Below are 66,506 nucleotides of genomic sequence, written 5' to 3'. Positions count from 1 at the left end.
CTCCCAAAAAGTAAATACTTTAAATAAGTTCCTTTATTTTTTTTTTCTCAATACTTGTTCTAACATTTTTTAAGCTTTTCTCTCACTGATGCTGGTTTCTGCCATTACAGGTTTTTGTTTGACACATTCCACAGTTTGCTTTGGGAACTAATCCCTTTTCCCCATAAACTTTGTCTTCCATTGGGCACAAAATTCTCCCCTCTCTCTGTGACTGTCATCAATTATTGTGTGCATCCTACTCCAGTCACAAGGAGGGCTGACCTCTGGCTTAGAGAAACCTAATGAGAAAATAAAAACTAAAAACTAAGGAACTTGTAAGTGGTACAGGACTTAAAGAGTGAAATCAAAGTACTATGTGCTTCTTTCTTGGGATATTTATCCAAAAAATAACTATGGTGTTGTAAACAGAAGGTAAGCACAGCACATAAAATATCCACAGCAAGAGCTGGACACCTAATTGTCAAGATTGCTCAATACTGCTGAAGTTATTATTCAGTTTAAACATATAAACAGTATTGTGACTGAATTCAAGCACAAAGAGCAACAGGTGAGACCAGATGGCTTTGTCCCAGCCCATCCAGGAAGAAGATACCGGATATTGAGATTAGACTTGGTTTTGCCTCTTTCCCAACTGACAACGTCAAAGTTAGATTAAGCTGTTTCACTGCCAAAAGCGCTACTTCAGTACCACCAACAGAGGACCAGCATCAACCACAAGCCCTACTAGACTAGATATAAGCATCTCTAATGAGCCCCTCACCTGGGTTTTCCAATTTATTAAAAAGTATCAACAGAAATGATTTGAAAATCCAACATCACCAGGCAGATCAGGGCTTTAGGAACACAGCTGAGTATTTGTAACTGGCAGTGCCCCAGAAGAGGCCAATGAAATGAAAATTTCCCTTTCAAAGATATTAGAGCAGTTCATTAAGAAAAATGAGGAAACACACGCACATATATATATAGCAAACTGTACCTTCCAGCCTGAATTGTCCTGTAATCCCTGAGCATCAAGGTATGATGATTGCTCCTTATGAAGCAGTGTTTTAGGGTGTACCACTCCCCCTTGCAGACAGGAAGGAGCAGAGATCATGTCCCCAGCAAGAAAGAGCAGCATGCCAAACCCTCCTGAAAGTGACTAACACTCCTCGTTACCAAACCTCACCAAGCTGGGGCCACCAAGAACAGAAGCAACAGATTGGCTCACGAGCTCCTGCTCGTCTGCAGCAGCCCTGTGGTGGACTTCTGCATTCTGTTCAGTGGTCCAGTCATGGAATGAGCGTGGGTGACTTCAAGTAGCTGTGCTTTACACCCGTTTATACATTCAGAGATGCCTACACATATGCTGACACAGGGCCACATATTTCTTATGTTTTCATTTGTTGCAACATTTCATACATGGTAAATACATCTGTCCTGCTGCAGTAAATCATCATTTTACAATGAATATATACCTAGATTATTACTGTAATGCTGATGTATTGAACCATTAGTATAAAAAAGCAAGCAGGTGATAAAAATGATGCAAAGATTCCCATAAAGTGAGAAACAAAACCCAAACTACTGTGGCAAACATTAGCACTGAGATAAGTAAATTAGCGATTATTCTGGAGATAAATTAGCAGGTAGGATAGGAGTATGTAAAGCGTATGTTGCTGCTTGTATCTTTTTCAATTGTGAACTGTGAGCTGCATCTTCCAAAATCTATGTAGTGCCATTGCAATAATATGGATGGATATTTAAGACTAGGCTATGACCATGACTCTAAGGCAATTGCCTTCCATAGAAGTCAGCACACCAGCAAATTTCATCCTTATTAACTTTGCTGCTTTTATACATCACACTAATTAAAAACCCTACCATAAAAGTTGCTCTCAGATACTTTGCATAGAGTAAATATGCTGTGGGAATCCAGTATAACTGCAAATTTGCCTCTAACTAGAAAACACAGTCAGTGACCCTGAAGAGATCAATTTTTAGGCAGCAATACAAGGTATCCATGGAACAGAAAGATTAACTCTTCTCAGCATTTCAAGACTCACAGTGAAATCAAATCTTCAGAGAACATGTATCTCCAGAGTGGTTTTGGAATCCAGACCTAATAGATTAAGAAACTTTCAAAGCAGGTCATTTATTTGACATAATTGTGCGAACATCCCTTTAAGCTGTGCAAACCAGAAAGATCATTTCAAAATATTAACTTATTTCTTTCTATCAACAACAATGCAATTAATTCCCCTCAATAAAGATTGTTTTTGCAAAAGAGCAATAAGGTGCCTCTGCAGGGGGCATCATTATCATTAAATAATCACACCCCAGGAGACGTGAGGCACTCTGCTGCACCATGTACATTTTAGCACTCCAGAGTATGATTAGTTTGTGTTAACCACACCCCAGCACAGCTAATTGGCAACAGATTCTATAAACTGAGAAGATTTCTGAGTCTATTTCTTTATATTTTTGGAACTGACAGTGAAACTACGAAGTTTCTTGTCTGTCCCACAGACAAGGTGAACAGGCCTCACCCACACAGGCAATATCTTCCTCATGCCACAATCAAGGCAGAAGGAATGCATAACACCAAAGCGTGTTGGGAATGTATCCTAATACCCACATTAAAAAAAAAAAAAAATATTACATGAATGAAACCCCATGCATAATAAGAAGTTACAACTTCAGGATGCTATGTTTTCTCAAAAAACAAAACAAAAACAAACAACAACAACAAAAAAAAAAAACAGAAAAACAAAACAAAAAAAAAAAAAAAAAAACAGACCCAGCCATCCTGTAAGTTACACGCAGGAAAACAGACACACACTGTTTTTATGAAATTGCTGCTTCTGATCTGCTGGATGTTTCATGTCACTTTGGATGGTCTGCTGTGATTCATGGCAAACTTTAGAAGTGGATGGAGTCATAAAAAAAAAAATAAAAAAAAAAGGGCAAAAAACCACTACAGACTTTCAAAACAGATAATTGCTCTGCACAGTGCTGTAGCTGTCCTGAGGATTTGTTTTTTTGTTGCTGTTTTCTTGTTTGTTGGTTTGTTGGTTTTATTTGCTTGTTTGTTTTCTGTTTTACACAGTAGCATTTGCTACCATAGAGCGCATCCTGGATATTAGGTACTCTCATTGTGAAGGGAAGTTACAACTATACTCCAGGTTATTTAGCTCTCTGTCTGAAAACAACATGGAAGAAAGTTATTGAAGAATCATGATTTGCACAATTTGATTGTGAATAAAGTAGATATCATTTTGAAGACAAAATTCAAGCTTGTTTTGATAGCAGCAGGCATGACTTTGAAAACTGCACAGGCACAGGATCAGCACTATATATCTAGAACCACATACAAGGGTAAAGAAGCTCAACACCTACCTTAGGGTGGGAAAAGCTTCACTGATGAAGACGCACTGGCCCTTTTCTGGAATACGTGTGCCCCATTAGTTTCTGCAGATGTAAGAGAAGGAAGGCAGCACCTCTTCAAAGACATGGTGGAGATACCATGGAGACATCTCTTTGGGTACCGAGGACACATACTGGGTACAAGGCCAAACGTCCAGTGGCAAAGAGGATTCCATAGTTAATCAAAGACTGAAGAACTGTGACCACAAGAGGATTTTTAAATCCAAGCTCTCCAAGGATCAGGCATGACAAGGAGAGCTGTCTAAAGACTAGTGAGCAGCATTAGCTGCTTGTATTACTAGCTTGGACTGTCCTTTTCTCCTCATCCATTTAAAGATGACACTAAAATTTTTCTGTAGGATATACAGCAAGGTGTACAAAGTCTTAACCAAAGTGTGCTCATTCCTCCTGGACAGCTAAGAACATTGCCACGTTTTCCTTGTGGGGCTGTAGGTCCTTCCCCAGCACCCACTGGCACATGGGGCTGTCGCTACAGCTGAATTAGCGAAGCTTTTCCTCTTTATTGATCAAACCAAATTGAACAATGGATGTTCAAGAAAATAAAACAAAAATGAGAAAAGAATTAGAGTGACAGGAATTCAAATGAAGCAAACAATACTGTGTGCATGAGCAAGCAATATACTTTTTGTTAACATGGGTTATTTTATAATCAATATTTAAAGTAATTTTATCAGTAAGCGTAACAGATACTTCATGACTATGTATATGTAGCTGGTAAGCTATAGATTTATAAATATGAGGGTTATCATGACTTCATTGTAGCAAGGAACAGCCATTTTAAAATTGAAATTGTCAGATTTTATCAGTTATCTCTTTCCATAAGATAATGTAACTTTACAATTACTTAGCTCTCAAAGAACTAATTTCATTCAGCTTCCAAAAAAATACTTTCAAAATAGGAGTCTATGGCAAGATTTCTTGAGTGGTCGAATCATGAACAATAATGGCCATACAGACTTTGAACAAAAGTCTTGATAATGAGATTAATACCTGCAGGCTTCCCACAAAAGATTTAGTTTTATAAGCAATTAATAATAACTTTTTTTTTCTGTATATTACAAAAGAAAATAAGTTATTGATTTCATCTGCACAAATAACTATTTGCATAACATTGTTGATTGTATGTTCTACTAGCACAATCAGAATTAATTGGAGCAAAATATTTTATTTATTATTTTTAAATGGGTAAAGATTTTATATATATTAGCATTGATACCTGATTAGAGCAATCTGTTTACCAGCACTATTAGAAAGATGGATCAGATTGCCATATTCAATCCACATTATGACAAAAAGCCTTTCTGTTGGTACCTCTGCACTTATTTGTGGGTAAATTTTTGAATATTTTCCTTAAACTTGTAAACGTGATGAATATTAGCAACTATCACTCAGCTTTTACTGCATTCAATATATCATGTTCTTAATTAAATATTAAGAGTGAAACAGCCGTGATCTATGGGAATTCTGCTTCCTATTTCCTTTCATTTTTCCTGATAAACCCCTGTTCTTTCCTCCACATTTGTACATGGGTGGGAGCTCACCCTGGAGAAGGACAGTTGTAGCATCTACATTTAGACTATGTAACTAGCTGATGGAGGGCTGCCTTTATATGGTGCTTTTCAGGAGGGAAACAAGTCACATACCTGGCGTGTTGGGCAACCTGGGTATGCTCTTCACATACAATTAGGACAAAACTGGAATTTTGTAATGAAATAAAACTCAGTATGAGTCAACACCAAATCCTCTGTTTCCCAGAATTAAAGACTTTTTTCAACATCTTATTTTCCAAATGAACCAAATGACTGCCATCACACCGAGCAAGAGCTTTGGGTAGAATCCCCACTCATCTAACACTCCAGCCACCAGTGATGGGACAGCACGTGCACTTTGCTGGACCAGTTGTCCCTGAGAAATACAAGCTGTGTTCTGTTCTGCTCAAAACAGCAGCAGCATTTACAGGATCTCTCTACCCTGGGGCTAATTTTTTCAAGGCCTCTAGTAACTTTGGTTTTGACCCAGCTCTCCTCTTCTGAATTTAGATGTAATTGGCTTCTTGAAATACAGACTTCTAGGGTAGAGAGGCAGGAACACAGACGTGGTTGCATCAACCCTTGCTTTCCACAGAACTTGTTCAGTGGAACACTTCCCAGCTCAGTCATGATCAGAATATTTGGGATTGATTTTTGTCTAGTTGGATTATGCACAAATTTTGGACCAACACCAACTCAGGAAAGGCATGTCACCTGATTCATTTTCTTGTGTTTATCTTCCCAGGGGAAAAATAAAAATAATAATAATAAAAAAAAAAGTACAAGCTAAAACAGATATGATCAGAGAATTATCCAAAGAGTTTCCAAATTTTCTTACAGAAATTAACAAAAAAAAAGTAAGAAAAAGGAGTGGGAGTGAGAGACAGAGTGTCTGGGGAGATTCATAGGCATTAGAATTTACCAGTAAATACTATTTAGGGTTATTTGGTGCACCAGTATTTTAATGGCTCAGTTTACTAATAGGAAAATACATTTTAAACTCAAACAGCAATAGCAGGTTCTTGAATTTCAGCTCTAGTTTGAATATTTGAAATCCTTGATAGGTTGGCTAGTCATCAAACTAGTCACAAACAGAAACAGAATAAAATTACATGGGACCAGTCCATGCACAGATTAACTACAGGCAAAGAAAGCTCAGAGGGGAAAAACAGAAAGAAATTAAAGGAAAATTCTAAATACCTAATAAATCTGTGAATTTCATAAACATTCCGCACAGAGGAAAGGAACAAAATACGACAAATAAATTATGCATTCAGAATCGTATGCTTAACTGGGATACTTTGCACTTGGATTTTGGTGAATGCTGCTTTTAATTCCATTGCAGATGTTCATATTCATAACATGGACTATGCCCAAATTTAGCCAATATCAAACTGTTTTTATATGTATACTACAAATATTAAATGCCTACAAAAGAGACTGGAATGAAGAAGTGGAGAATGTAAACTGGACTGTGAAAGAAGAATAGGAGAATAGATGAAAATTGCTTTTAGAAGCATCAGTTCTTGGAAAATCACTATTAGCAAATTATCAGTAGCTTCTTCAAATCATAAGACTTTTAATCAATATGCAAAAAAACAATCAATGGCATCTCTCATTTTTTATTCTTCTTTCTTTTCCCCTCATATTTTATGTACAGTAACTCACATTTCTCAGCCCACTGTGTAGCTATGAACTGAAATCAAACATTCAGACAGTAAATGAAGCTGCAGTTTGTATTTATAATGCTCCTATAACTATGTATATATATATTATACAATCTCGATCCCTGTTTAAAAAAAAAAAAAAAAAGAGGCAGTTCAATAGAAAGAGATCATTTTATTAAAAAAATCATGAATGCAACTGCACTCATTCAACCTTAGAAATGTTTTGATGGCTTTTCAGCATTGCAATATATTTAGATGAGAATATGTCATTAATATAAACAGCAGAATAGAAACTATTAAACTAACACAATGTAAAACTGAGCAAACCTGAGTATTTGATTAAAGTTTTTGTACATTCTATACACTTGAACAGGTAACATAGAAGCATAATATTTTTGTTGATTTTTAATTTGTTAGAAGTATTACCCTTGAAAAGCTAAATTTTCAATAGTTTGTATTTAGAAATTAGAAATCTGGTCCCGTGGGAGCTTATTTAGTCTGATTTTCCTAGCTGTATTCTGAAATTCGAGAGAAGTCTGAAACAAAAAGCAGTAATGGAGCACACTGTAGGAACCATCGCCTTTGTTACAAAGGAGCACTGCATTTTGCTGAGTTTAAGCCAATGTGAATTTGGTAACTTTCAGCAATAAAGACAATATCCCATTCCATATATATTTAATGGATACAAAATTTTCTAGAAGATTTGCAAATAAACACTACGGTTGCAAAGGTCGTGCATTAATATGTAGCCTAGCCTTTAATGGATGTGTTTATTTTTCTAGACTGAATAATTAGCTGAGCATTTTTCCCCAGAATAGCACTGCATTACACAAATGCAGGGAACTGCTTACTAAAAAACAATTTAAATTATACCTCATATGTAATGTGTGCAATAACTGTGCTCCTATCTCTAGGATATTAGGGATAAATTTTCAAAGCAGTGCACAGAACATAATCTTGTTATTTGCTAACTGGATTTGTGTGCTTAAGACTCACACACTGCTTTGAAAAATTACCCCTTCAGAAGATTGACCTGTGCAAGGAACTGAAGTTTTAAACCTGTATTGAAACCTAAGTTGTAACCTAGCTTGGCGGCACTGGCTTGTTCAGTAGAATGACTTACTGTAGTAATATTACCGTTTGAATGGCCAAATTAAAGAAACTAATTCTTATTCTAATCACATCCAGTGGAATTCTGATATGCTGACACCCAAAATTATGGCTCTGTCATTAGAGAGAGAATGAGTGGGAATGTTTTGAAATTTTTGATGTAAATTATGAAATAGACAGTGGCCTAAATGACAAGATATGACATTTTTGTTTTTTTGATTACACAGTTAAAAGTTTTTAGTACTAGGCTTGATTTCAAGGGTGAATTGCATCAAAGTGGATACAATCCAAATGAAATACCTTTAAGATTCTTACTTCTTCAACTATTAGAGATCTATCATGTCTACTGCATGAAGCCTCATTTTCATGTTAGAACAGATGGGCTAAATTGTCATTAACAGAAACTGACAACTCTAAAACTGAAATATAGATTTAGAAAGGATTCTAATGAATTAAATCAATGTTATTGCAATGAAAGCCAAAGAAATTAATAGTGATTTGTAAAGTTACCCTGTATTTTAACCTCAGTATATTTTAGTCAGTACAATTTTAACATTCACAATACCTTTTCAGATTCATTGTTAATGTCTTACTGCATAATATGCTCTTGTCTTAATATATCACCTGCTCTTAGGAAAGTCGAGGATTTGGGGCTCTGTTCAACCAGGCCAGTCTACGAGGTGCTGAGAAAGATGACACTCCCAAATTTCAGTGCATCAATGTATATGTTTTGATTCATTTGCATACATAACATGTTAAGTTTTTCGATATAGCATGTACACAGCCCTGAATGAGGACAAGTGCCTTCACATTGTGCAAGGACACTGCTGGGAAACTGGAAGCTTGAAGGCAAGGTATCAGACAGGTTTCAGCACACCCAAAAGTCTTCCCCAAAAGTCTTCCTCAGCCAAAAGGCTTTAGCCTAAAAAAAACAAACAAACAAACAAAACCGAAATAAGACAATTGTTTTCATTTAACTCTTTCTCAAAAAAAAAAAAAAAAAAAAAAAAAAAAAAAGCAGCTTTTTTTCTTCCTTGTAGGTTACTGAAATAAGCTATTTTTATACACAGCCCCTTTACTTTTCCAGGTATAGATAGTTTTAAGGGGGGAGGTTTTTGTTTTTGTGTTTGTTTGAAGGTAATGCCAGTGTTTTTTCATATTGCTAGGCTAGAAGTAAAATAAGCAAAACAAAGTAAACTGAAGGCAAATGTCAGAAATGGGTGCTGAATACTCTCACCAATCAGCCTGATGGAAAACTCAACAAGAGAAACACGACTTGTGTCACTGGTGATATTAAAATGGATTTAAAAATAAAAGAACAATACACACTTGGTGTCTTTTCCAGTAAGAGGAGGACAGGAAGATTTCAGAAAGGGGGAAGAATTCAATATTTGAGCTCAATCCTCTAAACCCAATTACCTGCCATTTTTAGCTCTATTTCAAGTCACAACATCATAAAAATGTAGCTTTGCATGTCATGTTTCAGCAAATGCTGTTTATAACATCATGCAAGACCAATAACATATTTGATTGTACAGAAGTATTTATTCAATCGTCTATTTTCCCTAATAAAATCTTGACTAGGCATTTTCTCCTAGCTGGCTTGTATCACACCTCCCAGTCCTCACTTCTTTGGCACCTCTTTTGGCTCCCTTGTGTTTGTATCGCATCCTGCTTTTCAGCTTCAGTTGCAGGTGGGTGACAATGGAGACACAAAGGCGATGCTGGCCGGGTGGCTCAGCACGGGGACATGCACAGGCAGTGGTGGGGAGGACAAAAAGCCAAGAGAGCTCCCCTGCTCCTGGGGTGGGAGTCACCGAGAAGCAAAATACATCTTCCTCATTTCTATTGAGATCCTTAAAGAATTCGCCTCGTAAAACACATTCATTATCTTGGGTCTGGAATTTGCTTAAGGACATAGTCTTAGGATCTTGTCCGACACGACTGAACAGTCATCGGCTGACTGACAGCCAACTGCACATACAGGCATGCAAAATAGGAAACAAACATCGAGTGCCTTGAAAAATAAGATCCGTGGAATAGAAAGAATCACAAAATTATTTCCAAAGCTCAGAGACTTAATAATAAAGGCAATGTTGAAAAGATACTTAAAGAGCATTACAGACAGAGTAAGGGTTTAAAGTGCTATTTTTAGTAATGTTCAATAAAACATGTATCTGCTATATGTTTTTGATCTTATGAGGAAGCTTTTCCTCACAACAGTACAGCAGGTTTGTCAAACTTCAGTCTCATACAAGTCATTTGATTGAAAAGTGCAACAGAGACACAAACAACAGGATCCCACCTCCCAAAATCTTTTTTGTTTCTGAAATTTCCATTTGGATTTAAAAGCTGGGGATCAAGCCAAGTAAAAATACAGCATGTCATCGAAATGGAGATGTTTTATTAAGAGCAATCTCTTGCCAGCAATATCCGTTATTCTCCCCACATGCAGCAAACTTGTGCATACATTTTTTAAATGCAACCAACCTTTGTTTATTAAACAAATTAATCTAAATTAGAAAGTGTGATTTTAATTGTAGCTTTGCACTTATCGAGGCAATGTGAAGATCTGGCTGGGGATTCACAAGGCACTTTCCCAGGGACTAAATGCTTCAGACCCCACAAGTTTCCCAAAGTTTTCCACCCTCTCCTCACGCTGGCAGAGCAACACAGCCAGTCTTTGGGTATTCAGCATGCCCTCCACCTTGGCTTCCTTGCTTGTGCATCTGCCTCCCCCTATTTCCATACATCACGCCTGCCTGCGGTGCCAGCCATGCTTTGGAGGCCGGGCTGCCCAGCCTGCAGCTCCTGGACATCATCAGGGCATGTACCCGGTCCCAGGCCAGGGTCTGGGGCACCCCTGAGCCAAAAACCCTGGCTGCAGAGGGAGGGCAAGAGAGAGCACTAGGGCTGTGCAGTGCCACTCAGCTCTGCACAGCGTGCATGAGCAACAGCTTCCCACAAAATGTATGCAATGCCGTGATCTATTTTGCTGCGTATGATTAGTGCTAGACTAACTGTTCAAAGGGAAACCAACGCCACCTCACTAATTTAGTCACATACAACATTAGACCTTTGAAATATGCCTTACATACAGCCTGCATTGCCTTTTACAGACAAATACAAAAACATGGTCAACATTTGCAGTAAAATTATCATAGAAATGCCATCTGAAACCTTATTTCCTTTTACAATGTGCATTTCACAAATAATTTGTATTAAAATTATGTTTTACAGGGCAGAAATAGAAAACAAATACTCCTAGTAATTTAAACAGGCATTTGCATAACATGACTAAAAACATGGTAGGAGAGAGTTCTGCAGCAGGAAGAGTGAGGTAGAAATACAGATACACTTATTTTAACACCAAATTTAAAAATGCCTTTTAGCTGTCATAATTAGTGAATTAAAGTGTACTTTCATCAAACCCATTCTAACTAAGATTACTATTATTGTTACATGCTGCTTTCTGCTTGTTAAATAGCAAAATAGTAGTAACAGGTAAATCACAGATCTCCAGAAAACCTCTTCACTGAAGCATCATCCAAAAATATTACCTTATTCAAGCTTCACCTTGCAAAAACCAATATCTATAATGACAAATTGTTATTTAGAAAGCCACCCTGTTGCTCAAACTATTTTAAGATTAATTGTGCCTGGTGTTTAAAAATTGAGGCCAGGGAGTTTGCAGGAGCAGGCAGGGCTGGGCAGTAGGTGGGTGCCACACCCCAGGCTGCTCTCAGTGTATGGGTGATACCCAGGACAGTGTCCTTCACAAGGGGGGTGAAATTTGGGGCACTGAAAGAAGGATTTTCTGCTGGACTACTTAAGGAAACAAAAGCAGGTGCACAGGGATGGTGAGCACCAGCAAGAGCTGGTCCTGCCGGAAGAGGGGTGGAGAGATGTTGTGGTCACACCCTAGAAACTGAAATAAGATTGTGAGCGTAATCCAGAGAGGCCACATCAGATACCAACTACAAGTACCCTGGGTTAGATATTTTAAGCCTTCCGGCATGAAAGTCTTATATGGAGGACTTCTGTGGCAGTCTATAGGAAGTTGCAGTCTCGTTTTAAAAAATTGTGCTATTCTCTACTACAGAGATTCTTAAATATTTAAAAGCCTTCTCCATTGGTTGTTCATCAGATTGATTATGATGCATATTTCAGCAGTTGTTTTTTTTTTTTTTTTTCTAAAAATGCTCATCAGAGGATCAAGAAATGAGGTATTCTGTGTGCTCTATATTGACTCACACTATTTCATTTTAATTCCAAAATACTGAACTCAGAAAACTGCCAGGAAAACAAAGCAGGAAATGTTTGTTGTTTTGTTGTACATTGCAGGTGCTCTATGGTAACCGAGACCACAAAAGAAATGGATGATGCTGCATTCCTCAGCCTATCAATTACCAGATATCAAGCAGGGGAATAAAAACCAAGAGTACTGTAACTTCCCTTGGAGTACCTGTATGTCTTTTCTTTTAACCCGATAAATACAACATCAAGTTTCACATGCTACTTGCCTTGCTTGAGCTCTTCTGCTCAAATTAAATTCAGTATAATTTCATCACCAACAGACAAAGCCATTCATATCTCCTGATAACTAACCTCAAAAGAGACCAGAAAGTTTTGCAAACCTTTGTTAAGGTCTTGGGTTAAAAAGGTCACTTTGTCTTTGCCTCTACCTTTATGAGAAAACTTCAGAACCAGGCAATTTTGTTTAGCTTGTACATTGGAGGATTGATCTAACGTCTCTTATTACCATATAAATCTGACATTCATGTCACCTTTGAGGCACTGGTTTCCTCCTGTTATTTTCCATTATAAACTACCACCACAGAAAATGGTACCAAGAATCACGTCAGTTTATTAGTGATATCTTGGTGATTAAAAGGAAAATAAATTTATTTTTGATGCTACACATTCTCAGATATAGTATCATCAAGACCAAACATTATCCCTCAATCCAGAAATGCACTTTAGGACACTGAGATCTATTTAACTGGAATGCAACTCGTTACAAAAGCCCATGTAGCTTCTTCCCAAGGGTTTCCTTCCAACCAAAGTAAACTTCTATGCCTTCTAAGGATTCCCATCTCCCCTGCATGTTTGAAAATAGATATTAATGCTTATAATGGTTCTAATTTTGTTTTTATTTTTAACTGAAGATCAAGGAACAAAAAGAAGTTTATTTAATTCTGTTAACATTAATGGTGGGCAGACAGCGGTACCTTCCTCATCTCATCACAGTCCTAAAGCTGACCAAGAATGCTTGTGTTTGCGATTATGAAACAAGAAAGTTAAAGCTGATCTCTGTTCAAATAAACCACTGCAATTCTATCACTGATGAAAAGTACTATATGAATAGCATTTTTTTAATTTTTATTTTTTAACTCAGCCTATTATCTAAAATGGTGTGAAAAAATGCCTTTGCTTTTAGTGGACACCAGCTTGGTGAGTAAAGTTTATTTGGGAATAAAGATGTTCCTAGCAAAACTATGAAAGGTGATTGTGGGAATTAATAAACACTACCGGGAGAGGGAGGGTGACATTTGTAAAGAGCTAATTCTCACCTGAAAGAGAATAATTGCAACAGAAAACCAAACGATAAGCATCCTAGACAAGTTGTTTTCTTGCCTCTCCAGTGCGTTTTAAGGGCAGAGAAAGGGTATTCTACAGAAGAAATAGTTCAGGAATGAAAGAGGCCTCAAAAATAGCCCCAGGAAGATAAAATTAGCTTTTCAGTAGCATGTGTCAGTTTTATGCCCCACATCTAAGCAGTTCAAATGAACTTGCACTCAGATGTTATTAGATATTGGTGCCATGGCATTTGTATTTCCAAGTATGCAAAGGACATGTGCACACTAGCAGAAGCACCAGGTCTAGAGGGCACCATTATATTCCTATTTATTTCCCCAGTTACAACAGGCTACAAATGCACACTATTGATTGTTATTTGTCTCACACCGCAGACATACATCTCTAGAATTTTTATCTTTCCTTTGTAATTTTTCTAGTTTAATATTCTCTGCCACCTAGAGTGCTGCCAGTCAGATTATTCCAAGTTTGCGTCCTCTAACTTCAAACAGTTTCCACCCAAATCTGTATTTGTTACAAAAGGTTACTGACTAAAATTTCACTCAGGACTTAAGAAATGAAAACTGAAGGTGGAAAGACCAACTGTAGTTAAGAATTTAGAAGCCCCAGAAGTCCATCTTCAGGCAATCACCTTTTGCTTTTTCACCTCCCAGTCCACAAGAAACTTGGTGGGCAACATCAGGACACAAAGCCCAGTCACCTCTACTCAGTGTTTGCAACACCAATTGCAGCTCTGGAATTAACAGATATTCATGTTACAGATCAATGAGATTAAGCATGTGCTTAACTTTAATCATAGAAATAAGCCAATTTCTGAATCTGGTCAGCATCACTCATCACTGGGCAGAACTGAGCTCTTTCTGGAAAATTAACTCTTCATTTGCTTTCCCATGCTCCATGGTTCACAGATACACTATGAAGAAGTTACGTGTATTAACAGTTAAGTATAGAACCTGGAGTCACTTATATTCTTCTCTGACAAAGTTTATAATATCAGGGAACAGCCTGAGATTATTGGCATTGTTCAGTCTTTGCTTTGCTGTAACAATGGGACACAAGTCTACAAAGAGTCAAGTAGCAAAGTGAAATCTGGTCTGAGAACCTTCACGAGTTAATATTTGTGTAATTAACAAAGCTGTGTGAATTCCACTGTTGGACTCCGTTTTTCTTTCCATTAACATTCTTTTATACTTTCTATAGAAGGTCTGGAATTGAACACTGAATAGTTTTTTTTCTTTCCCTCACTAAAAATATTATGGTTAAGGCTGTTGTATCACCAGAATTTAGATTAGATAGAAATATTCTTGTGCAAAAGATCTGATTATTTTTTGAGACTTTTTTTTTTTTTAAATCAAAGTTAAGCATCTTTGACACATTAGAACTTCATCTAAATTTCTAATTGTTCAAACACAGACTAAATATTGCTTCACTGTTTATTATATCTTCATTAATTATCAGCGCTAAGGAATGCATTTTAAGACGTTCAGGAAGTTTTGAAGGTCCTTTCTTAGTGATACAGGAAACCTCACAAGTTTTTAAGAATGTCACCATGATTAAATAAGCATTTCATTTTATGCTTTAATTTTAACTCAGCTGAGTTGACAAGACACAAAAAGAGAGCCATAAAGAAGTCTTGATGGGTAAAATTAGCCAGGAAGAAGCAAACAGAACTGAAGAAAATACAAAACTTGCAAATACATTTGTTTTACTCTAATTGCTTAGCGATCATCTGTTTCAGGACATAAATATCTAAGTTAATTTTCAATGCTAGACACCACAATCCTAAAAGGGAAAATGATATTTTTTAAATTGACAAGTCTGCAAGCATTTTGATCCTACTGAAGGAAACTTTAACGTTTGCTACTGTAGAACAAAGCCCTACTCATCTCCTGATCCATTTGTGTATTACTCATGGAGTCAGATCTGTGATCATTTCAAGAGATCCATTTTTTTGTGGATTAATGAGAAATAAGCTGCCATTCCCAAGACCAGCTGCATTAACACAAACACCTTGATCATATGCTGTCAGTACCACATAGCTTCAGATGTTCAAAGGAAAGGACCAGAGAGCAGACCACTCCCTGGCAGTGCTTACACACCCTAAAATACAGTAGGTTGGTAGAACCTCTTCCTGAAACAGAGTTTGAGGTTTTCAACTCTCAGGCCACATAAATACCTTCTTTATTACAAATCAATTAGTAAAGAGTTGACTTTGCATTACTGATTTTGACAGGAGGCTCTTACAAAACATAAGTATCAAAGAACAAAAAACCTAGCCTTCAACAGTGCATAAACTGGAAGTAAAGCCTTAGTCTGGAGTCAATCATAGGCTTTAATGGCTCACATTTGCACTGATTCACAGTTGGGAAATAGAAGACTTCACTGAGCACATTGCACAAGAAGCTGATCTCCAGCCTAGCAGTGTTCATGAAGCCTGTGAAATGGGAGTGTGAAAATGCATACTAAGTGCAGTAGAAATAAAATAGCAAAATAGGCTGCAAATAAGTACATTGACCAAATGTGGGTATGGAGGACTTTCTCAACTGTTTGTACATGCCAACATGCTCTGGCCACGACACATCCGGAGATGATCCATCACTCAACAGAATATGCTTCGTGCCCCATGAAGGACAACAGGCAGCAGATAAATCTGGTCTAGTCCATATGGTGTGGAAAAAGCCTTTTTCCCTGGACTAAAGATTAACGGCAATTGTCAGAAATCTTAATGGGGGCCAATGTAAAGATAATTCCAAAGTTACAGAAATTCTTAAACACTTCATCATGCCTTGTTGTAAAGCAGCAGTAATCATAGGCAAAAGCTGTTTTACTGTTAGAAGGTCTACAGAAAAAAAAAAAAAAGAGAGAGAAAAAAAAAAAAAAGAAGAAAAAGATTACACTTAAAGCAGAATTGGCTTGCATTTCCCAGTGGTCTTGACAGCCTGACAAAGCAGCAGCAATACCACTGCCCAATGTTAAATACGATCCACAAAGACCAAAGCACACAGCCTAGAGGCAGAGCCCAGGACAATGTTTGCATTCCCTTTGAGCCGAAACATTCCACACGCAGGCTTCAGCCTCCCAATAAAACACACCAGAAAGCATAGTGCAGCTGCATTTAACCTCTGATTTTCTTTCAGCCAGAACCTCTCCCTTTTTCCAACTTGTATTTCAGTCTGGGTTTCCCAGCAGTTTTCCCCCTCTTCAGTGAGGGCCAGTCTCCAAAACACTTTGCCCTCATTTTATTCTTCTTGCTGACTTTTCTATTTTCACAGTTTTATCTATAAATGGTTCAAATGGCTATTTAAAAGAGTTCCAATCACACATGGTCTTTAAAGAGCATCACTTGAGGAGATGGATAGAACTTGTCTGGAAGGAAGCAGAAGCACTGCCTGCACCAGCAGCTGGTTTGGACTGTCTCCTCAGGAGCAGTAGGGCTGGACATCAGGAGGCATCTGAGAACTGCACCATGACTTCCTGCAGCCCTTGGTCATATCCAGGATGGGCCACGGCACCTGTAAGTCAGTGAGTAAGTTCTAGAATGGCCCCAGCCTACAGCAGTGCTAATCAGAACAGGATGGGAATAAGGCAGCCAGCAAGCCCAAATTCCCTCCATGCCTTGGTGGGGCAGGACGACCCACATCACACAGCGGCTGACTGTGGCTACGTGTTACTCCCCAGAGCTGCATGCATTCAGGCACATACACAATGTTTCTGAACATACATTAAAGAGAGAAACTATAGTAAGAAAACAGTCTGCTAGAGAGATTGTATGAAACGAGGAAGCATGCCAAAAGCGCTTGGTGTTTAATTTCAGCATATATAGCACTGCCTCAGGTACAAAGAAAAGTTTCAAGAATCCCATTTAAAGTTCCAATCAAGGTCTTCATTTGTATTCTAATTTGTGGAGCCCGATCCTGCAACATCCAAGGAACAACAATCAGGTAGAGAATAGATGGAGGCCCAGGCTGCAGTCCCACTATAACACTCTCTTGGCACACCACGGACACCTGGGCTGGGACTTCACCCAACCTGCAGTACCACAAAGCATGGAAAACATCTCACCAATGAGGCTGGTGACATACAGCCACCTCCACAGCAGACCAAGCAGCAAGGTTTCATAAAAGAGCAGTTTAAATTCTCTTACATGCCTTTTTGTCTCCCTACCTTTAACCTTTGGAACTGTCTTCAGTGCTAGAATACTTCATTATATTTTTTAATGCAATGACAGAAGGCCCATGTCCACCCTGGTATAGGGTGGACCACAGCAGTCAGCCTAGAGTACACCATAGCTAATATCCAAACGAATAAAGTAGTTTGGATAGACATACCTGACACTAACTGGAAACACAGGAGTTCACATATTATCATCATAATGTCAACCAGGCATTCACCAGGTGGGTGAAGCAGCTACTGAAAACAGGGCGAGTTTCTTTACAACCAAAGTGGGACCACCTACTCAAAGTATTCCCATAATGTGGGACACTGCTGCCAACACAGCACTCACCACCTGCCCAGATGACTTTGGAAACAGGGCTCTTGCCTTTTTGTTCCCCTCTGTTTTGCTGCAAGTTGCTTTTAAAGGTCATTATAGTTGAATAACTATGGACAAAATCCAACACACCATCAAAGTGGCCTTCCTAACAGGTGTTTTATACACCACAAAAAAGAAACATTTAGTCTGTTGAAGAGAGCCCCTGCAGTATGTTTCAAATAATTCCTTCTCTATTTATTGTTTAAAGAATTACTACTTTTAATCAGTATAGAAAAAAATAAACAAGAGATCAGTATTTTTCATTTTGTATTTTTAAATGGATGCAGATGAATAACCAAGAGGAAATCTCAACACTTTGTTCTTATGAATGATCTCAGACTGAAAATACCCACTGCACTCTTGCTATTGTCAAACATACAGAAATTAAGAACACAGTCTTAGAAATATATGGAGTAGTGATTAAGAAGGTGGTCTTAAGAGATAAATAGAGCAGTGATGCTTCACCTCACTGTTCAAATGGGGGTTTCAATAAAGCAATGCTGACTTTTTGCAGAGGAATGATTTTGCTGGCTTTGGGCTTTAGGACACCAGCCATCCAGAGAAATCTTTTGATATCAGGATGACATCTACTATAGCTAGCACTTAACCCTTTAAGACTAGATGATTAAGCCAGTTGACCAGGAAGAGAAATCAGTTTTAACACCTGGAAAAATTCAAATGACTTCCAATCTTCTCATTCCTGGGTTATTCTCATTTATAAGTGCAGACAGGAACTTTTATACAGATTTGGTTTCTACATTTGACTGGAAAAAAGAAAGTAAATTTATACTGAACTGAAACAGAAAGCACAAGTCCTGGTTAGGAGACCATACTGAACCATCACAAAAATGGACTAACAACCACTTAAATTAAAGGTGCAGAAACTGGAGGTCTCAGTGACTCCAGGACAGAGAAATGTGTATTCAAAGCCAAGGTTAGTATTCATTAGAAACTGAGACTATTAAGAAGATATATAATAAAATAATTTTGGAAACTAACAGAGAGAATTGTGTACCAGAACTAAAGAGTGACACATCTTTAAAGCATTCAATACCTTAGGTGGTTTAGGAAATATACGTTATACTGCAGGATTGGTCCCTTCTTCAGTGCCAAGCGTGAAATGGTTGTGCTGGTCTGGTGGTCACGTGCAAGGCTCAGGATCTGAGAGCAAACAATCAGTTGGTTATTCTGCTGTGAAATAGCAGACTGTTTATTCTGTTGCTAATGTAGGTGTGCCCTGTGAAGTCTTCCTTTCAGATGGCCCATGCTCTTCACTGGCTATTTCCAAACTTGCATCTTGACAACAAGGAACAATTAATTACAGCAGCTAAAGAGCCCCAGAGTCCACCAGACCTAGAATACACTAGAACACAACGTAGCAGTTAAAAAATAAATTAAAAAAAAAAAAAAAGTGTATGAGAAGAAAAAAGAGACCATCTTTATCTAGGAAGGAAAATAATATCCCACCCTCAGTACAACTTCTGCTTTTCATGCCATGACAGTGCCATGAGCACGGTGCTCAGGGTTGATATACATCTCTGATATACAAAACACTCTGGCTTCACCTTTGTCGTTCTGGGTGGTCCTCAGATGAGCAAACTGAACCACAGCAAAGCACCAGTCCTCTAATATGGTGATTACTATTAATGATTTAACTGGTTTGCTTATGCCCATGCTTAATTGGCTATGTTAATAGCATTTTATTCCACAATTCACTTGTATGTGGCTGATAACACAGCACTTGTGTGGCTGGGCAACATCTTCTCACCATTGCTGTCTGTCATCAAGGACCAAGCCAGCACTGTGATGCTAACTGACAATCCCAAATGTTTTGTTTAATTGGGTATAATTTAAACTATACTGTACAATTTCACAGTAATGGCTGATAAATCTTTTATTAAATAGACAAAACCATGAAAAACCTTTAGTCAAATAGCAAAGATTTCAGTCATCTTTAACAACAGTATTTAGAATTTCTAAACATTCAAACATGACATTAATGAGAATTGAGTAAAGAAAATTGCTGGTGAATTTGGAAAATCCCCTTTCAAGTCTATGCCAAGCAGTATATTGCCAGAAGACCACGCAACACGATTACCCAAGGTACTCATGCTTAAAAATGCCCTCTATCACAGAGAAGACCGCTTCATCTCCAGACACATTCTGCTGGTCTGTCACAAACAGGCATTTGCCTGCGAGACATTTCCAGAGAATCGTGGTCAGCAAGAGACAAGTATGCTGCGAGTGCCTTTGGGCCACCCATCCTCCCAATGGATCTGAGGCCCAAGCAACAGAATTCAAACAGAAAACACCAAGACATTAAACAGGACCTCTCCTTAGGGCCTGCTCCTGCCCAGGCAATCAACTTGGCCTGCAGCAGCTTGCGGGGCCCAGTTTTGCCCAGTTCCAGACCTGCCCCAAGGGAGGAGGTTTTGCCCAAGGCCCTGACGTTGCAGCCTGCTGCCCACCCAGCATCAGCAGGGAGCCAGCACCCGCCACAGGCCCATGCAGAGCCCTCAGGCCACACACAACTCTGCCCAGCTTCTCAACCCCACCACTAATGGGGGCACTGTGTACTGCCTAAACGCTGCACAGTTTTGGACTTCTTGATCCAAGCCTGTCCCCATACAGCCTTCTGCTCCGGTCTGTCTGACCGCCCTTCCACTTATTTGTCTCCCACAGGACAACCCTTCCTTCCCCTGCCAGTCCTCTGCTGTCTTCATCCCTCTTCCACAGTCTGCCTTTTCCTTCTGTCTCACTCTGCTCCCAGACTAATTATTTAGCACAGGGGTCAAAAAGCAAAGAAATGCTAAATTAGTTTGGCATCTGTACTACTTAATGACATCAGACACCCTGTTTAACTACACATACACTTAACTTTGGACAATTTCAGCCTCCTTCTAACAAAACTTTTGTATGGGTGACTGTTGTTTCCCACAAAACAAGCTTTGAGTGAGAGAAGAATTTCATAGTAGGAAACTACAGAGCAGAAACCATCCTACCATGTATTTTGTGCCAGGAAAATGGCACAGGAGTGTACTACAGCTGGCAGACCAGCACCACATCTAAGCATCCCTGGCTGTGAATCTGGAAATGGCAACATGCAGGCACAGCCTGGCTGCGCCTCTCCCAGGAAGGGAACAGGATGCGGGCAGTGACACCTGCCACAGATGGGGACCATCACCACCACAGCCACCCTCTCCTGTCCCAGAAGGAGGTTGGGCACAACCACTCTTGAATGTAATGATGGATTCACTGATTCCCACCTTCACCTCACACCAGCAGGGTTAGCTTTCACAACAAATGCATTACAGAAAGCGTAAAAATGTTCAGCAGACAAGGTTTTCCATGGTTCTTGGATGTCTCTGTATGTTCAGAGGCTGTGCTGTGGAATTTAAAAGGTCAACTCCATACAGAAGGGTGGAGAGGATTTACAAAGTGGTGATAAAGCTGGGAGAAAGGAGTAAAAATACTCACTGGCTTTTTGAGATAGAGGGGAAAAAAAAACTAGAAAGAGTCAAGATCATGGAGAATTGAGAGGGAGAGGGACTTTCCAGTTGTCTCTAAGAGGAGAGAAAGCAGATGAGGATTTTCGAGAACAAACATAACACACACATACATGCACATACATACCCTCATTTCTAGATCCTGGAGAGAAGGCAAGCTGCTGCATAGTGTAGAGATTCAAAATGTAGAAAATCAATTGTAAATCACGAGTTCTGGATTCTTTGAGATGAAGTGTAATCTGATTTACAATGTTACAAAAAGAAATTAAAGTTAATTCCAACATGATTTTGGGTATACCACAATTTAATATAACCATGCTGTGGCCTTTAAATCTCTGCATTGCAATATGCCAACAGTCATTACTTCTTTAAGTTTCATATTTTATTTTAAACTATAAATTGGAAATATCATATAGCTTGTTATTTACGTTTCAGAATTAGGATCTTTGCTTAGAAACACAGTGCTCTATGGTGTAATAAGATTATTGTGCAACTACCACACAGTTCGGGTAGTTATAGGCACTCCACTTCACCTCATCATTTTTTCTGCTTAAATATTATGCCACATTCTGATTAATACCAGACCAATAAAATCATCTTAGCAATCTGGTTAGAGTCTTTTGTCTACCCAGATGGCCTGCAATGTTAATGTGTGACAATTTCAACAATGAACTAGGACTGTTTTATGGAACCAACATTTGTTCCACTGCTTTTTCTTCTTAGGCTCAGAATTTTGACACAGATGGTACAAATTACTCAAAAAACAGAAATGTTCATTTAGAAGGCTTAAATATGTGGTTTTACTCAGGCCATCCGAATCTTTTACATTTACAATTCAGTAAATTTACTAACAACCCTGCTGTAATTAAGGTCTATAAAAATCTTCCCTCCTTTCCTGCTTGCTTTTCCCCTTACATATCTACAGCATTTCATTATGGCTCCAATTTATTAATATTTATTCCAGTTCTGAAATGTTTTTAATTTTGGAGGATTTACACTGTTCAATCTTGCATCCGATTCTTCATACCTTTCTAATTATGGGGAAGGAAAAAGAAAAAAAAGAAAAAAAAAAAAACACATTTAATCTGTAACCACATATTAATCCCCTTAGAACCTACACATTTCTAAATCTTAAAGGAGCAGAAAAAAAGAAAAGATAGAAGAATGTCGATGGCTTCTGGCCAAACGGCACATCATTTTCAGTTAAAAAGAAGAATTTATAATCCTAACTTTCCATACAGATACTCAGGAAAGAGTAAAATATCCCTGAGAATTTACAACACAGAGAAAAAAAGCAATGGGATTCCTATTAAGGAAAAAAAAAATAATCCCAGACTAAAGACAGATGCATGAATAGTTTGACTGAGTCTATAAAGACAAGAGGTTATTGTGTAAAACTCCCAGAGGACAAAAGAGTTAACACAGAGCAACTACTCCAGAGCTTTTGCTGCTGCACCAGAGAAGACAGAGCCAGCACAGGCTGTGTTGCCCTGCATCTGGGCAGGTTCACCTCCCGCACCACCAGACCGTGACAATGCACCTTCCACAAGAGCACCACAACAGCTTTTGTGCCCACACCCAGGCACCTCTAGACAAGCAAGCCATGCTGGGGGATGGCCAAAATGGCCAAAATGACTGGTGAGGAGCACAAGCAGAAAGTCAGAACTCTTGCAGTGCCCCAGCCTCAAGCAAGCCTCAGCCCCACTGGGTTTCCTTCAGCGAGTGGCAGCTGTGGTCTGCGATAGTCTGCACACTCCCAGGAAGTCTTTGGGGCTCATGGGGAGGCCATGCTGCAATCATCCCAGGTCCTAGGTGAATCAGGGTTTGCCTTTGGGGAACCCACCAAAGAGAGCTCGAGGCACCCACAAACCTGGCACCATCTCAATTGGTGCAATTGCTAACAACAGTGGGTGCATTCTTTTTGGTGCCTACAGCCAATGCACCTGAACACTGCCTTGCTTTGGAAGTTACTGCACCCATGTGTGGCTTCAGCACCACTGAGATGTTCTGGTTTCTGTCCCAAAATGTCTCTGTACTACTTCACTTTTGTTTTTTGTTGTTTTGTTTTGTTTAAACAAATAATTTAAACATTAAAATCAAATTTTAAAAAATAAAATAAATAAAATAAAATAATAAAATAAATAAAAAACACGACTGTCCTTTTGCAATCCTTGCAGAAAGTGCAGTATGTGTGATGTTCCAATTCATTATGATATTCTATTAGATCTGCCAACAGAAAGTGCATTTTGAGTTTCTAAATGTTGTTTCCATTAGAATCAATCACTCTGTGCAATTAAGCCAATAGTCTCTCACCATTTCTGCTGTTATGAGCTAAACCATCCTAAATATATTGACAGCTGTCTCCTATAAGATGACACAAATTAGGTTGAGGGGGCATAAGACTAAATGTCACCAGTGGGAGGACATCAGTTATTCTTTCAGAAATCTACCTAATTTTCATACCCCATAAGGCATTCAGTAGACTTCCTTTGCATTGGCAGCATGCAGTAATCAATGTTTTGCATATTACAATCAATAACATGCTTAAATGTTTAAGCTTTGCATTCTTTTGCGATAAATATTGATATATTACAAACTATGTAAAACTGTTCATTGGACTTTTTGTTTGCAGTATGTACTGTATCATTCAGCAAATAAGTGAGCTAAATATTGTTTGTTACAAAACAGATGTCACATGAAATTATGCCATATGTGCTATTAAACATTTTTCTTTTTTTTTCTTCCTCTCCCCCCCCCCCCTTTTTTTTTACACTGAAAACCAAGATTTAGTTTCAGAAGTGAGTGTATTTGGCTTTACAAGGTTTTGAAACACGAAAGCAACATCTCTGAAATATTTTAAACCTGCTGTGCATCCTGTAATCCACTTTTGTAAGTGAAATCTGAGTGTTTTAAATGTAGATATCCTAAAATAAAGAAATACGCTAAATGTGTGATAGCAATACTACTTCTCCACAGGTTCCACTGATTTATCAAAGAGGCAAATGAGAAATTTCTACAGTTTCACCATACCACCTAAGTTTACTTTTAGCACATCAGTATCTTTAAATAGAGATACTTGAACTTGAAAATGAATATATACTTTTCACCTAGCTAAAAAATTTCACCTAGTGGTTATAAGAAATTTTCTGTAGGTATTTTATATTGGAATCTGAGAATACTGGGTGCATAGGGATCACGGAGGTCAAGGATGGTCAATGCAGACCTACTTTGGAGTGAAACATAAAACCACTAACTCTGCATGAGGAAAGGGAATGAATTCTGAGGTTTGACTTTAATTGATTTTACAAAACCATGTATGTATAAGCAGAGCAATCTATATCTCCAGACTTTGAAAGTGCGAACTCCACAACAGAACGAGCAGAATGCAGGAAACATGTTGCTAAGAGCTATACAGTAAAACAAAATCTGGTTGCCACAAGAAGAGTGACATTGGCATCAGAGGCAAAGACACTTACACCCACAAATGGAAATACAGCATGTTGGGAAAGCTAGAGGAAGAGGAGCAGATGCAGCAGCACAAGGAAAAAAAAAAATCAAAGTAAAGATCTTCAGATTCCATATGTAGTTTTCATTCTCTTAGTCATCAAAAGCATGAAGACAGGGTAAACAAAAAGGGAAATAAAGAAAGGAAGGTGAAGAAAATATTTTCTTCTATTTTTCCACCCCAAAGGCAAAATACTTGCTTACATTTCTAGACGTGCTATCTTTGTAAGTCTTCTCTGTAATACAAATAACTAATTGCTTGCCAACAAGCATTAAAACTGGGAGGAAAAGTCCTTGATCTCCCAGCTTGATGGAGATTCCTGAGGCTTCTAGTCTGTTGGAAAAAAAATGTGAATAAACTTTAACACTTCAGTGGATGAAGTCCTTCATCAAATACTATGAAATTCCAATGTGAAGCCAGACAAAATCATTGTAGAGCCTGAAACTCTGCTGTACGGCCAGGGGAAGCTGCCTTTCTCAGGTCACACCACCCTCCGTACCATATCAACTTCTCAAATTTTCTGAAGCATAGTGTCACCTTGTCCATATCCCATTTCACGTGTTCACTTAGACAGAGCATTTGTAGAAAAAAAGCAGATGGGGCAACCATGAAGAATCTCTGCTGTGCCTCATTCACACCACCGAACACATGGCAGTCAGATAAATACTGGTTTATTGGCTTACCGAACCACGAGCTTTTCCCCCACAGAGAAATTATCCCAGCACAGGGACACGACACAACACCAACATTTCCAACAAGCTGGCCCACCGGCACTACTCTAGGTTAAATCGAGGAGGATGAGAGCCCTCACTGGTTTGGTGCCCACCCCACAGGTGTGGGGCCGGCGGGGGCACACAGAGCCCTGGACCACAGGGAATGAGTCCAGCTGTGCCCTTGGATGTCCCTGCCACCACAGCATGAAGACGGCACCTGTGGCCAACACATCCCCTTTAGGTCCACCCTGCAGCTGCCATTTTCCCAGATTTTCTGGTCTAACATGCCTTGGCTAAGACTAAACAGGGTTTTCATCAATAGCCCATGAGTCGAAGTAGGAGCAGATCAAGCATTTCCCTGGGTTAAAGCATGATCACAAAGGATGTCAATGGTGAACAGTCAGGATCAGCCGTACTGCGGTAACCTGTGGCAAATCCTGACTTTGTGCAGGATACTTAGCAAAGAAAACATGCACACCTTCATAAAAATATCAAACTTGGCTTTTTCCTCTGAAAAAATAGACTATTTTTTACCCCCAAAATCTAGCATAGGGCAAGATTATTTTTAAATGATGTAGCAATGTGCCAGTATTTGGGGTGATAGATTCGTTATAAATGCCAAAGATCTGAGAGGAGAAAAGCTTACAGGCAACCCTACGACCTCCGATTAAATGCAAACGTGATTGTAAAAGCTTTCTCTCCTCCCTGCCTCCATGTTGCACCCTCTACAGCAAAATGTTTAGCACATGATAAAAATAGCTAGATCTTTCAAAATCTTAGAAGAAAGGTTCTGGAATGTTTTTCTTTAAATGTTATATTTTCTTAAAGGCAACATAATGAGGTCAACTGAAGCTGGATTCAAGCTGATAAACTGTGCTTAGGAGAAACCAGAGGTTGAGTGGGGGGGGAGGGGGGGGGGGGGGGTTCTTCCAGAGGAAAACAAAGAGAATGATTGCAAAAGTCAGATCTCAAAATGTTAATCAGATTCAGAAACATAAAACATGACAATTTAATGGTGTTTGGTTAAAACTGGAGAATTTTAAAGTTCTAAATATCTTACATTGAATTCTAATACTTTTTAAATTACTAGATATAAAATGCTTACAATTTTCAGTGAAAATTAGACTTGGTAATTTATATTTCTTGTTTATACAGTACAATTTGCTGATGAAAAAATGTGCTAAACTTATTGATTCATGACCATAATTGTTTAATTATTTATCATTGCAGAATTATATTAGCATTTATAATAATGCAGATGTGCACAAAGGCTAAGAAGTCATATACAGCTTTTGTTTTGTGTTTGCTATGCTGAAATTAGGTTGATCCAGGTTGTGTGTGCATACTGCATATTGTAAGTGTTGCAACTCCACGTCTTTCAGTTTTACTGGAGTTACAGCAGGTCTAACCAATAGCCACAATAATAAAAATGCCCTGATAGCTAATAAAGTATATAAATCCAAAGCTAACAGCATCACAAAAGAAGTCTCTTCTCAGCTTGATTCTTCTGTTAGTATGATGTGTATTAAATTCAGTGCAACACCTGCACAGCTGTTGGCTTCATACCACCTACAGCAAAGGAACAGCTCATGTGCGGCACAAGGGAAACCAACAAGAGCTGAACACCACAAAAAATTACAACCATTTAAGCAGAGGCTGAAATCTTCTGCATGAGGCCACTTAAAGGGGAGCATAACTCCCAATATGAGAGAGAAGCATTCCTTTAATTTTCGACCTTATTTTAAGGGATCATAAACTCTGGAAGAAAATGACAGATGCCTCACTTCAGTCTCTCCTCCCCTCTGTGTGCAAAATCTATTCTCTCAAGGAACTATAATAAGACCGACATACATCCCCTTCTTGAAAGCCGCTAAAATAGCTTTGTCATGGGCTTCACATGGAATTTGTAACACTAAGTGCATCTTTCTGGACTCATACTTTCGACATATTGATAGTCAAGGTTCCCTTTGCCTGTCCCCTCTGCACTCTTTTCACCTAACACTATTTACTGGTGATACCTTTTCATAATTAAGAGCCCGTATCAAAGCAGTTGTAACACCATTTAAGCAGCTTTTCTAAGGAATCAAATCTAAATGAAAAGGCAAAGTATAAAAATGCTCTATCTTCCACTGTGCATAACTGATTTGCTCTGCGTTTCATCCTCGGGGAGAGGTGCAGATTCCAAAAGACAGGGAAGAAGGACCATTCACAAAAGCAGCACCACACAACCAGTGAGCACTGCTTGTCTATTTTACATCTACATGTGGTAAGTATCTCTAAAAGTAGCCTGCTGACTACGCTCTGGCCACTCCTGCAGGATTGTTTATCACAATTCACAGAAGTGAGTATTTAACCTACTGATTCCTGCATCACATCATGGGCCAGGTATTTGTTTCTTTTGTTAGATTAATATTGGTGACAAAATAACACACTCATTAATGGAGATAATGATTATACAGTGAGGTAGAATAACAATTCTTGCAACATACTATACAAAGGAGTCTTCAACTTCATTAATTAATAAAATTTATTAAAGAATACAAGACAATCAAGGAAAACATTTTTGTAAGCAGTTTCTCAGATGCAGATCATTTGCTCAACAACTTTAAACATACCAGCCCATTACAGCAAGGCTGCACATGCCACACAGAGGGACAAGGGACAGAAGAACACACCAGCCACATGTCCACTCCATCAGTTAGCAGGGGCAGAAGCCCCCTGCAAGGTTGTGAGGGGCTGAAGAGTACAAGATGTGAATTTAGTTCTGGCTACCAACATGCTCTCATCAACAGTTCCGGGGACTTACTGGCTTTGCCTAGCAAGGTAGTACAGGGTTGTTCACCTGTGCCTTCAGTATTCAGTTTTACAAGAAAAGAGGTTGCAAGAAAGAGGAAGGTTACTATGTCTGCAAGATTAAATTCCCTGAATTCACACACATTAATTTGCATTATATTTTTTAACCTTCTGTCCCTCTGCTATAAGTAAATAATTGATCAGAATGCCATGCAGATAGATGAATAAGAGGATAATTAGGATATGCCTGAGTGTTGTAGACATGCCACAGCAGCCACGGGATAGAAGGTAGCTCACCATACTTTGCATACCCTGCTTTGTTCAAATGTAGATGCCTTTTGGAAAATTATGATGAATTGAGATCTATTTTTATTGACCTATTTTCTTCACCTTAGTTGGTGTCATATCTACATTCAACCAGAAATGGCTGGGAAGACCAAAACACTAATCAAACGCTAGTCAGCCCCCATTTCAAGTTTGAAGTAGTATTTAGATGCCAACACCTATCCATAATCCAGACAAACACATCTAACAGGTAGGAAGTAAAGAACAATGCTTTCATGTGATATTCATGGCCTTGCCAATGTTTTCTGCAAAACTTTAGACATCTGATAAAAAATATAAAACTTAAATTTCATATCACAGAATCACAGAATTGTCTAGGTTGGAAAAGACCTCAAGATCATCGAGTCCAACCTCTGACCTAACACTAAAAAGTCCTCCACTAAACCATATCACTAAGTTCAACACCTACACGTCTTTTAAAGACCTCCAGGGATGGTGACACAACCACTTCCTTGAGCAGCCCATTCCAATGCCTAACAACCCTTTCAGCAAAGAAGTTCATCCTAATATCCAACCTAAAACTCCCCTGGCGCAACTATTTCATCTAATATTTCCCCCCTTCACTCTGTTCCTGAGATAGAAGGAACTTTGTAACCAAAGACAGCAAGGCAACATCTAAGGAAGATGTTTTGAGGTTTATTTTGGTTCCTGTTCAGGACAAGGTATAGTCACCAGCAAGTCACTTCTGAGTGTCAGAGTTTCTTATTTTTCTTGGCTGTCCAAATGGAAACTGAGCTCACTTCTTGCAGAAGAAGTACTTATGACTTGTAAATCCTGACTCAATATTTCAGTTTATGTATTTTGAAAATAACGATCACCCACCAGTTGGTCCTTATCAAATGATTAAATGTTGTGTAAAGTCACTACATTTATACAACGCTGATGTGACCCATTAGTCTAAATACTCCTTTTTCCCCATAAGCTTCATTCTGGAGCAAGAGCACTTGCAGTGAAGCGCCATAACTGAGCATGAATTTGGACTTTGTCCTTAAAGCTCATGTCTCCAGACTCAGAAAAAGTCCTGAATGAACTACCCCAAGAAAACACTGAGCTAAAATGCTTAATAAAAAAAAAAAAAAAAAAAAAAAAAAAAAAAAAAGGAGGTGGAATTGAAAAGAATTTTCACAGCAATCAGTGCAACAATTCAATGCTTCCTTGGAAAGCCTGGCTCCTCTCCTCACAGGTTGCCCTTCCCTTTTTCTCCTCATATTTTCATCAATTTAAAACTTAAATCACCAAAACAATTGCGTGACTTTCAAAAATGCTTGAAAAGTGTAAGCATGAAAATACATTTTGTGTGGCTGTGTGCAACCATGAAACATTTGATTAATGAGGAGATTGAAGCTGTATCCATTCTGTAAGTTGCCTGGCTTTGTTGTAACCATGACTGTACTCCCACAACTTTATAATGGCTAATAAGAAAGTATGACTGGAGTACAATGCATGGGTTTTGTCCTTCATTAGAAGGATTATTTTTCATCATACTAGATCTTCTCCTGTAAAATAGCTCTTTGAACTAAAGCCTACATTCCTCTTTTCTTCCCACACCAATCTCCTACTTGCCAATCCTTGTGATTCACACATACATGGTGTTTTCCCTAAAGCTTTTCATAATTACATTGCAATTAATTCCTTAAATTAAAAAGTGTTTTGAGAAGCCAAATGTAGAAACAACCTCAGAAATATTGCCAATTTAACCTAACAGCCTCCAAACCAAAAGGTAATGAACAACAGATAAAAATCACTTGAAGAAAGCCTCCTTTTGCATAAGCCAACATCAAGCTCCTGGGGAGCCTGTCTGGTGGTGGCGAATGCTTGCCTGCAGCAATGCTACTGTTCATAGTGGTTTCCAGATTTGAGCATAAGGAACACACTGTGAAGTTGTCCAGGTATCAGCCAGTCTTGCTGCACAGATTCCGTGAACTTTATACTTCTTCAGAGCAGGAAGGTACAGGCCCTGACCCAAGGCCACAAAGGGAAAGTGGTAAAATCTCAGATCTTCCATTCTCCAGATGGATGCCTTGTCACAGACCTGCAGATCCCAGACCAGCTTCTTGTTTCTGCAACATCACACCCTACAGGACTTCCCAGAAGCCCTGGGCTTTCCACTCATGCTGCATCTGGCACCCACGACCAGCTGATCTCTCTCTTCTGCTCCTTCAGTCTCCAAATGGGAGGTTGATGCCACGTTCACATAGCCCATGAGCAGCCATGAAGTCCTTAACACGTTGTGCTCTCAGATGATAACAACTCAGCATGGGAGAGCCCTTCTGTCCTTCTCCCCCACCAGAAGGAGCACCCCTTTCTGGTGATACCAGAACCAAATACGCTGATGCACCCAGAGGTACCAACATCAGCTTGGAGGGAAATGCTACCTGCACAGCACAGAGCACATTGTGCACACAAACAAACACCTTATACACTTCGAAATGAGCAGAAGGCAGTGAATTTATCATTTTCCTTGCAGAGAGGGTACCCTGCTTCTTTGGTCTGTTTACAAGCACCTCCTGGACTTAGAGTCCAGAAAGGGCTGCAGTTTAACGGAGCCAAATTTAATTCACCACATAAAAATAAATCAAGGCAAATAAGCAAAAACCTCCCTTTTCCTATGCCTGATGACAGTAAACTCACTGAAGGCCTTTCCAAAACAGAGCAAGCAGAGGCTGAGCCATCTTCTCTGCACTGGTCATCTACAAAACCCCGCCGGGGCAGTCCTGCCCCCTAACCCAGCAGCAGGTTACATTCAGGTCAGGCTGATTTCAGAGGCTGCACAACAACGAATCAGGCTGTCAGGCTTTTCCTACAGGGCACGACTCCCACTACGATGTGTAAGAGGTAGCCCAATATTCTTATCAGACCCCAACAAGAACTGAAACTAAAAAGACAGGAAAAAAAAAAAAAAAAAAAGAAAAGAAAAAAAAAAGAACCTTTTAGGAGATCAAGCACAGTTTTGTCAGGGAATAATAAGGGTAAAACATGAGATATCTTAATCTTTATCCCGTATTCAGACATTTATAGCCAAAAAAGCAAAAAACAATATCTTAAATGTTCAAAGAATACTATGCCAGCACTTATCTGGTGACACTTGAGATGAAGAAGATAATTGAAAGGATGATTGCATTGGGCTTGTTGTACTCCATTGATAAGAAAGGTTTTAGAGAGCCCATTCAGTATGCTTGGCCATGATACAAGATGCCAGGAGAAAACACAGTATTGTGGCAGTGACAGTACCTCAGATCTATGAAACGTTAAAATGAAAGATAAAAAAAGGCTCTGAAAGAAGCAATATTGAGCACAGCTCACTTGACGACAAACATTTGGATGAACGTCTAGACGTCGGAATACCTCTTAATCACTGCCCACTGGCTGTCAGCCTGCATTCCCATGCAAAAATCTGCCCATAAATTAGAATCCTTTGCATTTCCCCCTTTGATAAAGGCCAATAAGAAAAACACCACCAGCCAGAGTCATGCATGGCTGTTCTCTCGGGATCTGCCAGAGCGGCTGACATGAGGTCCAAAACCAGGAAAAACACGAGGTGATCACTTGTTTTGCTGCTCTATTTATTAAACATCTCTTGCTTGATTATAACTAAGCACTAAGTTTTTGCAATACTAGCAAAATCTGTAACGGTTTCTATAACTCTCATGATATTCTAAGCTAACTTCAGAGGCAGAGCAATTTACCAGAACTGCAGCTTAAACAAGTTTGAATTTCATTTGCTATATATATGAAGAGAATGCTCTTACTGAAAAAAGAAATGCATGAGCGCACATTAAAGCAGAGCTTTGATTCTGAACTCTTTATCCTGAACTCTGAACAATGGATACTTATGAATCATTTGTGCTGCATACTGAAGCCTTTTGAACTGGTAACAAGAGAAATCAGTTCTGCTAATGCATCTCTCATCCCAGATCTCTCACTCATCCAGATTTTAAATCTGAAACTTAGAAGAATAAAACCAGCTTTTTGGAAGGACCAAGAGTATTTTGGATAACAGACTGGTCAGACAGAAGGAGAATTTCTGGATGGGGCAATAAGTAGATTGTGTACAGGTTCTGATATTCAAGACCAAATGTTTAAAATAAATAACTGAATAATGTGGGGAAGAGGCTTCACAAAATGTTTTGCGCTGCTTGTATTTGGGGTTTGGAGGGGCAATATTCTCACTCCTCAGCATACAGCAAAACTAGATCACAGAGGTCCTAATGATCAGGACAGTATTTAATTAAGTTTCAGATGTATATAAAACATTGGATTAAAGTATAGGAATCTCTCTTATATAGTGGGATTAAATAGGTCTTCACAGTGAAAAAAAAAAAAAAAACTATAAATTCACTCATAAGGAAAAAAAAAAAAAAAAAAACTTTACTATTGCTATAAATTCTTTCTACATAACCATCTTTAGTCCTTCCCTACATATTACGATTAGCAGAAAATGCTCCAAACACAAGGCTTCTAGTTATGAAATGTATACAAACTTGGTGTAACAATTCCCATGTCTGAGGATACCTTTCACAAAAAGAGATCAAGCTCAAATTAAAAGTACTAAAATTTCAGCCTGCAGTGGCACATGGACAGATATGTCCCTCCAACTCCAGGCTTTTGAGAATTCCTTTTAAACAGTAGAGAAAAGTGTGCAAAAAAGCTACTGAAACTTTTATAGGAGATAAATTGCACAATACCAACCTGATTAAATTTCAAATGCTATCAACTTTTGCTTAGAGCCTAAGATAGGGAGCAGACCTGAATTGAGAGTGCAGCCATCGAAAATGCTTTCCAGGCAGGTCCAGACGTGTGCCTAAATGAATGTCCACATTAAATGACAATGTCACTAATGACAGAAGCATTGAAAGATCAAAATGAAGTGCACAATCAGAACTCCACATTTCAGTGCAAAATTCACCCTTAATATTTAGCAGCAATGGCCACCAGATGATAAAATGCCTGCAGTGGACCAGGAATTCAGTGCACATGCCTGTACAATGGGCAAGCTGGCATTAGCACACTGCTAAATCATAGTTTATACGTAAATGGTGCTGCAGTCATATGCCTGTGCTAGAGAAGAGAACCAGTCCACTAAAAATAAGGCAGCATTTTTTGTCCCCTGTCCCACAGCTCAGTGACGAAAGCATATTTACTCTGCCAGTTCCCATGGTCAGCACCTTCCAGCTCTGCTCAGCCACCAGTGTTGTGCAGGGCAGAGGGGGCTGCTGCTGGGTCGGGGCAGAAGGGACTCAGAGGAGGGTGATGAGGAGCAGCAGCTCTCACTGCTCCAACGCCCCTCAGGTCCCTCTACAGCAGCAACCTCTGCCAAAAGGTGAGCACCACCCGCAGCCCGCATTGGGGTGCAGGTATGTCTTTGCCGTGGCTTCTTCCCATAGGGATGACTTTGGGCAGCATACATTTCATTTATGATTGTTGTGTAATTCTCAGCTTTCTGAATCCACGTATAGCCTCAGCATTTCCTCAAACTTGATTATTATTCTCTTTATGAGTGTATACACAGCTAGTAAGATTAGATGACGGTAGCATTTCATAAATGCATGCCATAAATACTTTTTCATATGCCAAACTGAAAACGTTCTCTCTCATGTTTGGTGACCCTCCAATCACACTTCTTTCAGATCACCCAACTGTTACAGTAACAGCAAAGGAATAGGATGCAAATGGTAGGATTCCCCCTGCCCCCACACACTTCAGGCTGTATTCATGAAAAAGGACAACCTCCCCTCTGACATGTAGCCAGCACTGGAGTAAAAGCAATCCTAGAGAGGGAAGCAACATAACCTCCTAAACAATTTTGGGGTAAAGACAAGTTTTGCACAAGTGAGCTCTGCTCTTCTAAAGCAAACACTACAGTAACACAAATTTCTCCTTTGCAGAAAGACTAAGCCTAGAGAAGCCGTCCTGCATGCTAAGCAGCACAGCACTCTGATCACTAACTTTGTGAAAGAGGCCAAAAATTTTTTTGAATCTGTATTTTCAAGAAAGCTAAGAGTAAGATTTAGCTAACCAAGGAGTTTTCCTGCAATTGGGACAAGAGCAACAAAAGGGAGCAGAGCCCAAACCAGCAACGTAGTGGTGCAGGGTCTCATTTGTGATGCTAGAGCTGCTTTATATGCTGAGCTCCCATCCTTCAACAGCAGGTCAATGTTTTAATGTGGATTGGGCACATAAATGCAGATCAATTTATGCATTAAAAAAAATCATCTACATGTGCATTTATTTCAATTTCATTTTAGTGAATCAGGTCCTGATTCAATGCTAACTGAAAACCCTTGAAATAACTGCAAGCTTGCTCATAGCCAATTCTGTGTCACCGCTATGAAATTAGTAGTGAAATTAAATGGCTCAACAGTGCTAAGACATTCCCCAACAACTCCAGCAAGCAGTCGCTCACCTCTAAGGTTAACAGGATAAAGGCTGGATAAAGAAACTACTCATTATACCAGCTCTACAAAGAAGCAATTATGAGACTTTATAAAGTGGTTTCAAATATATTTTGCAAACTAGGACTCAGACAAATATTAGTGGCAGGAAATTACAGTACTTAGCAGAATTATCACCAGAAAAGAGACTCTTTTAATCTATAAAAAATATCAACAAAAGATGTAAATATGGACTCCTCTATGGGTGGTATATCTTGAAGAAAATATACATCTAATCTCACAGTGTGTTACCTCCAGTACCTGGAGAGAAGGTTAACAATTCAGAGCTGTTTCCTACAGTTATAGAATATATTTTGATGTAGATTTGTAGATATCACAGACTTAAAATCTATTGTATAATCACAGGGCAAGTGCAAGGAACCTGGGGACATACTTCTCCATGGTAAAGTGCCGGAACACTGGCTTTCATTTTAATCAATGCTACTCCCTGTTTTTAACAAATTATATTTCATTCTGTGGCCTTTGGGTTCCATTTTTCTTAGCATAAACAGTGACAGTGTTTTCAGCACCATGAGTACAATATGCAGGCTGTACATTAGCATTACACACACACTTACCTCCACGTGCAGGAGGTGAGCAAGGGGAAGGAGAGAGCGAGTCCCTGGCTCCTCGTGACCAGCCCCACATCCTGATGTCCCCTTGCATCACCACAGACCTGGAGCAACCATACTGAGGTATCAGCAGATCTGTCACAGCTCTGGGTTAAATCACACATGCCAGCAAGGAATCTGTTGGTAATACACAGATTTTCAGCCCAGTTTCCCCAAGCACTCCATTCCCAGTGTTCCCATTTGAGTCAGCACCTCAGGATGTCTAGCAATTACTGCAGGTTACATCAGGGTAAAATACAGGAGAATTTGCCCATCATGACATGCACACTTCATGTATAAATTCCCTGAACAGCAAGCTGCAACCCAAGAAGTCAAAGATCTCTCCAGCTTTGATCTCCCCCTTGCTCAAAGCTCTCAAATGGAGACCAGCGCTCACTGAACATGATCAACTGCTGTCACAAACAGAAAACACTTCTGTGCTTCCTTGACATCCCTTCCCCTTAAGTTTTCAGTCTCTTTTCCATCAAAGGAATAACATGCGTGCTTCAAAATTCCTGCCATTAAAATCTTACACAAAAACTTTTTCAGATGGCACTCCAGAGATCCAGGCAGCAGTCAGATCACACGCAGGTGTGTGGAGCAGGCCACTTCCAGGGTGGTGGCAGTGACCACAGCCACCTGGTTCAGCAGGGAGCCACCACCAGACAGCCTCACCTGCAAGCACTTCGCAGCTTCCAGCATCTGAAGCCCAAGGCATCGGCTCAGCACAACCGGGGAGTGAGCTTCCATGGGCTACTTAACCCTTCCCTGCTTCACTCATTTTAATTTGTGCTTGGCAAGCTCCAAAACATTCAAGAGCTTAATTAGCAGACCACAAAAATCCAGACAGTCATCCAAACCTTCTGAGTGCTTGGAGTGTGGGAAAGTAAAGCAAGAACACCACGTGCCAGCAATTTTTATGAAGATTGCTTGCGTTTGCTGCTCAGAACAAGACTTGAAAATACCAGAACCATTTCTCCACCTCAGACTGAACATGAGCACCACAGAGATCCCACTGAAAACCTAGTGCTCTGGTGTGTTACCCCTTGCAGCTGCTGATTTTCCCATGCACCTCAGTTACTTTTCAGCCTTGTCCCCAGGAAAACTGCCAGGGACACCACTTCTACCTGCATTTATGGCCATATACCATCTCTCAAGTTTCCTCCAGCAGTTGCTTCATTTTTAAAAAAATGCTTTCCTACATTTAGATAAACCCTATGTTCCTCGTGTGGGTGTAATTCACCCCCGTTTCTCCATGTTTGATATTCAACTCTTGGACAAAACAGTACAGAGCCACAGCATCAGCAGATTCCTGAAGGGACCATCCTTTTCTCTTACTGTTTGGATAACGGTTGCTCCACAAGATCAATTAAAAGACGAAAACAGGAATTGATACCTGAGCCTAGGCCCTTGCCCAAGCTGAGGGCACTGACAATTGCAGAGGTAATTTAGTGGTGCTCGTCTGCCCTCATTTTGTCTATGTTTATTTATGCATCTTTCTATTATAAGCATAACGCATTAAAGTCAATAGCCTACCACTGCTTATCAGAAAACAAGTGGAGCCAGACCTGGACTTCTATAAATAAGATTTCCTCTATTGGCTAAATAATGACATCTAAACTGGTCTGATTTAACTGACTATGGCAGTTCTTAGAGCAAAATTTAATTACACTTTGTTCTTATTACAGTTCCTTTGTGTGCCTCTTGCTTCCCAGCAATTTTGAAATATAGACTTAAGTCTGCTATACAATACATCTCCATACCTATAGTGACATGTGCTAACAGATGGCACTGTGCGTGTGCAGCAGCAGATCAGCATGAGTTGTCATTTGTGGTGGCCAGGTTTTCCCTGAAGTTATCGTGGCCCTGCCCAAAATGGCATGAAGCAATCACCAGCCATTTCCCTCTGGATGGTGAGAGCATGACTCAGCACCAGCGCTTTTTATAACGTGCAAACACTCTACTTTCTAGAAACGCTTTTATATTTATGGAGAGCATTCATTATGGAAGCCTGCTAAGTAACGGATGCATTGGGATGATGCTGCTCAACCGTAAATGCAGTGAGAGCGCTGACATTTCAGAGCCCTGGGTGGGCTGCGCAGTGTGCCGTGCCTCCACTACGGAAGAGGCAAAGACCGCGTGCTTGTGTATATTGGGTAATATTGCTCTATAAAATTATATTAGACGTGCATTAGGGGCTGTAACAGAAGACAGCCAGAGTAAAGGATATGCGCAAGCAGGAAAGAAGTGCAGGCAGGGGCAGCGAGCAGCATGAGCCCAACTCACTCCTCTGGCCAGGGGAGCCACCAGCATCCCCCACGAGCTGGGGGCTGCAGGGCTATGCCTGGAGCCATAGCTCCAGGGCAGCTTTCACACACATTTCTGTGTGGTCTGAGGAAATTCAGGGTTGACCTGAGGTGTGGTTCTGCCTTACCTGTGAGTGACACACAGCAATATTAAGAAAACATGCCATGATGCAGGTGCAGGCACACATTCCTGATGCAGTTTAAAGATGGGATGTCCTAAAACCTCACCTTCCCTCCAAACTCTCACACTTTAAAGCTTCATAGGAGCTACCCAACACCTGCTACCATTATCTTGTGGTCACATTTCCCACATTCACACCATAGGCACTTTTTGGCACAGCTTTATAGGTACCTGCAGACAGCCTTGATGCCTGGAGCCACAGAGCTGCTGCCACCTCACCGCAGCCAGGTGCAATGCCCCAACACCTGCCCAATTTCAGGCCTCTCAGAGGCTGGGTCAGTCAAAGGCCACCATGGGAAATGTAGTCCTGTCCTCCTCCTCCTCCCCACCTCACACATTCATGTGGAACCCTCAGACCAGAGATGTAACATTTGGGGGGCCCAGGCTCAGCTGGAACATCCCCAAGATGCAGTCAGATCCTGCTCCTTTCTTCACAGCCTCTAAGGACACAATCGGCCCCTGCCATTTGGGACCCTCACCTGGGGAGAACTTCCACATTTAGCTGTACTCATTGCCACAGCAGATTTTTTCTGATGCCTTTTTGTTTTAGCTGTTACGACTGCCCAAGCACTGAATATTTATATTTTTTACAGGATTCATTGTCCTTCTATTGATGCCTGAATTCAAGGTCTCACAGCAACATCCTCCAAACCTGTTATAGAGGAGAATCAGAATTTTGTAAATGATTGGTGGAATATTCTTAGTTTGTGTGCTTGCATGTAGAGAACCACTTACGTGCTGCTTTAAATACAACAAAGTGGACCACGAATATTTCAGAGGATAGGATGTTACTAGGCAGATAAGAATTTCAGATGCAAACCTTAAAGTATAATTGGCATATGGGCAAGTAGTAGGAAACTGTTCAGAATATATTTTCCAAAGATCTAAGTTTTCACCGTTTCTCTGCAGTGGAAATGCACTAGCACACACATTTTTCACCATCAATAACCAACAATGTCATGACCTATCACAGAACTGTGGCCTTAGGGCCCAATAAATTAATGCAAAGTAATTGCAAATGTTTGTTGTTTTCTTTCAAAATGCAAAATACAGAATGAAAGCTTCAACCCTTCAACCAACACTGTACCAAAAGACCTGGTTTTATTAGCTTATGGCACAAGTGGGGAAATGCTCTCTAAATGCTGGGGTCCAGCCCGAGCGTGGCTCAGGGGGGGCATATGGCACTGTGACCTCTGGGCTATGGGGTCCCTTCTGCAGGCAATAAAACCACTGGGGGATGCATGGGTCCCAGGCCCACTGCTCACATTGAGGGAACCCGTCTGGAAAATCCTCAAGCCAATATTTTTTTTGTTTACACTGGAGAGGTTTGCTATCGGGGAGTTTGGTGCTCTATCAGAAAAATTAAATGCATGTTTCTGCAGACCTTTTTATCATTTCAGACATGTTTTGATCTCACTGTGTTGAAATTAACCACCACTGTTTAGCATGCTTTCTTAAAACCTGTTACAAGAATATAAGTTTGAATTAGATGCTGTATCTACAGAAACATTTTTCTTTCAAGCTATAAGGCCAAAGAAGAAAAAGAAAAAGAAATCAGAAAGATGGGTCCAGCTTTAATTACAGCAGTACAAACATAACACTAGCAAAACCCTGCAGGATAGACACCTCTTAGCATTTCCCTCTCAGAACCACAGCAAAACACATGAAAGGTCATATACAAGATAGGATTTGACACAATAAGATTTCACTCCCATGTTAATGCACCTCAGATCAAGCCTGCAAAAGTGAAATAATAAATTTAGGAAAACAAGCAAAATGACCCTACTGGTTGGTTGGTTTTCTAGATACCATCTACATATTTTAGAAACGTACAACCTTCTAATAGAAATGAATAAACTACTCAACCATAAAGTTGCTATAGAAGATATGCTTGTTCTGATTGGAAAGGGCATCTGCTATCTGCAATATTGATAATACTTTTCAAATTTCATCTGCTTTTGTTTGCATTCTGTGTCGTCTGTTTAAACACACTGGGAATAATAATGAATCCCAGCATTATCTCCACTTTTTCAAGGCCGAACATATAACTTTATCACAAAAATAATTAAAATTCTTTGGCACTCTTGTATCTTTTCCATTAAACGTTATCAAGCAATGACAATAAACTAACATCAGTCCAAGGCTGCCCATATGCTGCTTTTAAAACGAATGCATTTGTCCCAGGGTGAGATACATGAATTTTGTGTTTACAGGGTCATACAATTCCAAAGTTTTTTACAGTGTAAGGACTGAAAATCTGTGCATGCACACACACATGCACATAAACGCAAATGCCCAAACATACAGACTGAGCTGAGGATGGTGGGTTCAGAGGGAACACCTACAAACTGGCTTGTTAGAACTTCGTTTCACAGACAGATCTTAACAGCTTCACAATTTGGAGAACTAAAGATGTAAATATTTTGCATATTTGTACAACACAGTCAATCCAATAAATGATGCTCTGAAACATTCTTGGATGTCACATGCAGTTAATCTCAGCTGTAGTCAATGAAGTTTTTCCTGAAGTGAATTTCATATACAGAGCTATATATTATCTTCTACACATAAGAGTAATGTTGCAACCTTATTTGGAAATTAATAATTTTACTTTGGTATGTTTATCATTTGTAAACCACGTGTCCTCTGTTATCTAAGGTAAAGGAGAATAAAACATATCCTCTGATTAATCATTGCTCAATATTGGTTAATCCTCACTAGTTATTTAAGAAAGAAGCCACCAATAGTTCATTTTTCACATACTTCTGATACTTTGCCAGCAAAAACAGTATAGGTTTTAAAATACATTGCTAGAATATCTGACTCTGAAGTCTTTATAATTTTTATAACATGTGCTAACTTCTGCTTAAAATGTAGTAAAGCAATGATGTTGATCTCATTTCAATACCACATACACAATATTGCATAGTAATGCACTGGCTTTTATAAGCCAGGAAACAGTACTAACTCACTAAACAGATCCATCAGGATAATTGAAGAACTCATTTCAGGAGAACTCCCATGTGAAGGCAGAAATGTTAAAAGATGTTAAATTTTCTTTTTGTGTATTGTTGGCTCGCTTGATAAGCAGAAGCAAGTTTATACAGCTCTGCAGCTAGTGTAGAATGCTTAAGCAAGAAATCCATAACTTTTAATATGATGAGATTGTCCTGCTAGGAGAGATGGATTTTTTCCAATATCACTGCTAACAAACAAGTTGAGTTTCCTGTATCAGCACATTTCTGTTTCTACTCTGCAGCACACATGTGCTTCATTTAGAAACAATACATGGCTCAACATTTTTGGCATATTAAAAATGAGAGAAGTATGTTAGACTAGTTGATGGGCAGGTATCCTAGCAGGTTTCCTTGGAGTACACAATCTTATAGACATGCTGACAAGGTTGGAAAAAAAAAAAAAAAAAAAGAGAGAAAAAAAAAAAAAAAGAAAAAAAAGTGTGAAGTTATTTGCATTAACTTCACTTCCAAGATTTAGTGGCAATGTTACTTCCTGGAGTGACTGCTTGGTGGACAGATAACGTCACACAGCATCTTATTACATGATTTCAAACCCCTATGCACAATCTCACTTGCTGCAGAAAACTTAAATATGTTTCAGGTAGGAGCTAAATAAAAGACATTACTTTTCATCTGCTTTTTCACTTAATGCTAATATAGTCACTTGTCAGTGGATGTAAAAGTAAAAGAGACAAGGGTTTATTTTTATACCTCACAGAACAGCAACTGGTGATTTCCCTTAGATCATTGCTTTTGTGTATGCAGGCGCTAAGCTTTTTTCTTTTAATATTTTAGACATATTTTATTTTTTATTCAAAACAGTTTTATCCCAACTCTGACACACCGATATTGTCAGGAAGGGAGTTGTGATGTTTAAACTTTACTGGGTGTCTTATTATACCTCATGAATGTAGGTGGTGCATCTCATTACTCCTAGGTCTGATCACCAGGCTCATGTTACTCATTTTGTCACAGGTTGGGCTGCAGACATGACTTTGTGGTTCACTTCAGAGGACATATGCAGCATACATTTCCAAGAGCTGTTAGCAGGGCTATGGCATGGAGCTGCAGCCCTGTCGGTGCATGCTGAGCAGCATCAACACCGTCATGGGGCAAGCTGCATGCCAGCAAAAACAAAAAGGGCTGGAGTTGTGGTTTTCCACACAAAACAACACAACCAGGAAAAGTCTGTTCTCTCATCTGCTCTCTCCGTAGAGAACTTTGTGTTTATATTAAAAAAGGGCAAGGAAGTGAGAAGAGACTTCTAAAACCTCCATGAGACGCAGGGTGAAAGTGAGGTGGTCTCCAGCCTTCCCCTGGCACCTTCAGGCAGGCAATGAGACCATGTAATCTCTGTCTGATGACCAGGCCCCATTGAGGGAAAGCTCCGCAGAGCTCCTGGTGTGGCTGTCACCAGTGGGCAGCTGCCAGATCCGTTTTATGGGACCTGCAGGATGTGGGACATGCCCTGGCACTGCTGAAGGCTGTACAGGCCACAGAGACCACAGCTGAGCCAGGCTTACTCTCCTGGGCGCATGGAGGGAGCAAACTGTGAGGGGCAGCAGCCAGGCTACAGCAGGCTGGGTGCACTCACTCCTCTCCCAGCGCTCTCAGCCGTTGTGCGGCAGGATCTGCAGCCTTTGTTTAGGCTAATTACCAGGATACTGCAGTCTCATGGCTTTGCTTTCTTTTTCACCTTCTTCCCTCTCCCTACCCAACCTCCCTTTAGTTTTCTCAGGCCTGTACGCCTACTCAATTCAATTAGCCTTGGATACAGCACCGAGGCCTCAGGTACCTGTAGTCATTATCCCAAGCACTTTTCATAAGAGTACGGATATTAGTCCCAAAGTCCTGGAAAAATTCCAGTTCAGTTAACGCATTTACAGTCTAACCTCCCCAAACATCTCTCATAGTTTTAAATGTGGGAGTTATTCTCCATTTTTTCTCCTTACATTGTTGAGTAGAGTTTCTGGTAGAGTTAAACTTTTTCTCCATGGCGGAATAATGCAGGGTTTTTCAGCCTCACTGGCCTTGCAGCATTTGGCATTTTTTAAAGAGGAGCTTCTGGACTCCCAAGACTAAAAGAATCCCTCTTACCAGACCCTCTCTTTCTTTAAAAACAAGCCTCTAATCCTCCTGTAAGAAAGCTTAAAGCACAAAGCTCCAAAACAACTAGAAAATGCAACTGAAAGTCTGTTATTGTATTTTAAATATCCATGTGTTTATACTGTCTTGTTGGTAGTGCCAGGCCAGTTCTGATGGCCATGCCCCTGGCTTTCTCCAGCCAACTCTGGGTGCTGCAGCAGCAGGGCCACAACTGTGGGCCAAGCCTGGCACCTACACCTCTAAGTCACCAGGGCAGCTGTTTTAAGATGCCATCTGAAGGTTTTGGCTGGTGCAGGCATCCCTTGTGCTCTGCTCAACCCCATGCAAACAGAGGGATGCTAAATATTATCCTGGCTTGGCCAGACTAAAGGACACGTGCCCATTTCAGGCCCTGCAGAAGTCACACATTTAGCTCCCCAGCACTCATGTTGGTCAGTTTTCTTGCTGGGGAGATAATGGGGTATTTGGGGCCTGATTCTTTCCTCCACCCTCTGGTGTAACTCCCAGATAGGAAGATTAAAGAACGGTTAAATTGCATGTAATTTCATCTGCAACATTATTTACTTGGTCATCACACAAACATTCCTCTTTGGTTCGCACACCTACCTGTACCCACACCCAGCTACCTGGTATTCAAAGACAATCAACAAATTAATGATTTCACATTTTCAGCCCATTAAATTATTTATTGCTGGTGTCAATAGAAAGTTTTTAAAAGGTAAAATATCTTTTTATATTGACTGCCAATTCTACATGGATGTAATGGCACCAGGCAGTATACCACATCATGAAATAAAAATTAAATTGTAGTTGGGCTTTTAAATCAACTCAATTAAAATAAAGAGATTCTTGGCTTGATATAGGGAAATATTTGTATTTCCAATTCTATTTGTTAATACATTGACATATGTGCTATTTTTTAAATGTAGCACTAAGTGCACTTTCTGTCAATGCCATAGATTTTTTAATAGACTGAGAAAATGCATTTCATTTCTTCTTATTTTCCTTCAATACATCATTTGGTTCTGCTTTTTTGCCTGCATGAAATTCATTTTCTAATGGAAATATTTGTTTTGTAAATCAAATATGTATTATGCACAAAATGCAAAGCACAAATTAAATTATGTTAATGAAATGAAAGAGATATGAAATGCATATTTCATGGACAAAACATAACCTCAGCAAACAACCATTTCTTGATAAAATCTTTAAACACAATCTCATTCTGTGACAGACATATTGTTAAAGCAGATAGCACCTCATTTAAATGGTTTCCTTTAATATTAGTGCTTAGTATATAATTGTAAATAACTTTTGGGATGAAAAACCAATAATGAAATACTGTCTTTAATAGTTTGCTATTGATGTCAGCATAAAATTTGTAGTAGTTGAATATTGGAAATTGTGAGTGCGCACACATATAGTCAAAAGCTGTAAATGATTGCATATTTAAATAGAGCTGACTAAGGCAAAGATGTTATAGATATTAGTAATAGGCAGAAAATTATGCTGACCTAACATTATTTGACAAAACCCACTGTTTTAAATTATATATTGGTTACACTTAATGAATAATAGATTCTGTAGGTGTTGTTTCTCAGATCATAATACTGATGACACTGTAAGTTGGAGACTTCTTAGTCATCCTTTTGACAATAAAAAAGGTAGAGACCACAAAGGTCACCAAAATATAAAATTGTATTTATGTGTTTCCATACTAGCCTAGTCTTCTGCAGGACAAACATTTCCAAAACAGGAGCAAAACACGTATTCCAAATTAACTGTGAACAGATACAATGGCAAATAATAATAATAATAATAGTAATCACTTTGTATAAGCTGGGGATTTCATGTAGGTTTGGAGCTGCTTTGGAGTCATTATATGGATTCCATCGATCTGTTGGGTTTCATCACTGTTTTGCTATTGATCAGATTTGATGGGTCAGCCCACATCTGTGTATACATCTCTCCATCTACCTCTCTGAATGTAGACTAAATCAAGAACAGAACTCTTGATATGTAAGCCACTTCTTTCAGACATTTTAGGGCAACAAAGTATGCATTAAAATCACCAAAGGGACATCTGTCTCTTCTCGCCTATACTATTTTTATCACCAATGCTAAGAAAGCAAAAGAGCAGGATGCATGCTTAAAAGAAAAACCAGCACCAAAACTCAGATGATCATTAGAGAGCTGGGAGATGCCTGTAATCTAACAGGTGATAAGGAGACCAAAGCGCTTGTTTGAATGTTCCTATTCTTTGCATGAGAGCAGGAGAGCTATACATAATTAATTGGGATCTGCTTCATTTTCTGAAGGAGAACATATTTGTTGTTATATTAAGTATTACAGAAGATGCTTAAGATTCAGGAACTGATACCTGGTAATTGTTTATCATCTCCTGTTTTTTGCAAGGGGGAAGCATGATATATGGGAAAATCAGGACAGTATTATCTGGAGGCTTTTGGCTTTTAAGTCACGTTGGTTTAAGGTCTTAGCCTGGTACCATGACTGCCAATCACAGGAGTGCAGCACCCATTTGTCAATAAAGCAGGTGACCAGTGTGCACCATCCACAGTGGGACAGCCCCCAAACCTTTCCAGTGCTGCTGGAAATAGGTGGGCTTTTATCAGGTGCGTGGTATGACATAGTACAGGTACAAGATACGAATGCTTTTCAGGTATAAAAAGAAGAGGACAGCAAAATGCCTGCATGTGATTATCATTATAGCCTTCTTTCTCTTCTGGCATAACAAAAAACTCAACTAAAATAAACAGTCCAGCTTAGCTCCTTTTGAACCAGGCCATCAAACTGTCTCTCTGCCGTAAAGTAAAAATCTTCCAAACACTCTCAGAATCCCCAGACTTGGCATTTTCCCCAGGACAAGCCAGTAAATTGCTGGGGAAAAGAAGTATCCCATGTGTCGTAAAATACTGGAATTTTATCCCAAATAAAGGCCAAAAACTTCTCCAGAGGGAAAATCTGAAGCCAGAGCTCCAGACATTTAGAGCTGGAGGAAGAGTTTCCTTCCAGTGTGTCGAAGAATTCTCCTTGGCAGCTTACCGAGTTGTTTGACTGGAGCTCAGTAACACAGAGAAAGCTTGATAGGGCAGAAAATGTCACAGAGAAGCAGCAGAGTTTGGGAGTGTGCCTGTAACACATCTTGAGGGCCACTGAGCAAAGTATCCAGCTATCAAATGCAACAGTGCCACTGCAATTTTGCTGCTGGGGCATTCACAGTCAAAACCGGCTGGGTACATCCCTGTGCCATGAAAACACTTCCAGTCCTCTTGTATGGTGTTTGGGTGCAAACCACAGGACAAACACTATTTGGAGTCAATGGAATTACAGATATATAAATCAGAATAAAACTGGTCCCCAACAGTTCCATTGTGTATACACTACCTATAGAAGAATAACAGATGCTAAATCTAAATTGTGCTTCCTACACTTATTTCATAGGAAATACAATTTTTTATCTATTTTATCAATTTTCTAAAATGAATCTTTCCCTTTTTCATTATCAAATTTCTATCTCATATCATTTCCAGCACCACCCCAAGCCATTCTGGAGTTCTCGTTTACATCACTAGAGATTAATATTAGGTGTTTGTAAAAGGAGGATATTAGCTTCTCCCTTATATCTGTCAAAATTAATAACTTCTCTATCACAGATAACTCCAGGTCAATATTAGATTCACAGATGTGGCCAGGAATAAAATGTATGGAAATATAATATCTCATTTATAAGTATCCAAAAAGGAAAGGGAGAAAAAAAAAAAAAAAGTGTTTTCATTATTGAAATTTAGACTGCAACTGTTCAAAAGGTCAAAAGACTTTGAGGACTGAACATATCTGCCATATGGCCTTAGCCTTTCAAACAGAAAACAAATTGGAGGTCAGCCCAGGAGAGAAGAAAGAAATGAATTTCCTCCAAACGGGGCAAAGAAAGAGATCAGGATCCTCTCCACATTGCACGGATGCTTCTATCTAAACCTACATGGTGGCCAGAAGAAGGGCTCCAGACATAAGTGTTTGTACAATAATCAATGCAAATACTTGAGTGATGATGGATAACAGTTATGTCTGGCAGATGTCCACCTCCTGCACGGCTGAGCCAATGTGGTACCTCCTGATGTTGCATTGAATTAAAGGGAATTGCACATTCAAAGTGACCACATTGCAGCAAGTATATCCTGGGCCCTTGGTCTGGCAGAGACGATGTTGATTAAACTTGTTAACAGACCATACAGTTGTCTCCTAAAACCCACTAATCTAGGAGCGTTGTCAGACACAAAGCTCATGTGTGGCCTGGCAGAGGTAAGGCAGGTTCCCGGCCACCTCTTGCGGATCACTCCTGACTCACAGGGCTTTCTGTGACCCCAGGCATTTTTTAAGAGTTGCACCAGAGATGGGCTCAAAGGCTGAACTGCACTCTGTGCATTGGATTTCAACTGTCTCATTTGGTTCCCTAAACATGGACTTGGGAAGTTACCTCCCAGGCTTCCCATGTGAGAATAATTCTTTTAATCTTGACTGGCTTGCACTAGCTTTCCATCCACCTGCACAGTACCACCTGCCTGTCCCTGTCTCTTCACTGCAGTTGTACCATGGAGGCAGCAGATCAATGGCTTGCACTGGGAGCATGGGCTCAGAAGATGAAGAGAAGAGAGCAGAAAATGTGAGATCTATTTTTTATATAGGCTTCAAGTGAGAAGGTGAGATAAATACATACTGTGGGAATACAACAGAGGAGAAGCTGCATGAGTTATGCCTTCAGAAGTAAATAACACAGGAGCCAGTGATTTAAAGGCAGTTAAATGAATTTTACCAAGTATTTTATTCACTGTGATCAAAATTATATCACTGATGTTCTTACTAATATATCCCATTTGGCTCAATAATCTTTTATTTGTAATTACAGGTGAAAAGGTCATTTTAAAAAAAGCCTGCAATGGGCTTTAAAGAATTATGCTGCTTTCATTTTGTGTTTATAAGCAATTGAGTATAGAGGATGAAATTAACTAATGCTACTTTCTATGAGAAAAATATTAAAATGTCCTCAGTTCATATCCTCATCACCCAGAGGTTTTTTCCTGTTGTTCTTCAACCACCACACTCAGTGCTGCTAGTGTTGGGCCTCAGCCACGGACCTGCCAAGGGGGGAATACCTGCTCTCCCCCTCTTCTTTCTGAGCTCCCCCAGCTCCAGATGACCCACAGTAAAACCCTTTCAACAGGCATTCATTCCTTGCTGAACCAGTTAAAACTCTGCAATAATAAACAAGAGCCAGTCTTTGTTTTTCCTTCAGCTTCAAGGTCTGTTTAAAATATGAAAAAAAAAAAAAAAAAGAAGCACCCTCACCTGGGTGTGAAACAGAGGGAAAGGAGGGCAAAGCAGTTGTTTCCCCCACCCTGGACTGATGCTGCCTCCTCATCTTCTTGCTGCTGCTGCTGCTTTTCTGGAAATTTAAAATAAAACTCCTTAAGTCTCACTACTGCCAAGTTGTGCTGTGATGAGCTGTGGTGTGAAACCCTCTCCGCCTGCCACATGAAGGCTGAAACGTTGAGCGAGCACGTCACCAGTGTCCGGGCCCAAGGGGCTGGGTAGGTACTGGGCAACCATTAGCACCAGCACCACTCCCTCCGAAGGTCCCTTCTGAATAGGCACATTCTTCCTCCTAAGCATTCTATATACAAAAAGATCCCTCTTTATAAAGGAGAGCCTTCCCTGACCCATCTCACCACATTTCAGCTTGAAGTGCTGTTTGTCATCACTAAGCACTACTCTGCCAGCCAATGAGTGGTATTTCTCCCTGGAGTTGCTCTCTGCTTTAATACGGTGTGAATACCTGAAACAGCACCGGTGCACTAATTGTTATTCATGTTTGGCTTCTAGTGGGGAAATACAAAAGCTGTTACATGAACTTTTCTACTTCAAGATGATACCAGCGCATATAATATTTCAAAAAATTGGGAAAGTATCTTGGTGATCTAACCCAGCTGAACTGACAAAAACAAGGACATCTCCTCCATTGGGAAGAGTAAACTATTGAAATTGGACTCTGAGAAGATCAATTAATCAGCCCGTTCCCTTGTGTACAAACACAACCCTTAGACCTCAGTTCTGAGAGGCTTGCATATGTCTTCCTGAAGACATTCCCCACTTTTAGTTGTTTTTCTTAACATTAGAAATTAGGAGGAGAAAAACCATGTTGTCCCTTCAGGCTTAAGGAGTTAGGGTTGGGGTCCTCCAAATACAACCTCAGTGCTGGGAGATGGAGTTGGAGAGCTTACGAGGAGGAGGAGGAGGAGTAGAAGGAGAAGGAGGAAGGTGGCTGCTGCTGCGGGGTCTCCCCACCTGAGCAAGGTAGAGATGGAGAAAGAGAAGATGCCTGCAAAGAAGGTGGGAAGTGCAACACATCACAGGTGACTTTTCACAGGGGATTTGGAAAGAGCAGTGGCAGCCAACTCTGCTTCCCAGGCAGCCCGGAGAGGACATGGGGCAGAGGCAGGGGAGCAGACACCCACACGCTGCTCATAGGAGCAACGGGGGGAGGCTCAGCAACCAGTGAGTGTCTCCTGACCATGAGTATGTGGGAGATTCACAACAGAGAAATGTTTCCAGCCACCAGGGCAGAGAGATACTTAAACATCCACCTGGGATAATCAGGTTTAAGATGCCACCTGTGCAGTTTATCATGAGTTTGGGCCTAAGAGATTCCTTCTCAATCTATGTCCTTCTAGAAGGGAGAGAAAACAAAACAAAACAAAACAGTAATCTACAATAAATGAAATGAATTTTGATACATTTGATGGGTGTTGTCACATAGAGATGGCTGGGAGCTTAAAAAAAAAAAAAAAAAAAAGTCTGCAAATATTCATTCACATTTTTAAATGAATTTACTGCAGCCACGTTGATTCCCCCCTGGGATTTGCTTTCTGCACACTTTTGAGCAATCAAGTTTTACTGGGCAAATGTTTGCACAACACAAATTTCAAAATTGCATGCAGAGACAGATTTTTTTTGTGTTTTCATGCCAGACATGCTTGTAGGCTTCTCCAATGAGCAGGCAGCAACAATATCATGTGATTTATCTGACCCATCACAACCAACCCACATACCTTGACTAACGAAGATCAGACACCCACAGTTGTTTGTGATCAAGACACAGAGTTGTTTTTTTAATTACAAAGCTATCCATCAGTAATTTCAAATAATAAGTAAATTGGAGGGAATTGTGATCCGTCTCCAGATAGTCTGTGAGCAGAGAAAGCAGCTAAATTTGTTGAATAAATTATTCATTATGGATTATTCGCTCAGCTCTACTGCAATAGCAGTGACATTGTTTAATTTAATAGCACATTAAGGGATCTTTTTCCTTACACAAATGAGTGCATTGCTCCCAGCAAGTTGACTCTTGAAGAGGCAGAACTGGAAACCTGTAAGAACAGCTACCCCTGTCCAAGTCTTCAATTAGGTTTTGAGTAGAGAAGACCTTCATAACACACTACTGTCTGTATCTGGCTACAGTCCCTCTCTGTGGGGATACAAACTTTCTTGGCAGAATTTGGAGCTGTTTAAGTCTTACTGGGAAAAAAAATAGAAACAAAGCACATGGGTTTATTTTTATTTTCTTCATTGAGAAGTTCATTGCTCTTTCAGATGGCTCTGAACATCCCAAAGCCAAAAGAAAACAAGTTTTCTTTACATTTCATTTGATTGTGGACAGGCAAGTGCAGTTTATGAGCCCTTCGTTTCCTTATCTTCCACTGAAAACATCTAGCTGCTCTTCCCAGCCCCAGCTATGCTGGAGCCAAGGACACAAAGCCAAACTCAAGAAGAGTGAAGCCCTGCCTACCAAACCAAGCCTCGCTGAATGGCCACTGCAGGAATGCCAGTCGTATTGGTTTTGTTGATCTTACAGTTTTTCTCTGAAGACATTATCAAAGATAGTGAATATTTTATAGCTCATTTATGAGAAACTGTCTGGGGAGGGAACCTCTCTGGTAATGTTTTTTTCCTCTGCAAAATAAAAACCTGAAAAACATCAAGGATCTACCACACAAACAGCTGCAAAACATCGTAACAACCCAGCCCTGGCCGTATTCTTTGGTTTCTATTTTCAGGTGTGACTCAGCCAGAGTATCTTGCTCTCGAGATGCCCAGGGCCAAGCTGCATCCCTCCAGTGCTGCCCATCGGTGCTCTCAGCTGCACATCAGCCTCCTTCAGCACAGATAGACTGCTGCCTTGCAGTGCAGACCCAGAACATCCTTCTAGCACAGCACAAAGATGATTTTCTTGGACATGACAGGGCCAGTGGCAGTCAGGGTTGGGGACAGGTGAGCCATGGTGGGTGGCAAGGGCTAGAGCCCTCAGAAACCTTCACATCAAAAAACATGATGTTTGTGGGAACCCTGAGCGCGAGCATCCACACAGACATGGGAAGGGGAGCTCCTGAGCAGGTGCTTAATTTTCTGCCACTGTTGAGAATGGAAGAGAGAATAAGTAATGTACATCTTTCATTTGTGTCAAGAGCTGAAAAACTACCAGTGAGTGAACACATCAACGGGACAGCATTGCCCATTCATGGATGCTGAACATCATACCCTGAAATATACTAAGTGACCCAAATACAACTACGTGGAGAAACACCAGCAGAGATCCTGCTCCACTCTGATTTTTCTCCTCTGCAGTTTTTGATGCTGTGCTTTTTTAAAATCATGCTCCCCTGAGTAATGACCTGTGGGCAGCAGGTGCAGTGCAGCCTCCCAGGGAATTACTACAGTGGGTGAGGAAAGGGTTTCTCCAAGCTAGCAGCTTCCCCTCCAGTTTTCCATTGGCCATCCCCACCACATGTGCCCGCATGGAGCAGATCCCTGCCAGGCTGGAAGCAAGAGAAGCAAACCTTAAGACGGTGCTGGTGGCGAGGCTAGGAGAGCTGGCTGCAGCATACACGGGCAGCTGAGCAGGGGAACAATGGGCAGCCCCAGCTCACCTCCTGCCACCTGCCACCACGATGCCATGCATCTGCCATGTGTCCAGCCTGGTCGTGCAAGACCCTGCCTCCAGATCCTTTGTCCCAGCACAAACAGCCTGATGCAGCACAGGCAGGCACTCAAATACAGTTAACAAAGTGTCCGCTTTTACTCAATCAGGTCCTCTGTGAGTATTCCCCTTCTCTTGTGATTCTGGTTTTCAGCTGCCAGTATAACTCAGCATTGAAAAGAAGGTGGGAAACCTTTAGTGGCCAGTTCAGGGCTGAAATCTCTCATTTATGTATGTACATGTGCCATATGTATCTATAAATTCCATACAGATTTCTGGCCTTTCCACTTTCTACATCATTCTGCAGCTACAAAAGAGAAAAATGAATATGACAAGGAGTAAAACTAAAGAAAAACAACAGGGCACCCACAAAACAGCACAGAAAAGTAAAAGCAATGCTGCATGGATCCATTGAGTCCCATCAGAGAAACTGCATTGAGCAAGCAAGGGGCACAATGAGAAACCACCCACACAGGCACAAGCCTTCCTCCTTCCCTTTGGTACCGGTATGTGTATTCCTTTCTTCGTGTGTTATATTTAATACTCTGTCAATATTATATATCTATATGCTAAGCTACAATATTACATTCATTTTAGCCTAACCACAGGCAAGTTGCCCTGTTTTGTCTCTAAGCACCTACACCATATCATTCTGCCTATAACCTTAAAATTGAAATGCCATGTCATATTTTCTACCGTCAGTAGCAAGTGTTATCTTACCTTACACTCTATTATATCATTGTACTTTCCTCCCTGCTTGATAAGCTGTCAATATTGTTTTGGCATGAGAAATTTCCATCTCATGCATCAGATGATCTCCATGACCTTTAAGCGAGTTGCCAGTAAGATAATTTACTCGCATTGTTGTGACAAAATAGTATCTCTTCTGCCCAGGTCACGTGACATGATCATTACATGATTTTCCCCAAATGATTAAATTTTGCACATTTGGGGGGTTGAAGACCTCTGTGGAAAATTGAAATTACTAGGTTGCTTATCATCCCAGTTAACTACAAACAGTTAAAGAGGCTACTGGCCATTGCTTCGCCCAAGGAACACATCCTGAATTCCCGCACTATGTTTAAGTCTCTTTTTCCTTTTATTTATTTATATTATTTTTTTTTAACTGCTCAGCCTTTTGCAAGGCATGTTTTAATACAATCTTCTTTGCAGTGTCTCATACTAGCAGGAGGATGTGATCACAAATATCACATCCTTTTGGCATCTTTTTGGCTCTCTGTGCATAACAAAAATGTCAAACAGATTTTAATGAAAGGCTGCATGCTTGTGGGTATTGACAGTTTGACATAGAATCCTAATTTTCAGATGTCTTGTTCTTACTGTTTTTAACACACAAATACTTGCAGTATAAGAGCAAGGCACCAAAACCACAGAAAGCCAGTATTTATATACTGTCCTCCTATTCTCAATGGGCTCCGCTCAGCAACGTGCCCAATTTCTGTGGTTTTTGGCCTAAGAGTTTTTGTGGCTCAGCTGCAATCACGTCTAATCCCAATTTAGAAACCAAATGGTTTCTTTTGCTCACCCACAGAGCTCAGGATCCTGCCATGGCTGCACCCATTGTGGGCACAGGGGGCAGCCCCAGCAAGATGGGAACAGCAGGGGTCCCACGGAGATGCCGGGGGGCACAGACACCCCGTAGGAAACACGACCCATCCTCTCGCACGCTGCTGCTGGCTGCAGATCAGCCCCGCTCCCCAGGAGGGGTGCCTTCACCACCCTTCACTGGTTTGCAGCCAAGATGGTGGCCACAGGGGTAGGAAGGCAGCAGGTATTCCCAAAAGGAGCCAGGAGCTGGCTGGCCATGCAGCTTGGGCTGCAGAGGCCATTCCATCAAGGGCAGCAGGGACCTAGAGAGGTTTCTGTACTTGGGGTTCCTCAAGGTCCTTGTGCACAGGGAGTGCACACACGTCTGTGTTTGTATTTATTTGTTTAGCTGCTGCTGAGTTTCCTTCTGCACTCTCTGTGCTGGAGTGAGTGAGTGACAGCTGTTTGTTTGTCTGCAGAGAAAACATTAAGGATTCAGAAAAGAGGTGGGTGGCTCCCTCCATCCTTACACTAACCTGCTGCCCCTCTCAAACACCCTACACTGTTATCATTGGTTACTTCTTTCATGTAAGGAGGAAACACCAGAGCAACTGGTTATTCAGCTAAAATACTGGAGAATAAAGAAACTGGAAATTAGGGCTGAAAAGCATCAGGAAACTTCTCTAGGTAAGAAAGTAATTTAAAAAAAAAAAGATATTCTCCAAAGTTTTTCACAGGCAAAAGATTAAAGCAGCCATTATCTCCATCACCTTTAAAATCCTTCAGGGCCTTCAGGCTCAATCAGGTCTTCCCTGCTACCATTAGAAATGGGTGGCAAACTATTCTTTAATCTCTGCTGACTTTCCTCTTTGTCCATGATGACGCCCAGCTCGTGCAATAGGCAAGGTCCATCCACACATCCCCTTGTCCTCCAGACCAGCTGGGAGGCCATTCCTGAGATGCAAGCAGTGACTCCTCCCTGGACTGGTGCTTCATCTCTCAGCATGACCCAGCCTCATTCTCCCCGTCTTGCCGTTCAGGTACTTGTCTTAATAATTTCCCACATGGCACCGTATCAAATACTTTACCGTGAGAGATGAGATCTACTTCATTTCTTTTATCTAGAAAATCAATGATCTTATCAAAGCAAGATACCAGGTTCATCTGGTACAATCTACGTTTGGTGAAGCGACGCAGCATTTTGGACTATTTTGCAATTACTTCTATGGTTATTATTTCTTTAGAACCATGTCCCAGGCTTTGCACACAGCGGATCAGCTCAGCAGCTGTGTGGCCTTGGCTGTGAGACGGGTACCCCTCCTATGGGTCTGCCTCCCTCATACCCACTCATATGCTTGGTTACATGTAGCACATATTTTTTTATTAATTACCAATTATTTTATTTGATTGAGTTTTGTTCAACTAAGGCTGTCTGGTATCTCAGGACTTCATCACCTTCTCTGCCATTCTCCATTAAGCATGCAAGTTAGATGATCTAAGATAGCCTTGGGACATCATCATTGTATTGTTTCCTCCAACCTACCACAGAGACTTGCATCCCCAGAGACCAGCACACCAGCCCAGCTGGGCTTCAGAAACCCGGGCCAATATTATATTATTTTTTTCGGGCAATTTAACAAAGTTTGCATCCCTGGCAAGATGCTCAGTACAGCTCTGCAAATAACACCAAAGAGAACAGATCAATGGAATGCCCTATTGACAAGGGCTGAACTATAATACATACACTTTGTACATTTTTATTGTGTTCATGTATGTTGATTCATAGCTGTTTTATCAATAAAAAAAATACTGCACAAAGTGTTACAGTATAACTGTCACCAAAATTTATTTATTACTAGAATAATAACAAAGTTTATGTGGATGGAGATCCTCTGTGGTAAGATGTTGAACTATAAAGAGACAGACAGAATTTCCTGCTCTATACAGTGCCAGCCTAAAGAAAGTTGCTCATTTCTATCCACTCTATATGTTATGCAGGTGTGCATGCATATATCTGTATGTCTGGGCTCATGAAGGTCAGCTAGACACTTATCTCACACATTTATAAAGCTATTTCTGCCTTAAAAAAAAAGGTGTTAAAAGGCCCACTACATGCTTAAAACAAGACAGATTCAAGAACCTAAAGTTAAACACTTCCCCAGCTTGGAACCCATTAATAGCTTCTCATCAATTATGCCTCAGAAACAATTACAAAGGGCCAAATACTGCAGCCATTAATTGAGCAAATCTCCCCTTGAGGTCACCGAAAGGGATGCTCAATTAAGAGCTGTAGAATTTGGCCCAAACGTAGCAATTTCCACGTAATGCCAACTATTTGCAAACTGGAGACTTGCCCTGTGCTGCCACAGCAATGGGGCTGCCCAGGCTGCAACACATCTGCTTCTCTGTGCAACAGGACTGTGCAACTTCTTCCTACCTGCAAGGAGTGTTTGGGTCAATGCACGGAGCACGTGAAACCAAAGCCCTCACAATAGTTGTTGAAATCTGTTTGATTAAATTTACCAAAATGTACCACAAAGTTCCAAAGAAAAAAAAGCCTCAACTTTTGAATGTAAAAAAAGATGTAAATATATTCCTAATAAACCTGACCTTTGTGTGCCACACAAAATGACTATTGTCTTGTGTTTCAAAGATACTCCTCCTTGAAAAATATCCATTGTTATGGCATTTCCTTGACTAAGTAGAAATAACAGAGGTTATGCTTCATCTATACACAACAATATTATTTCTTTTAATATATTAATGTGCCAAAAGGTGCATATATAAAGCACACTGATCGAGCTCCTGAAGCTATTCTCCACTTGCTATTGTTACAAACAATAATTTGAGGAGAGGAGAGAAAAAAAAATCCCACAAAGGAGGATTTCAGCTTAACACTAGCAATACTCCTCCTGCACATCTTTCCTTTTATGCAGTTTTGTTTCAGTGATTTGAGCATGTTCTAATTTTGTCATTCAAGCCATCTGACTTTCACTGCTCTATACAAACAAAACCTAATTTAGTCTGAGATGTTTTAAGTCATAACAATGACGGATGGCCAAGGTTCAGGTGTGCTAGAATATTTAAATACCTAGTCTATATTTTCCTGATATAAAGACAGGCAGCTTTTTGTACTCTGATTAATTATGATTTTGTGTCTGAAAAAAAAATAGCTCTTTCTATTCTACATTATTAATTGGTTATTTAATTAGGGATTCTAGTAGCTTCAGATGTTGGGTAGCTAAAATTATGCTATAGTTAAAAAAAAAAAAAAAAAAAAAAAAGGGACTAGCTCCATACTGTTGCCTTTTTGTATCTTATGAAGGTCACAATAAGATGTGATTGTTTGGCACAGCAGCAGTGAATTATGCCACCCAGACAAGCTTTTAACCTATGTGCCTTCACTCTGAGTGAGACACACAGGGATGTGCTCTCTTTAAACAGTTCTCTATTGAAGAGGATTCAATCACCATAATGAATCTGAGGCCAGGCAGCAATCTTCTTCACTGAAAGAATTTCTAAAAGATTGTAGAATTTGTAAAACGAACAGCTCACAGACTAAATGGCTGTGTGGGTGAATCAATTATTGCAGGGCTCACAGTAGTCATAATATTTAGTACATATCATAGAGTGTTTCAGGTACACTAAGATATGCTAGTTTTCTTCCCATTCCTGCTTGAAAGTGGTATGTGCTCCACCAACTTAGTCAATCTGCAGGATCTAGTTAGAACTAGTATTAAGTCAATAAAAAAATCCATCTGCAGCTGCAGCGTGTGTACCAGGATCCAAGGGACTTAAAGAGCTAAGCAGTAATTGTATTAAAACATACACCACTGAGCCGTTCATTGGGAAAACACACTATGTATCATGAAACACAAAGCACATCAAGGGCTGAAGTTTTTTTTAGAGGTACAGTAGAGCCAATGCCGAACAGCTTCCTTATTAATACAATAATTATTTTATTTTGACAGCACCATTTATAACCATATAGTCTGTGTCCAGCTACCCGTATTTCCATTAATCAATGGATTTGAAGACAACTGTCATCATTTCATTTTATTATGACTTATAGGTCCATCACAGTTCGCTTAGGAGTTGCAGAGGCAAGGCACTGGTGTGCACGAGCCAGGCCCTGGCAAGACAAAATGCGCTTATGCTTATGTGGGCTGGGCACTGCTAAGAGCCCGCGGCTGGGGACACCAAGGGGACAGCAGGACCAGCTCACTGCCAGAGAGTTACTGAGGCCACACTGCTCTATTAGAAGGTGGAAGGACTCGCCTCACACACAGGCAGCACAAACACCTAGCAGGGATGCTGTGGGAGAAGACAGCCTTGAGAATGGAAATACTGGCACCAAGAGCATATCCAAAGAGCCCAATGATGCTTCACAAACCTCTTCAGTCTTTGGCTGTGTCAGAGCCAGGTGGTGCCACAGTGGCCCCAAGGCAGCAACAGGATCCGCCAAATACGCCTCCACGTTGTGCAGAGCCTCCCTAGGCTGCAGGGGGCTAGATGGCAAACGGGGTGTCCCTTTAATGAAACTACAACATATTAAAAATTATTACAGCTTTGTCTTTTCAGGTTTTAGACAATGTAATGTGATTTATTCAAAGAAATGCTGATGATTAGACATTAAATGGCACTAAATATTCCACTTCCTCTGCGCTGCCTGATAAACTGGTTTCATTAACATTATAAGTAACAAAAGTTTCCATTTCAGTCGGCCCATTTTGTTTTCCTCACGATCTAAGTTGCAGCTGCACAGCACTATATTATAGCAACCTCGCAGGGCGGCAGCTTCGGGCTTTCCATCACTCTCTGCAGTTAAAGGGACCGAGCACGGTGCCAGCATGGGGTCAGGCCATCCCATCTTGTCCCGTCCCATCCCATCCCATCGGCTCTGGAGCTCACTGTCCCATGGCACTGCCATTGTTCCTATATCGGGAATGTTTTTGCCCAGGACAGGGGATTGGCGCCATAGCAGCAGGAGAGCAGGCTGCGGGCCATGCCCAGCCCGTGGTGGGCCCTGGCAGCACCCCCAGGCAGCACTGAGCAGGCCAAGACCCAGCTGCCAGGTCTCGTGGCTCCCAATGGATCTCATAGTGATGGCCCAGGCACAACCCAGGGTGGCAGCTCTCCTCCCCACAACTGGCACAGTGGGGCAGCATCTGAGCCTGCCCCAAACTGCCTTCATGGTGCAAAAGCAGGGGGTTTTCCCCTGCCAGGTGTTTTTTGGCATATTTATGACACTTGTCCCCCGGGCCTGGCAAAATCATCCACATCCCACTGACACTGCCTCGGCTTTTCTTCCTCAAGAGATTTTTCTTTAGTCATGAAGGCTCACACTATTAAATCATGTGCCTTGGCTTTAAGTGCGGGTTAACATCTTGCCCTGAGTGGAAGCTACTATATTTGTCAAGGATACCTCTATGATTTATCTTTGTCAGCCCTACGGAAGAATTCATCCCTGGGCATACGCTGCTCCCATATCATTTCCAAATTCAGCCTTTCCGCCTGCACCCCAGGAGACCTCTCTCCGGGTCTCAAATTGCTGGGATTAGGACTAATTCCCAGTTCAGGCCCTTATTGAAGCCTCGGCCCTGTGGCACCAAGCACGCATGCTACCACCATGCTCTCCTACCCACGTGGAGCCCTGGCCCCAGAGCTCCATCACATTTGCTTTTCTGCTCTCATTCCCTTCAGCCACTGATACACTTTCTTAAGCAAAGCAGGACTGCAATTGAAGCACACGCTAGCAAGCACATTGGTGTTTAACCCAGTACAGCCCTCGCCTCAGGCAGCACTGCCTGCATGGGGCATGGGACCTGCATGGTGCCAGATCCACTCCAGCTCCCCTCTGCCAAGGGACACCCAGCTGGCCCTCCTTCACCATGCACGCTGCTGAGGTCCATGGGGGCCCAGCACCCCTCCCCCCCCCAGGGGCAGAAGAGAGCTCACTTGTCACTCCCAGGGTGCTGGCTCAATAGGGCCAAGCAGCCCCACACCTGCGGTAGCTCCAGGCACACCCAGGGACATGCTCCAGATTTCCAGCCACTAATCCAAGAGCAAGGTTTGATCCCCGTCCCGCACCCCTGCCTCCTCCCGCACGGCATGGGTCGAGCCTCCGCACACACACATAGAGGTATTTAGATAGCTATATGTTATTGTTTATGTAAAGCCATAGCTTTCCCTTGATTGCAAGGCATAGTGGGGCTGCTGATGAGGTTCGCTGTTGACATTTCTGCATTAGCTGGCTTTTGTCAATCCTGGCAGGCTGAGAAATTCTATCTTAAGGGCTGTTCTTTATTAAATTTGCAAGATACAAAACTGTGACTGACTCTTTTCTTTTGTGAATGTATAAATAATAAATCCGGATCGCTAAAAATAACAATTAAAATATTGCTCAAATTTTAAAGCAAAAAAAAAAAAAAAAAAAAAGGTGATTTTCCACAAGCTTGTCAAGGGCTGGGCAAGCACACCAAGGTGCAAGGCAGCGCCACTCCTCGATGGCTTGTGACAGCTGCCAGTGTCCAGTACTGCTTGAGAAGGGGACAGGGTTTGGAAAAAGGGCACATCTGAGCTGAGCCACTATGTGTTTTACCAAACTTTGTCACAGAGTCTTTTATACAACTCCTTTATGCAGTATCTGTGACATAATTCCTATTTTTTTCCACCAGCCATTATATATGATAAATAAAACAATGCACTGAAAACACTGAAATCTCTCATCAATGTCTTTGTGAAAAGGGCCCAGATAAATGAGTCTTGGAATCAAAGGCAGATTACATGACTGACCATGTATCATCCTCTATGTATTGAACATAGTCTTTGTAAAGATAGAGCGGTAATAAAAAGTGGTATTGTGTGCTGTGAAAGGCTGTGTGGGTCTGTGCATGACTAATCTGTCTTTCTGCATTATTTTATTCAATCTTCTCTGACTTTATGCCTTTGACATTTTTGCTACACTCAGTAAATTTGAGTGAATAGGCAATTTTAAAGAATTTTTATAGGGCTTCAGAGAAGTCATACGCAGACTGTATCTTTGTTCAGATTTAACAGTTTAAATATTTCCTTTGTCTAGGATGCAGAGTAATCTTTAGGCAGAGGAGAAGAGGGGGATGGGGTAGGAAATGCCAAACCTCCCTTAATATTTTTGCAACCTTTCCACGGGGCCCCAGTGGAAGCAGCCAGCAGGGCTGGGCCAGGGCCGAATCCTGCCCCAGCACGGTGCCCAGCTGGGCTCTGTGAAACTTTGTGGGCACAATTGATGCAGGAACACTGGCTCCCTCCAGAAAACTCAAGTGGGAAGCAGATGAGATGTTTAAAGGGCTATTGTGAATATAGGCTTAAATATGATCCTCTTGCATCAGCCAATTTCTCTGACAAGATATTGCAAGGGTTGCTGTTTCTTAGTAAATAATGATTTTATTGCATCTCTTTAATGAACTGATAACATGATACACAGTAAATTATCTGCATCTATAACATTACTGAGGATAAGCAGCATGGTTTTAGTAATTTATACCACAGAGAGGCATGCATTATAAAAATAGGAAAATTATTTCCTTTGTTAAATTGTGCAGAAGTCTTTACCTGAGGAACACCAGACAGATTAATCTCCAGAGATCTACTCGCTTGTATTTAAGCTGTTGAACTGTTCACTGTTCTTTCCTCAGAACAGTGGAAAAAAACATTTTGCAAGCCAGAATTGACACTGTGGGTATTGTTCCTGCTCATACACGTTATTAAAATAATTACTAAGCTATTTTGAGGTAACTTGAAGCTTTCTTTAAAACTTAAATCCAAATCTGAAGGAATTAGCATAAATAATTTGCACTGATGAAAACAGAAGCATCACAGAGGAACCTCCCTGCATCACTCCCCGTGCCTCCGTCTGCTCAGTTAGCCCCAGAGGGGCTGCTTGGTGGGACAGGTTGGGTTGAAGGGTGTTTTGGCAGAGGGTATAGGGGAACTTCAAGAAGACATCACCCATGAGGGGGGCACCCCAGTACCACAGCAGCACCCACTCCTTGCCACCGTATGGGTGACTGAGAATATTTGGGACTGGCGTGCTGACAGACCACACCACAGCACTGCTCACTGCCCAGGCGCAGCAGGATGCTGGCCAACAACTCCAGCATGGGAGGAGGATGACGCTGACCTCCCTCAGCAGCGTACAAGGGCCCAGCACAGGCCTCACCTCGAGGCTTCATCCCTGGAGCGGGGCAAGTGGTTGATCCCTGCAGGAATCTGGTTCTGCAGGTGCAACAACAGGAGGGCTGGGCCGTGCGCTGGGGAGCGTTTCAGAGCTGGCTGTACTCAAAGGGCATCTGAGAGCTTTAGAACATTCTGGGGTTTTGTTTGTTTGTGTTTTAGGTTATTATTTTTAAACATCACATTAACCAGTCAAAGAGCTCAGACTGCAAAGGTGGGATCCCAGAGCACTCACCCCATGGGCTGCGTGGTCCCAAAGCCAGTCACCCCATTAATCCCCAGCCTGTCCTCCCGCAGTCAGCACGCCACGAGCAGATTACTATCTTTCCAGATGTAATCATGCTTTAGCATCTTATTTCAAAATTTTAATGGGTAAAAATTCCCTATCTCGATGCAAGATTGCATCATGAATTCCCTCTGCTTTGTACAGTGAGGATGGAAAAATACTACTTTTCATCCTCGCACAACGCTTGATATAAGTTTCTGAAAATGAGCACTCTAGTAAACCTAAAAAGGCAGAATAAGATGGTTCATTTATAGATCTCTGGTAATAGATGTGGTTTCTGTTACTCTGCTACCACATCAAAGATTGCTCCTGCTCCTCCAGGAAGGACACGGCACCCTCCTCCTCACCAGCCATTACCATAAAGCGGGATAAACAACAAATACCACCTCTCATCAGCCACGCGGAGCAGCTCCCATTGATTTATGATGCTAAACACTGAAGGGTTTGATCAAGCTGTAAGTCCCCTTTCTGCAAATTTTATTTTCACTACATCTTCGTAAAACATAGGGAGCCACCTCATTCGGGTTTTGGTTTGTTTACAAAACGTGTTTTATAACTTAGAGGAATTCTTACCGATATTAGTTATTAACAACCCCGAACTGGCATTTGCATTTTTATAACCTTGTTACTTAAAAGTGAAACAGTAGAAGGAAAGACTTAGTGATAGTGTTCCCTGTGTGCTTTAATCCCAGCCTGAGCTTTTTATGCTTGAGAGCACCTTATGATGCTGTAACTAACCTCAAACCTGGAGCAGCAGGAGGGCAACAAACCTCCGAATACAGCAATGTCATGCTTTACAGGCATACTCTCTGCAACAGCATGAATGAAGGGAAAAAAAAAACGGTTGCCTAGGAAACACTCTAGTCTTGGTAATTATTACTGTAACTGTCTGCACACCCCACCTATAACAGAAATGAATAATAAATTATAATCACTGACTGGCAGCTTTCCGTTGTTGCTTTTGCTCAGCACTGCTACCTACCGGCACACAGAATTAATTACAGAGCGACAGCAGGGCCCCGTGCACAGCCACGGCCGCCCACTTGCACACTGGTTTGCACGCCCGCCCCGCTGACCCCTGCTCCTGCCTCCAAGCGTCCAGTGCTCCTCTGGGCAGCGCATGGGGCCACGTAAAAATCCGCAAAAACTTGTTTCAACCATGACGGATTTCGTGTGTCACCAAGCAATCGATAACAAAAGGATTTGGTTTTGCTGGCTAATAACGTGTATTTTAGGGCCCAGTGAAACACTGCTCAGAAGTGGTGAATGTGGTCCCGCAGGATTTGTAACAGGTATTTTCTATTGGGTACTTCTGATCAATTTAACTCCATAATCAACAAAGATGCTCCATTTATCTTAGGTTGTCTAATTTGCAATACAGTGTTAAAGTACTTCTATTGGAAGACTAGTTTGTTTAGAAATTAGAACACTCAGAGTGATTTACTGGATTTGATTTAAAAGACTCAGCGGGAGTTGGCAAAATTCACATATCATGGGGTTAATGTGGGTTAGAATGGAGCTATTTGTAATACAAAAATATTGCATACCAAATACACACATCTGATTTCTTTTAATCCCAGCTCATTTTTTGCAACATAAATCACTTTGTTAAAATGAACAGCTAAAACAGCTGGTTTAGACACTCTTGAAACATACAAAAATCTGCTGCTTTAGATTCTCTACGTGAGCAATGAGAAGCGCTAAGTGCAACTAGTCTTACAGGAGGGAGAAGACATAAAGCCAGCTAACCTCTGTGTTTGCAACGATGCCGGTGGCCCTGCTGGTCCCTTCCTTCACCTCCACCTTCTCCAGCTTCTGCTCCAGGGGAACGACCTCACACAAGCCCTTCCCTGTGCACAGGCAGGTGCCCAGTGTGCTTGGGGCAGACTAAAGAGGACTGGGAGTCTCCAGTCTCCAGTCTCCAAGTCTCCAAGCTTGCCTCCTAACCAGGGGTGAAAGTGGAGCAGGTGATTTGCGGTGCATAACTGATGCAATCAGGGCTCCGGGAAGGGCTGTGCAGGGCATGGTGGAGATGGGTCAGTGCCTGCAGGCACCACAGCCCCAGCACCAACACCTCACCTCTGTCCTGCCCACTGCAGTCACACCAGTCCTCTCAGGTACACCAGGAAGACCCCAAGCCCCTTTCTTCCTCCCTGTGCCAGGAGGCTGGGCAGCACTGCAGACACAGTACACCAGGAGCCCTTCCTGCAGCTGGGAAACTCAGCAAGGACATTAAGAAATCAAGTCAACCATACCCTTATTGAAGTGAAAAAAATCTCTAACTTCAGAACTAGGAAAAAAGACACTCCTACTGATATTCATTTACTACCAAGAATCTTTGGTGCCTCAAATTGTGGGCACCGTGTTTAAGACAGCTTACATCCTCCATGTGTTGGTGGCCACCTGCGTTCACTTTTTGGCTTCTGTGTGGCACAAACAGCAGATTTTCAGTCCTCATCAAGGTAGGCCTTTTTTTTCCTCTCTCTGGATTTTTACCTACTTTCAAAGTTCTTTAACCACATTATTTTATTTTTTTTTCGATTAGCATTTCTGAACGTTCTCAAGAAATCCTCTAGCTATTTCTTCCTATAGGCACCACACAGTGAATATAATGGTAAAGTCCAAGTGAAAAGAGGTGAGACGAAGGATCATTCCAGCCCACAAACCCTTGGACAATTAAATATACTGCAAAAGGGCATAAGACACATTCAGGCTCTCTATTAGGAAGAACACTTGTGCTTAGTTTTAAGCATGTGGTTAAATCCATTCATCTCTGCAAAATCTTTGAGACATGAGCACATGCCAAAGTGAATTCCTGAGTAAGGATGCTTCCCTGAACCGAAGCCGTAATTCATTAAAACCCGGGGTGCATTCATCCTACTTTTTCCCGTGAGCAGGGATGTGAAAAAGAGGAGGGAAAGAAAGGAAAACAAGCAAAGAATTAATTTTGATTTGAAACTGATCTACGGTGACAAGGGGCATTTGGTTTTGTTCAAGTAACTAGAAGTGGAAAGCATTTCAGAAGATATCTAAATAACTCTTTTTAAAGTTGCCTTTTTTTTTTTTCTTCTTTCTTTCTCTTCTTTTCACTCTAATTACCCATGTCTGCTAGTCTTGGATCTCAACCCCTTGTTATTTAAAATACATATTCATGGCACTATATTTTACAGTTGCACTGTTCTGGTTACAAAATAGCTTCCACTTTTCTAGGACATAATTTCATTTTGTTTAGCCAAGAATTCATTAAAGAAGCTATAAATAACCTCCTTTAAATATTTAGCCGTGAATAGAGGGTGGACTGGCATTGATGGCTTATTTTAGTACTAATGCAATATGCTTTAAAAAAAATAAAAAAAAATTGAGCATGAATCAAGTTAATCATTAACACTTTCATCACTGTGATTCTCAAGATCTGCCTAAAACTGCGGTCGCCCTCTCCCGCCAAGCAAGCCCAGGAGCTGGCAGGGGCAGCTGCACACCTTCTGCAGCAGTGCCTCCCGTACCAAGGCACAATTTGCTCCTGCACCCCAGGGAAAATGCAGCCCCTGATGTTTGGTGGGCAAGGGCTGGGAGCGATCGGTGCCTCTCCGTAGCCACTGCTTCTCCCACGTGATCCAAGCAGGAGACTGCAACTGCAAGGCTCAGTTACTTCAGGAGAAGGTGAGGAGCAACATTAGCTGATGTCCTGCTCATGGATACAGAGGTCAAGCAGATGCTGTGGGCTCCCTGGCTGCATGTTGGCAAAGTCCCAGAGCTGCAGCAAAAGCAAATCCTTCTACCTTGCACGCCTTTCTGCCTCACTTTTTTAGACTTCGGTTCAATGATGTCAGCTTATAGCACTATTGGAAGTTTCTCCAACTCCCACACCCTCTGCCAGTGTTTTCCCCTGGTCCTTGCTCAACACACCGCCCCTCTCACTGTGCTGACACAAACATGCTGAGAAAGATTAGGCAACTCGCTAGGTTCAAAACAACATGCACAACTATTGAAACAACGACAACACCAAAACCAGTAGTTTGTTTTTGAAACCCGGCTCT

General features: G+C 40.8%; 1 long non-coding RNA gene across 1 annotated transcript; it reads right to left on the bottom strand.

The window, feature by feature from the left end:
* Window positions 1–6,845: 6,845 nt before the first annotated feature.
* LOC119718158 (uncharacterized) lies at window positions 6,846–21,652 on the bottom strand. The gene is made up of 3 exons (XR_005268896.2): window positions 21,492–21,652; window positions 18,913–19,019; window positions 6,846–8,651 (listed from the first exon to the last, which is right to left on the bottom strand). It is a non-coding gene; the product is annotated as an uncharacterized lncRNA (long non-coding RNA).
* Window positions 21,653–66,506: the final 44,854 nt, after the last annotated feature.

Source organism: Anas platyrhynchos, chromosome 12, assembly GCF_047663525.1.
Source record: "Anas platyrhynchos isolate ZD024472 breed Pekin duck chromosome 12, IASCAAS_PekinDuck_T2T, whole genome shotgun sequence".
NCBI classification, from domain to species: Eukaryota; Metazoa; Chordata; class Aves; order Anseriformes; family Anatidae; genus Anas; species Anas platyrhynchos.
This window is presented reverse-complemented; position numbering and strand designations above follow the sequence as displayed.